This window comes from Pelodiscus sinensis, chromosome 1 (genome assembly GCF_049634645.1).
Source record: "Pelodiscus sinensis isolate JC-2024 chromosome 1, ASM4963464v1, whole genome shotgun sequence".
Taxonomy (NCBI): Eukaryota; Metazoa; Chordata; order Testudines; family Trionychidae; genus Pelodiscus; species Pelodiscus sinensis.
In genome coordinates, this window is record NC_134711.1 from 189,888,389 (window position 1) to 189,959,387 (window position 70,999).

The window sequence follows — 70,999 nt, forward strand, 5'->3', positions numbered from 1 at the left end:
CTGTCCCAGCTCCTACCCTTCCCCACCTCCTCCCCTTACCTCCCCCCCCCAATAGTATAGTAAAGCGTCGGGTCACAGCATATCGCGGCCGTCATCGAGTCTGTTCGTCGGGTGCGTCGGGCGTAGTTAGGGTTTTTCTTTTAAGTTAGGCTAGGGTTTAGGCCACCATCGCCGTCCTGAGGAACAGCCAACAGGATTTGGGACTTGTGTGGAAGGCTTACATCAGTGCCATCTTCAATGGATCTCCTGGCTGTTCCTCTCCTGAGGCCCGGAAGGCCCAAAGGACTGACATGGCCAGCAACACCACAATCATCCGTCGAGGGATCTCCTGGCTGTTCCTCTCCTGAGGCCCGGAAGGACCAAAGGATCGAGGTGGCCAGCAACACCACAATCGTCCTCCCTGTGCCTAGAGTTTGTTTAATAATCTCTGTTGTGTGCATCTTGTAATCGTTCTTGCTAGTTTGTTATCTATGTTAATAATATTTTGTGGTTTACCTGTTACTGAAAAGTGTCATCATTTATTTCTGCGCCACAAACTACTGACCACTTACGAAGGCCCCCCCCCCCCCCCCCCCAGTGAATAGAGTACAGATTTCGTTCTCCACAGTTTGCCACCATGTTACATTTAAGTGGCTACTTGGCATCTCACATCATTTTGTACACTGCCCTAGAGTTACACAATACCCAACACACGAATGAACAGCAAAGTAGAGATCTGTTTATTTACAAGGGGGGAGGAGACCTTCAACTGGGACAGGAGGGGGGGAGACCTTCAACTGGGACAGGAGAGGGGGAGACCTTCAACTGGGACAGGAGAGGGGGGAGACCTTCAACTGGGACGGGGGGAGGCAGTTACTGGGATGGGCGGCCCCTGCGAACGCTCCTCCGGGGGCCAGCCTGCCCACGCTGGGCAGACCGCGTCGGGGCAGGCTGCACGCGGAGGTGGCCAGGAGCATGGACACGGCCAGGAACAGGGGCACGGCCAGGAACAGGGGCAGGAACAGGGTCAGGAGCAGGAACAGGGTCAGGAGCTGGGATAGGAGGAGGGGCAGGAACAGGGACAGGAGCTGGGATAGGAGGAGGGGCAGGAACAGGGCCAGGAGCTGGGATGGGAGGAGGGGCAGGAACAGGGCCAGGAGCTGGGATGGGAGGGGGCATGACCTGTGCTACGGGAGGGATGGCGGGGGCCTGGGCTCCGCCCATGCCATAGTGGATGGCATGCACAATATGTGCCGTGAGAGTGTCCATGGTGGTGCGCATCCCTCTGCATTCGGCCAGGAAGGCAGCCCAGGCATCCTGCCGCCACTGCAGGTCCCCCTGCACCCGCTCCTCGATGGAGGCCTGGATTGCCTCCACAGCATGGACGTGGCGCCGAAGCAGCTGGTCCCTCTGGCGGAGCCTGTGCCTCCGGGGTTGGCCTGCTGGGGGTGGCGCTGCTGCCGCAATGGAGGGTCTGGTGCTGGGTCCCGCTGCAAGGAAGAGAAGAAAGGATGGATCAGTCAGGCAGGCCGTCCACTGTCCCCACACCGCATGCCCTCCACCCCTGAACCCAGGTGACCCCACAGTTGTGTGGCTTGGGCCCACTCGGTTCCCCTCCTGCCTGCCCCTGGAGTAGGGTCCTCCCTCCAGGGTATTGTAAGCACCGCTCTGTATCCTGGCCCCATGCAGGGCGGGAGGGTGCTAGTGCAGCGTTCACCTGTGGAACTCCCTGCCGGTGGAGACTGTGAAAAGCTTTTGGGTTAATCACTGCTGTTTGACAGGGAGCGAGATGCATTCCCACGCAGTGCCTGGGAGCACATCTGGCAGAGGCGGTCTGGGCTCTCAGATCCCCTCGTGTGGGATATCTCCTGGACGGAACCAGAAGGGTGACTGGGGGGTGGGGGGATGTCCCATCCTTGCAGCACAACTCAGGGGCCCTTCTCCCTCCCACGATCCCTCCCGCAAGCCCGGTAGCCCAGGAACATGTGTGGCCCCAGTGGGGACTTCCCTTGGGGAACCAGCCAAGGCACCGGGAGCAGGTGAGAGGCTCGGTGGGGGCCACGGTCACAGGACCGTGACGCTGCGGTCTACCCAATTAGAAGCTGGCTGTGCCTCACAGCCAGGCATAGGACAGTGTGCCGTTCTCTGGTCTGCACCCTTGCTGGAGCTGCGGGCTCTGGGCTGAGTCCCTGGGGCCCTGGCCAGTTCCGTCCGGCATCCACCCTTCCCCCTGGTCCCGCCAAATGTGTGTGAGCAGCAGGGTCCCAGGCGTGGCCTGCAGCTGCCTGCCGTGGTCACGTGCCGCTCGGTCACCAGGCTGCACGTGGTTGCACCTGCTGCTTGCTGTCCTCATGCTATGCAGCGTGCAGCTCATGTGGCCTGAGTGACATGCTCTCCCCCTCCCCCCTCCGGGCACCTGGCTCCCCACCTCCCGCCCTCCGCCCCCACCCTTGGGAGTGCAAACTGCACAGACTCACCAGTGGGTTCCTCCCCGTCCTCGGAGGAGTTGCTGGAGGGGGCCTGCTGGGTGGCAACGCTGGCCTCCTCACCAGATGCACTGCCGCTGTCGTCTGCCTCCTCCGGCTCGGTGGGACGGTTAATAGGTGGCCGCTGGCAGGTGTCCACGGGGACCGGTGGGGCTTGAGGGGCGGGCTCTCCCAGAAAGGAGTGGAGCTCCGCAAAATATGGGCAGGCGTCGGGTCCTGCCCCCCTGCCCTCAGTGGCCCTGACATACCCCAGCCGCAGCTCCTTGACTTTGGAGCGGACCTGCTCACAGTTGCGGCTGGGGTGTCCCTGCTGGGCCAGGTTCTGCGCAAGCCGGGTGTACAGATCAGCGTTCCGGCGCCAGGAATGGAGGTCGTGGAGACCCTCCTCCTCCTTCCATAATTCGATGAGGGCCTCCAGCTCCCTGGGGCTCCAGGATGGGGCCCGCCTTTTGCGGCCCCTGGGGGCCTCCTCCGCTGGAGGTCCAGGGGGCTCTCCAGCAGGAGCTGCCATGGTGCGGTGAGCCTGAAAGGAAAAAGTGTTGGGCAGCACAGCAGGCGGCAGAGCTGACCCAGACAGGCTCCTGGCACGTGCGCCCAGCAGCCTGAGAGCCCTTTAACAGCTCGGGCTTACCAGGAAGTCCGCGGCTCCTACGGGGTCTCCCAGCGTCCAAACCGCTTTTTTCCGTTTTTTCTGCTTTTCCGGAAAAGCTGTCTACACTGGCCCTTTTCCGGAAAAGCTTTTCCGGAAAATGGACTTATGCCCGAGCGGGAGCATCGTACGGTTTCCGGAATAGCGGCTGATTTTGTACAGTACAGCATCGTTGCTTTTCCGGAAATTCAAGGGCCAGTGTAGACAGCTCGCGGCTTATTCCGGAAAAGCAGCTGATTTTCCGGAATAAGTGGCCCAGTGTAGACGCACCCCTAGTGTAGACTCTGCTACCTCAACAGGAGCAGCTCTCCTGTCCACATACTAGCATATGCATTAAAGTACTGTTGTGACACAACGGCATCTTTTAAAATATAGACCTGCCCTCGGTCAATCTTTGGGCTTTCCTGAGGGCAGAGACAGTTCAGCTCCTGTCTTTCTCCTGACCATGGCACAAGCATTGGGGTGGGAGGCAGAGCAATGCTCCATCAAGCTGGGGAGAACATGCTACACCTAAAGGAGAATAGCAGAGGGCGTGTTTCATTGCTTACTTAGTCACAGGAGACAAAAGCTTAGATTACCAAAGGACATAGGTGTTGCAACACTGAGTGGGAGGACAAGGCAGCAGCTTCCCATATAACCTTTAGCCCAGTCGTTGGTGTATTAACTAGGGATGCAGGAGATCCTGTGTCAGTCCCTCCTGCTGCCTGATAAGGAGGAGGGAATTGAATAAGGATCACCCATCCTCAAGGGAGTGCCTAATGACTGGAATACAGAGTGCGTTTTGTTCTGACTCTGCCCTATTCAAAGAGAAATGGCCTCAGCAAGAGAGATTGAGACCATGTCCACACCAGCGGTTACACTGGCCAAGCTTTTATTGCTCAGAGGAGTGAAAAAAACACACCCCTGTGAGCAATATAAGTTTTGCTGTGTGTGCAGATCTGTATCCAGTGGGAGGTGCTCTCCCACCAACATAGCTACTACCACTGCTTGTTGAGCTGATTTTCTTATATTGACAGGAGAGCTCTCTGCTGGTGGTGGTGTGTGGCTACCCAAGCACTCTTACTGTGGCACAGCTATATTGGTACAGCTGTGCCCCTGTAAGTGTACATATGGCCTGAGAGACCTCTAATCCAGCAATCCCATAGTGGTTGGGGCGCTCACCTCAGAAGCAGAGCAGCATGCTCAAATCCCTTCTCACCAGAGGAACTGAAGTGGGTCCATAGGCACATCCTTTCATTTTGCAGGATGGGTGCTCTACCCTGCTCCACCCTGAGCCCTGGTCTGCTCCTTCCCTCAAGCCCCAACCTTGTTCCATCTCTTCTGGGCCCTGCACCATTCCCCCTCCCCAATGCCTCCTGCTTGTCCCTGAACAACTGATCAATAAGTGGCTGGTGGGTGCTGAGCACCCACTATTTTTTTTCTGTGGGTGTTCCAGCCCCAGAGCTCCCACAGAGTCTGTGACTACACTGCGCTCTCCCACCTCCTAGGTGAGTTCCCTAACCACTGGCTTAAAAGTTACAGGGTGGGGTTTTGCTGTTTTGGGTGGTGCTAGATATGCTCTAAAATACATCTGCTAGATAGGGGCCCTACAAGGGAGGATACTGGAGGCACACCTATTTTCCCCTGCTTTGAGATGGCAGTGGAATTTAGGAAGGAGACTGCACATATGCACTGCTTCCTTGGACAGGCTTCCAGATGCCCAAGGCCAAAATGTAAGTGCCCAGAAAACTGTTATAGCAAATATCTAGGTGCCAAGGGAGGTTAGGCACCTACAGAGTTAGATGGCAGCCAAACGGGATCGCAGTGGTGCCTAAATCTGAAAGTGCCTTTGCAGATCTGATCCAAAATGCTTCCTAGTGCTCTCACTCATAGGGTTGCCAGATGGTTTAACCAAAAATACCGAACACCCTCCCCACCCCCAAAGAAAAACACTGTTGAGAAAAAAAAAAGTTGTTGAGCAAAAAACAAACAAAGAAAAAAACCCCAGCATTGTCCCTCTAAGGCCCCCCCCCCTTTTTTTTGCCAGTGGCCATCTTGTTTTCTTACTCTGTGCGGGAAGAGAGCTCCCCTGCAGAACCAGGTAAGTGGGCAGGAGCTAAGCGAGGGCAGGGGCTGGGCCTGGTTGCTGAATGTAGTAGGGTTGCCAGGTGTCTGGTATTTTTGCCTCCTGACAGGAAAAAAAATCAGAAAATGCCAGACATTTTAGGTGTCCGGTATTTTCTGATTTTTTTTTTACCAGGCAGGAGGCAAAAATACCAGACTGTCCAGGTCAGTACTGGACACCTGGCAACCCTATAAAAACTCAGCACCTTCCCAGTGCAGGGCTGTGGCAAAAAGCTACTAATAGACCCAACGAAAGACCTCAGAAACTGGTTGCTGAGTTGCTCATTCTTCATAATGTCCTGCTTTGTTTGAAGCTAAAAAAGCAAAGACCAGTTCTCAAGTGAGAGCAGAGGCTTTACATCAGTGATACATACACTACTCTCATGGTTGGGGAATCTGCAACTGTAGCAGAGATGGGCAGAGCCAAATCCTGTAGTCTTTATTCAAGCAACACTTTGAGTGAAGTCACTGGGCATATGGGTGTTTTGCTGGAGTGAGGGTTAATACTGTGATGTTTGACCCAAAGAGATGAAGGAAAATAAATGAGTCAGTCACCTTAATCCAAGCATGGGGCGATTGGGAGATTGGGGCTAGGGAGGGAGGCAGGATGCAATTGTTGTTATTGATTCTCTTTATTATAGTGCTCTGCTCTTGAAAAAACATAAAAGGTTTGAAGGTCATGATACGGGCCACAATCAATGTGCAAATATAATCTAATAAAGCAGATCTCTGAATTTTAAAATGGTTAACAGATTACTGAGCCTATTGTTCTGGCAGCTCATGTTTGAACTATTCAGTCTGGCAAATAAAATAGCAAACAGAAAGTGTGTGTGCCAAGTCTATTACTTAGGGATAGGGCCCCAGAGGTCACCTGAATTAAGACTTTGTTCCATTTTTGTCTTTGCAAAGAACTGTGTTTGAAAGGCATCTGTTTAAGGAATACAAAAAAAAAACCCCAAACAAAAAACACCACCACCACAGCCTTAAAATGATTTTTGAACACCAAGTTTGGAATTTAAGGGCTTGTCTATGCACAGAGTAGTCTTTGAATGAATGAGTGTTCTTGATTAACTCCGTGTGGATATTCTCATTCTGAACTGACAGTGCATAGTCTGTGTGTAAGGACTCTAATATTGAATGGAGGCCCTTCAAAATGGCATCGATAGCCTCTCTGTCACAGCAGTTACACTTCACCATGGTCCTTGAACAGAAGCATTAATGCTAAGGGTTACTCCACAGCAGCACAACAGCCATGACCCAACCCCCTGATTGGCTGAGCAGAAAACATTACCAGTGGCTACCTGGATGATAGAAAGACCCAACAGTAAGATGAAGTTGTCTGAGCAACTGGCCATTGCTACCTTACTCTCTCATCTGAATATCCCTTGCCAACTTCACTGACCCTGCCACTGCTACTGTGAGAATTCCAACCAAAGCCCCAGACTGTCTTTGGAACCAACTTATCTCCCAGTTTCCCCACTACTTGCACACCACTTGAGCCTGGCTCCAGACTGACTCTAACATGTTTTGGCCCCTGGACATTACATCCTGTTACACTCACCGCATATAGACAAAAAAAATGGGATAAACACTTTTGCTGGACATTTGCAACATAGCAATACTAATTATTTAGATTTCAGAACAACACTTAAGAACTCAAAAACAGAGAGAGAAAAAACAGCGTGCTCTCCAAGGCAGAGCTAATCACCATGTACTAAGCTCTCTCTAGACTGCATGTACTGGGCAAACTTTGCTACAAAGCCTTCGACCTGCAAATAGGACCCAGAAGCCACTCCCTATTAAAGAGACTAGCATGAAGTGTAACAAGCCTCAGTACTCCACTTAAACAATTGGTCCTGCCTAGATTAATAATTACTCAGGAATAACTTCATGTGCAGACCAGCTGTTATCCAGCCTGTGTGACCACATTATCTTATTGATATTACTCATGCCCAACCTCCTATTGTTTGTTGGGCTAACTTGTTGTTTCTTGTCTTCAATCGGACCACAGTCATGGAATCAGATCAGTGCAGCCAGATATCTGTGTCCTCACAGAACCCCAGTGAAGTCGGAGCCATTTGCAGAATCAGGACCTTTAACTGTGTGGTCTTTGTGGCAGGAAGTACAGTATCTAGAACAGGGGTGGGCAATAATTTTTTGCTAGGGGCCACTTCGGAAATTATTGAAGTGGCCCTGGGCTGCACAGGAAGGTGTAGGGCATCAAGCGGAAGGGATGGAGCCAAGATACTTTGGGGTTCCCCAGACAATGGTTGGTCTGGGGGTGAGGGAGTGCCTTTGTCTCCCCCCTTCACGTTCCCCATAGGTGCCCTTGCCCCTGGTGCGGGAGGAGACTTCCCATGCTCCCCTGCCCTGAGGCCAGTTGGGGCGGGGGAGCACATGAAGCTTCCTCTGCTCTACCCCCACCCTGTGAGCAGCACACGGTGCTTAAAAGCACCACGTGCTCCTGGCAGGAACAGATGAGGCTTTGCGTGCTCCCTCCGCCCCCAGGCTATAATTGGCCTGGGGGCGGGGGAGCGGCAGGGCCTCCGCGAGCTGGATTCATCTACTTAGCAGACTGGATCTAGCCTGTGGAGGCCCTTTTGCCCACCCCTAATCTAGAACAATACTCTAGAATACCCTGCTTTAATAATAGACAGGACAATGTAGCACTTTAAAGACTAACAAGATGGTTTATTAGATGATGAGCTTTCGTGGGCCAGACCCAGCTCATCACCTAATAAACCATCTTGTTAGTCTTTAAAGTGCTACATAGTCCTGTCTTTTGTTTCAGCTACACCAGACTAACACGGCTACATTTCTATCACTATTCTGCTTTAATAATAATACTAGTAATACATAAAGTAGAACACAAAGACTTGCCTCTGGAATAATTGAGAACATTGTGAGAACTAAGCTAGTTAAACAAAACTCTGAGTTAACTGGAGGAAAAGAACCATCCAGACGTACGTAATTGAGAGATAAAGAATGGCATACTGAAGTAGTGAAGGACTGAGGCCTAAAAAAGTAACCACATGAAATCAAGTCCTGTTTGTTTAGGGGTCAGGTGCCTGCCAGCTCCAATCATGTTTAAACAGGAGTGTTGCTAACCATATTCCATCACCATTTGTCTGATCAGTGCAGATAAAGATTATTATGCTAATTAGCTGTAGTAGAGAACCATGCCATTTGAATCCAGTTAGCCTGACTCCAAACCCAATGGAATCAAAGCCCAAGACAATCACACACACAAATGATTATTATGCACCAAAGCTTCTCTTTGTTAGTAGTAGGGAGCATCTCTAAGGTCATGATTCTGCAAAGCACCTGCTTAACTTTATAGTGTAACAATTGTGGCAATGTCCTGCAATATCTTTGCAAGATATTACTTTAAGTTTATGTAAAATGTGGCCCAGGGACTGCATGTCAATCCATGGGAGAGGGTTTAGACCTTTAGGAACTAAGAATAGTGAGGGGTGATTAAACAAATTCACTCGAGTTGCAACACCTCCAGAGAAATACCACTACTTGGAGAGGTTCACTTACACTGGTTTGAACAGGGTTCTCCAGACACTAAGGCTATGTCTACACTGGTGGCTTCTTGCGCAAGAACATCTTGAGCAAGGGTTCTTGTGCAAGAAGTCTTGCACAAGAAAATGTCCACACTGCCATGTGCACACTGTGCTTTTGCGCAAGAGCGCCCATGGCAGTGTGGACGCTCTCTTGCACAAGAAAGCTCTGATTGCCATTTTAGTCAGAGGGCTCTCTTACACAAGAAATCCCTGCCGAGTGTCCACACTGCCCGCTTGCGCAAGAGCTCATGAGCAAGAGGGCTTACACCTTATAAAAAATAGCATAACTCTTGCACAAAGAACCCTCTCTTATCACACCGTACTGTAAATTTACTTGCGCAAGAGCGGGAGGGCAGTGTAGACGCTCTGCGGATTCTTGCTCAAAAATGGCCGTTCTTGCACAATAACCCGCCAGTGTAGACATAGCCCAACAGTCAAAGAGAGGACTTTTGGATAAAGAGTTTAAATTGACACAGGATCTTTCTGATTCAGCAGATGGAAAGGACCTTATGGCCTCCCTCCTTAGAGAAGGCTCAGAAAGACAGGCACTTGCCAGATCCTGAAGTTGCGATCTCTCCAGACACTTTTGCCTAAAGATTGCTTGCTTAGAAAGAGCTGTGTGCTAACTTGTAACTGCTGTTAATTACAGGTGTGCATAGCCTTCAAAGAGAAAGCAAAGAATAAACATTGGCTTGTGTGACGGGGCGGACAGGCCCCGCACTGATGAGCAGGGGATAGCCCAGGCCCAGGTGGCAGAGAAGGCCCCGCCCCTCCGACCCTGCTGGGCATGCTCCCAGCAGCGGCCGGGTATAAAGGCCGAGGGAGCCCGGCAGTCAAGAAGGCCCCAGGGCGAAGGAGGAGCCGAGGCCGGACCAGTGTTCTTGCAGCCGCTGGGCCCCGAGTCGCTGCCCGCGCTGGACCCCGACGCGGAGGACGCAGCTGCCGACCAAGGGCGGCAGGAGCGCGCCCACAACCCCGACAGGTACTGCCTGAGAGGCGAAGGGGCCCGGGGGGAACCAGGGCGTGGTAGGAAGCAGCCCAGGGCAAGGGAAACAATATTTGGCTCGGCGTGTATCGGCCGGAGCCCCCGCCGGGCCGGCAGGAGCCATAGACCCTGCCTAAAGGGCCCTGGGCTGGGACCCGGTGGAGAGGGAGGGCCCGGGTCCCCCTACCACCCATTTTCTCCCTACCCTGGACAAACAAACCCCGGGCCAGGAGAGGCTTCTCAGAGCGGCTAGGCCTCTCCTACCGTATTGTCCCTGATAGAAGGGCCCGGACTTTTGCATTGAGACTGGAGTACCGTACAGGCCCTGATGGAAGGGCCGGGGCTTTTGCATTGAGACTTTAGTACCGTATTTGCCCTGATAGAAGGGCCTGGACTTTTGCCTTGAGACTTTAGTACCGTATTTGCCCTGATAGAAGGGCCTGGACTTTTGCCTTGAGACTTTAGTACCGTATATGCCCGGATAGAAGGGCCGGGACCTTTGCATTGGGACTTTGGGGGCTGGACAGGCCCGGTAGGAGGGGGCCGAACCCCTTGACGGGGGCGTACCCCGCGACAACATGGTGGAGAATGTGGGTACTGCACCCCTGAACCTAGGGGGGGAAGGGGAGCACGAACGCCCCAACGGAGAGAGAACCATCGGGAGTCGAGAGAGCGAGATGGAGGTGGAGAGATTGTTAGAAGAGGCGGCCAAGAGGCAGAGGGAGCAGCTCCTGCAGCTGAGCCGGAGTCTGCAGCAGTGGACAGCGCTACAACTGGAGCAACAAGGGCAGCTGTTCCGGAAGCTGACGGAAGGGTTACTCGCCCAGCAAGGGCAGAGACTGCAACCCAAGGCGACCGCAGACAGTGGATATGCCCAGGTACCAAGCTCGGGGCACAGGGCTCGGGGGAGTGGGCCAGCAAAGGCCGTGGCGGAGGTACGGGTAGAAGGGACCCTGGTCAAGGCCCTAATAGACTCCGGGTGTAGCCAGACCCTGGTACAGGAGAACCTGGTAAAGAGCCCCGAACCCGCAGGGGGGCCAGTCCTGCTACAATGTGTGCACGGGGACATAAAGGCATACCCGACGGCCTGGGTGCGGATCGCAGACTCCTGCGAAGAGAGGATTTGTCGAGTAGGGCTAGCCCCCCAACTGGCGTACCCGGTAATACTGGGGCGAGATTGGCCCGGTCTCCGCAGGTTGGTCCAAGAGTGGGCCCAGCAGGAACCTCCCGAAGTAGGAAGACGGCCCCGAGGAGAGACGGTAGCCGCCCAGGGTGACAACCCCGAACCCAGTGACGAATCGAGAGTTGAAGCGGGGACATTGGGCACAGCAGGACCCCCGCCCCTGCCCATAGGGGAGGGAGAGGCGGAGTGGCCAGGTGCCGGAGGGGACTTTATGCGGGACCAGAGGGAGGACCCGACTCTAAGCCGAGCCTGGGAGCAAGTCCAGGAGGCGGAGGATAAGCGGTCCGAGGGCGAAAGAGGACCGCAAGGCCCGAGGTTTGAGGTCCGAAACGACAGGCTCTACAGAGTGGTTCAGGACCCGCAGACTGAAGAGGAATTCGCGCAGCTCCTAGTCCCTTCCAGGTACCGAAAGGGGGTACTGCGGTTGGGCCACGCCAGCCCCTGGGCCGGACACTTGGGCCGTGAGAAAACACTACAGCGGGTGGCCCAGAGGTTTTTTTGGCCAGGGATCCATCGAGAGGTACGGGAATTCTGCGAATCCTGCCCTGAATGCCAGCGCACCAGCCCAAAGGGGGTACCCAAGGCTCCCTTGGTGGCTCTACCAGTGGTGGGGGTTCCCTTTGAGCGGATCGGGTTGGACTTGGTGGGCCCTCTCGAGAAGGCTAGCTCAGGGTGCCAATATATTCTTGTCATAGTGGATTATGCCACTAGGTACCCTGAGGCTGTGCCTTTACGTAATACAACCGCAGCTACCATAGCCGCGGAACTCCTTGAGGTATTCTCCAGAGTGGGGATACCGAAAGAGATACTGACCGATCAGGGCACCAATGTATCATCCAAATTAATGGCTGAGCTGTGCCGGTTGTTAAACATTCGAGCCCTGCGAACGACTGTCTACCATCCACAAACAGACGGATTGGTGGAACGGTTTAATCGGACACTGAAATCAATGCTCCGCAAATTCGTAGAAGGGGACCCCCGAGGGTGGGACAAAATGTTGCCGGCCTTGCTTTTTGCAGTACGGGAGGTACCACAAGCCTCCACGGGCTTCTCCCCTTTTGAGCTCCTATACGGGCGGCAGCCCCGGGGGATCCTTGATCTCCTGAGAGAGGACTGGGAGGGGCAGGAGTCCCGTGTGATGGGGACGGTCCCCTATGTGTTACAATTGAGAGAGCGCTTGCAGAAGCTAGGGGAGTTCGCCCGAACCAACCTCTTGCAGGCCCAGGAGACCCAAGCCCGCTACTACGACCGAGGGGCAAAACTACGAACGTTCGAGCCAGGCGACCGGGTGCTCCTACTCTTACCCTCGCAAGAATCAAAGTTACTAGCCAAGTGGCAGGGCCCCTTTGAGGTGGTGCGCAGAGTGGGGCCTGTCGATTACGAGGTGAGGTTGACGGGGAGGAAGAGAGGAGTACAGATATATCATGTAAACTTGCTAAAAAAATGGAAGGTGCAGGAAGGACTCCTGATCGATCCCCGCCCACCGGACGAAGACTTGGGGCCGTTGGTGGTCGACCCCCCCACGAACCAACCAGCCACTCTGGGGGAAGAACTGAGCCCTGGCCAAAAAGACGAGCTGTTCCGCCTAGTCCAGAAATACGCCCACGTCTTATCTACCCAGCCAGGCCGGACTAGGGTGATGAGTCATCACCTAAACACCCTACCTGGCCACAAGGTTCGGGACCAACACCGTCCACTACCCCGGAAGATGTGGGGGCTGGTGCAAAGAGAAATCCAGGCGATGCTAGAAATGGGGGTGATTGAGGAATCACGCAGCGAGTGGCGCAGCCCCATCGTGCTTGTCCCGAAGCCTGACGGAACGATGCGATTTTGTATCGACTTCCGGAAAGTCAACGCCATCTCAAGATTTGACGCCTACCCCATGCCTCGCGTGGACGAGTTACTCGAGAGGCTGGGAAAAGCCCGGTACCTCTCCACGCTAGACTTAACTAAGGGGTACTGGCAAATTCCGCTGACCCCGACCTCCAAGGAAAAGACTGCCTTCCCCACCCCGTTCGGGCTGTACCAATTCGTCACGATGCCCTTCGGCCTCCATGGCGCAGCTGCCACCTTCCAGCGCTTAGTAGACCAGCTATTACGCCCTCATCAGCTGTACGCCACCGCATACATAGACGATATAGTCATCTATAGCCACACGTGGCCGGAACATCTCCAACACCTTGAAGCAGTACTAAAAGCCCTCGAAGAAGCGAACCTCACGGCAAACCCCGCGAAATGTCACTTGGGACGAAGGGAGGTGACTTATCTGGGGTACACGGTGGGGAGAGGGACGTTGAGACCCTTAGTTGACAAAGTACAAGCCCTGCAGGAGTGGAAGACGCCAACAACGAAGAAGCAGATTCGCCAATTCCTGGGACTGGCGGGCTACTACCGCCGATTCATACCCGAGTTTTCAACACTGGCGGCACCCCTGTCGGACCTGACCCGGAATTCCATGCCGACAAAGGTACGGTGGACGCAAGAATGTGAAGAGGCTTTCCAAGCATTAAAAAAACGTCTGGTGAAAGAACCAGTGTTGGTCCCCCCTGACTTCGAGAAGGACTTTATCCTCCAGACAGACGCTTCTGAGAGGGGACTAGGAGCCGTACTAGCCCAAGAAGGGGACGGTGGAGAGCACCCGGTGCTCTATCTAAGCCGGAAACTCTTTCCCCGGGAGCAGACGTACTCCACAATTGAAAAAGAGGCCCTAGCTGTAAAGTGGGCTATAGACGCACTCCGATATTACCTGTTAGGTAGCCACTTCCAATTGGTAACTGACCACGCCCCGCTGAGATGGCTACACAGTATGAAAGACACCAACCCTCGGATAATGCGATGGTACTTATCACTGCAACCATACGATTTCGAAGTGGCCCACCGCCCGGGTAAGACTCATATAAATGCTGATTTCTTTTCCCGAGTAGGAGAAGAAGAAACCGGCGCCAAGCAGACGGTAACTACCCATTTAAGGGGGAAGGTGTGTGACGGGGCGGACAGGCCCCGCACTGATGAGCAGGGGATAGCCCAGGCCCAGGTGGCAGAGAAGGCCCCGCCCCTCCGACCCTGCTGGGCATGCTCCCAGCAGCGGCCGGGTATAAAGGCCGAGGGAGCCCGGCAGTCAAGAAGGCCCCAGGGCGAAGGAGGAGCCGAGGCCGGACCAGTGTTCTTGCAGCCGCTGGGCCCCGAGTCGCTGCCCGCGCTGGACCCCGACGCGGAGGACGCAGCTGCCGACCAAGGGCGGCAGGAGCGCGCCCACAACCCCGACAGGTACTGCCTGAGAGGCGAAGGGGCCCGGGGGGAACCAGGGCGTGGTAGGAAGCAGCCCAGGGCAAGGGAAACAATATTTGGCTCGGCGTGTATCGGCCGGAGCCCCCGCCGGGCCGGCAGGAGCCATAGACCCTGCCTAAAGGGCCCTGGGCTGGGACCCGGTGGAGAGGGAGGGCCCGGGTCCCCCTACCACCCATTTTCTCCCTACCCTGGACAAACAAACCCCGGGCCAGGAGAGGCTTCTCAGAGCGGCTAGGCCTCTCCTACCGTATTGTCCCTGATAGAAGGGCCCGGACTTTTGCATTGAGACTGGAGTACCGTACAGGCCCTGATGGAAGGGCCGGGGCTTTTGCATTGAGACTTTAGTACCGTATTTGCCCTGATAGAAGGGCCTGGACTTTTGCCTTGAGACTTTAGTACCGTATTTGCCCTGATAGAAGGGCCTGGACTTTTGCCTTGAGACTTTAGTACCGTATATGCCCGGATAGAAGGGCCGGGACCTTTGCATTGGGACTTTGGGGGCTGGACAGGCCCGGTAGGAGGGGGCCGAACCCCTTGACGGGGGCGTACCCCGCGACAGCTTGTTTAAGCTGTCTGGTTTGCTGGGGACCTAACAGTGTAGCCAGGAAATTGTGCAGCATAGAAATATCTAAGATGCCAATCAAATGAATTCTTGAGGGTGGAGGGAAACAGTGTACTTTCACTAACTCTAATGAAGGGGTCTCCAACCTTTTTAAGCATGAGATCACTTTTTGAATTTAAGTGTAATCCAAGATCTACCTCAAACCCAACTTGTCCCCCCTCCTTTGTGCCCCTTTTCCAAGGTCCCGCCCTGCTCACTCCATCCCTCCCTCTCTCCGCCATCCTCCCTCACTTTCACCAGACTGGGCCAGAGGGTTGGGGTGCAGGCTCTGGTCTTGGATTAAAGCAGTGGTTCTCAACTTGTTTCATTCCACAGATCACCTCCAGCACATGTAGCACAGGACGACGCTCTGACGTACACAGCAACCACTCGGTATGATGGTGGCAGCTACACTGACACTCAGAGCCTCAGACGGAAGTTACTGGCAACACAACGCGGTTGTGTCCTAGGTAACGCTATGGATGATGCACCGCGTGCTTGTGAACACGGCGTAAAACAGCCTAACGGTGGCGCCTTCTCACGCCGTGTGCCTTTGGACACTGTTCCTGTGGACCACCGAAAAAGTCACCATGGACCACCAGTTAAGAGCCATAGGATTAAGGGATCTGAAGTGTGAGAGGGGCTGTGAGCTGAGCTTGGGGGAGGCAGTTGGGGTGCTGGAGGAGGGTCTAGGTGCAGGCTCTGGGAGAGTGTTGGGGTGCTGAAGGAGGGTCTAGGTGCAGGCTCTGGGAGAGTGTTTGGATGCAGGGGTATTTGGGGCTGGGGCAGAGACTTGAGGAGCAGGAGGGGGTTCATGACTGGGATAGGGTTTTGGGATGTGGGCTCCAGCAGGGCACTGTTTACCTCAGGTGGCTCTGGGGTGGTGGTGCAGAGGGGCAAAGTCAGGCTCACCCCTGTCCTGGTCTTGCACCATTCCCAAAAGCAGCCAGCAAACTCCACCCCCGGTCCTGTGGTGTCCCCTCTCTGCTCTGTGGAGATGGGATACAGAGTGGAAGAGGGGTCACCTTGATATCAGCACCCCTCTTCTCCTTCCCCTGCCCTGCACAGAAAGTAAGGAAGCTCCTGAGGAGACAGCTCCTAGGCAAAGGGTAGGAGTTGCACATCAGTGGGAGGAGGGGCAGATGAAGGAGGCTGCACTTGATAGCTTCCTGGCCAAACCAGTCAGGATCACCTGTCAGAGGCACCAAGATCTACCAGTAAATCCTGAGCTACTGGTTGATGACCACTGCTCTAGTGTCAATAGAACTACCTGACTGCAGTCTGGCCATGAGGGGGCTCAGGCTTTGTCTACATTTGTAAGTTTAAATCACTGCTGTGGCTGTGCTTTTATGTGGTCACAGTACCAGAAAGTTCTCCAAGCAATCCAGGTAACCCACCTCCACAAAGGGAGTAGCTAACAGCATTGAGAGCCTGTTTCCATAGGTGATTTACAGTGTGGTTACTTGCTGGGTGGTGGGATCACATCATCATGCACATCTCGGATGATGGCTGCAGATCTTTTGGACATGGAAAGCCACTTTCATAGCTCTGAGTGTCTTGCTTTTTCTCATTTTTTGAGGAATAAGGGCTCTTGCGCAAAAGGGTTTTTTGTGCAAAATGGCCCCATCTACATGGTATTTTTTTGTGCAAAAACCTCTTCCGCAAAAAGGATTGGAAGCGAATATACAAATGAGAGTGCAACATATGCTAATGACCGCTCCATTTGCATTTCCTCTTCCGCAAAAGGGAAGCAGTATGGACGTAGCGTGAGTGTATTAATCAGAAGGGATATTTCTCCATGGTTCTCCAAGTGATTGTGGATCACCAGGGGTGTTTCACAAACATTAACGCAGGCTGGTCCAGAAAGATGCATGATGCACACATCTTTTGGAGCTCTTGTCTGTTCAGGAAGATGCAAGCGGGGACTTTCTTTCCAGACCAGAAGGTCTGAAGGGGAAATGTCTATTGTGATCCTGAGAGATTCCATCTACTCCTCAATGTCATGGCTCATGAAGCTATACACTGGGCTACGTCTACACTGGCATGAATTTCCGAAAATGCTTTTAACGGAAAACTTTTCCGTTAAAAGCATTTTCGAAAAAGCGCATCTAGATTGGCAGGATGCTTTTCCTCAAAAGCACTTTTTGCGGAAAAGCGTCCGTGGCCAATCTAGATGTGGTTTTCCGCAAAAAAGCCCCGATTGCCTTTTTCACGATCGGGGCTTTTTTGCGGAAAACAGTACTCTGCTGTCTACACTGGCCCTTTTGCGCAAAAGTCTTTCGGAAAAAGACTTTTGCCCGAACGGGAGCAGCATAGTTTTTCCGGAAAAGCACTGATTTTAGAGGAGATCGTCAGTGCTTTTCCGGAAATTCAAGCGGCCAGTGTAGACAGCTGGCAAGTTTTTCCGCAAAAGCAGATGATTTTGCGGAAAAACTTGCCAGTCTAGACACAGCCTGGGAGCCTTGACATAGCAAGGAGTGGTTCAACAACAGGCTGAGCAGGTACAGAATGACTGTTGAGTGTGATTTTGGCAGTTTAAAAGCCCGCTGACACGTGTATGGGAAGTAGTACCGTACCAATGATAACATTCCTATGCTTATAGCCGCATGCTGTAGCCTCCATAATATTTGTGAAGGGAAAGGTGAAAGCTTCACACAGAGCTAGATCGTGAAGGCTCAGAACCCGGAGGCTGAGTTTGAGTAGCTAGAGATCTGGGCTATTAGAGGTGCACAGTACAAGGCCACAAGGAACAGGGATGCCTTGAGGCAGCAATTTGATGTTGAAAGCCAGTAATATTTGTGGCCATAGACATAAGTGGAAAGCCTGTAATGCTAGTAGGTGACTGTGATTGATTGGTCTGTACAATGCACTCACTAGAAAGGTTCCTGTTGCGTTGCTGGGCTATGCTTGCTTGCTTTCATGTAATGGAGTAAAGATTGCTTTCAAACCCAAGAATTTCATTTATTAAAACAACTAGGGGGCCGTGCCCCCTGCTCACTACGCTCACCAACCCCCCCTTTTCTGGGGGTAGGAATCCCCAGCCCTCCTCCCAGCTGCCGAGGAGGGCTAGGCCAAAGTGTAGCAGCCCTGGCCTGTGCCGGTTCTTCCCACTACGGTTGCTTGGGGGACAGGGAGAGGTTAGGCCAGACTGAGGCCACTGCTGGCCCAGCTCTCCTCCTCAAGCCACTGGGGGGTAGGGTTGGGCTAGACCAGTGGTCCCCAACGTTTTGAGGCTGCCGGGCACCTGGGGGAGGGGCTGCTCATGCGCTGGGCGTACGGGGGCGGAGGCACTCACAGGCCACGTGACTGGGGGCGGGGCCAAGCATGCGTCACACACCCAGGGCCGGCACCGGCATGTGCTGTGACCCCGGGCAGGGGCCGCCCAAGGTGCTGCGTGCCCGGGGCCAGCACTGGCATGCGCAGCGCATCTGGGGCCAGGGCCGGCACCGGCACGCGCCGCGACCCCATAGCATGGGCCCTCCCATGCGCCCGGGGCTGGCACCTGCCGCACGCCCGGGGGCGGGGCCAGCCCAGATTGCTCCGCGGGCGCATATAAATGGCCCAGCGGGCACCATGGCGCCCGCAGGCACCACGTTGGGGACCACTGGGCTAGACCAAGGCTGTGGCTGGCCTGGCTCTGCCCCTCTGGCAGGAAGGGAGTGTGGAGCACAGCACCAAACACTCTCCCTCCAGCTGCAGAGTGATGTGATGACATTACTATCGTCCCGCAGGAAAACTGTTTAAAAATAATATAGATAAACAAGCGTAGGATACACACACAGCGCTGACACACTGTACTTTGTGGGAGGGGGAGGGAAGGGAGGAACTGAGGCCCCAGCATGTTTACAAATTTATGTATGTCCGTGAATCATGTGCAGCCCTGGCAGCTGATGTGCTGTGCAACAAGTGCTGCAGTTCAGCAGGACTAGACTTCATGAGGACTGGGGTTGAGAGCACTGAGTGCCTGTGGGAGTCTCAGGGCCAGACAGGGAAGGGGCAGCTGTGGAATGTAGCGGGTGCCAACTGTGGACAAGCTGGTGGCCAAAGTGTGTTGGCAGTGATGGTGGGTGGTGGTGGTGGTGGTTGTATGGAAAACAGCTTGGCATGGGGGCTGGGATGGGGGAGAGGTCATGAAACTGCTCCATCTTCAGTGCTAACTGGCCCGGAGCACAGCAGCTTGGCACTCCATGTTTAAGAGCTGCTCCATAGCTTCATTCCAGTGCTCAACGTTCTTCTTCTGTTCACTCCTTCAGTTCTTTCTTTTAGCGGCAGCGTGCAGCAGAACCTCATTCAACAGGTCCTCTTTACTTTTCCACAGCCACTTCCTTGCCCTGCACAGCCACTCATCTGGCAATAACAAGGAAGGCTGGGATCCCAAGGTTAAACCTAGGAAGCCAAAATGCCACATTTTACAGAGGCACCATTGTTAACACTAAGACATTGCACTGACATGACCCATTTTAAACACAAGCACTGTTCATTCCTATTGCTGACTGGCTTTCCTACAGTGAGCACATAACACACAAACCCCACAAAATGGTAAGCTAACCACTGGGGCAGGGGATTTCAGGGGCTGGGCCTTACTGTCGTCATGCCATATGTGTCTTGGAAAGAGCCAGCACTGTAGGGGGATCCTATAATCAATAATGTTCTCACATTTTCCACAGGCTGAGTTTATCCTGGAAGATATATTGCTGCTGTGAGTAAGCAGGGAAGCACGGGAGGATCTTCTTCAAGACTGTGGCTTCTGTCATGGCTTCACGTGGCTTGCCTTTGTGCAGCAATGATCCCCACCTCTCCGTATGGCCCAGTGGCGTGGGAATGTTACCTTTAATGGGACAATGAACACAGCAGCTCTGCCAAGGAACCTGTGGAGGCAGATTGCCCAGCATCTTCGTGAGACTTTTGGTGAGATCTGTAAGGCCAATTAACATGGAGCGAGTCCATCAACACCCTGTTCTACAACTGACTAGCCCTTTTTTGGTGGTAACACCACACAGACCCAAGCCTGATTTCTGCAACCCTCCTGCCCCCAACAACTCTCTTCAGCACTTCCAGAAAGCTGTGCTACTTACCAAGGGCGTCCTCTGTTGTTTGCATTTCCCCAATTGCTATGACTGGCTAGCCTCCTCCAGGGTCCCATTAAATTAAAGTCAGGTCAAGGTTTCAATTGGACTGCTCCACCTGTATAAAGATAAGCAAGTGCACATATCCTTGCAGATTTAGGGAATAAATTAATGGAAGTTAATGGATGTTCAGCATCCTGAAAACCACATTCTCTAAGTTTCAACTTGACCATCCAAAAACTGAGGCATAAGATATTAGTGACTGGTTTTGAAAATGTGAGGACCTTTACAGGCATTTTGATTGTGCTTTTCACTGTAATATTTGAACACATAAAAACTCTGAAAGTAGAGAAATATGTTAGAGGTGGGAAAAGTAAGGCACAGTAGGTGCAATCTGCAAAAGTACTTAGGTGCCAAAGTCCTGTTTTTAGACACCAGTGAAATCCACAAAACCCTGTAGACATTTAAACACTTGGCACTTGTGTTTCTTCCTTTGTAACTGGTATCTGCAGCTTCACTCTAGAGGCCTGGGGGCTTATCTCCTGCCTGAGCATATGCACTACTGCCTCATGATTGGCATCCGGGTATCTATCTCCTGCCTAAGGCCCAGTGCCAGTCATACACTGGGACAAATAGATATTGGGCTATCGAAGTTGCATGGATGTGGCCCAATCTGGTAGGCAATCTCTGAGCATACCTGCCAGATCGATTCTCTCCGGTGAGTTCTCATAAAAGCAAGTTCACCTGAGAGCTGGCAACAGAGCTGTCCTGTCCATACGATAGTTTGGAGTGGTTGCCTCAGATCCTGTACTTTGGGGGGCTCTACACTTCAGGAGGACATTAAGCTTGGCCGGGCACACTCTTCTGTACCCGTTACAGGGTACATGGGTGGTGCGGGAGTCCAGCAACTGTGCTACTAGCCCCCATCTACTCCACTCTGCTTCACTGGCTCCCAGCATCGCTCGGGAGAGAGGACAGGACTCGAAGGAAGGGGTAGAATGAGCATGGGATGGGGAGGAGCAGGGGTTTACAGGAAAGTGGGGGTGAGGTCTGGGGCAGAGGGCAAGAGTTGTCCTGTATTCTGCATGCCTCTAAGAATGGTCCTGGATGAGAGTCCCTTGTTCAAATCCCTTGTCCTCCAGAGGAGGGGAGGAATTTGATTGGGGGGGCTCCCATACGTTGGATGAATATTCACGCTCCTAGGCTAAGTGTTATAAAGGAGGTCCTTCGTGTTCTCAGTCATTTTGTTTCAAGCCCATATGCAACATAGGCTGCTCAAGGCCTATATTTCCCTGGTTTTTGGGTTGCTAAGAAAACCCAGGCACTTCCTTGCAGCCTGGACTAATACACCTATCTCTGAGAGAGGGGCAAGTCTTCACACACAACCCTTTTATCAGCATCTCCCATTCTCTACCTTAAGCCGCTCCCAACATAGCAAGCAGGCTTTGCAGATCATAGTGTGAGGTTCCTGTCTCTCCCCAATCATTGTATAAGAAACCTAATTCAGACCTGGTGGATAGCAGAGGTGTTCTTGAGATTTGCTAGGCAACTAAAAGTTAGGCTTTATAATGCTTAGCATTACTACACCTGCATCCCCTTATGGATCCCACACAGAATTTGTACCAGATCACCAAAGCAGCCTATGTCAGAAACAGAACAGAACACTTCAGCTTCCCATTCCTATGCCTTATTTAGTAGATCATTCTTCCGCTTCGTTTGCTTGACTTAATCCAGCACTAAAAAGACGGACTTGCCCAATACTTTTGTAGTTTATTAAAACAGCTGTTGCAATACTAATATAGCATGAACAAAAAAGGGGGGGAAAGCTAGTTAAAACATAGTGATTACTGCAGGAAGCATAGTTACACCACTATAAGAACTGTGAAGGAGTGTGACCTAGAGGGCTGCGCAAGATCAGAATAAAAAAAATGAGGAATGAATAACCATACCTGGATCCACCCCAATCTACTGTCATCATGCAATTGATGACCTGCCAACAACTGACATTTTGTAGTAAGAGAGTAAATGTTTCTATGCTTTAGCATACAAAGAATGCTTTGAACTTTATTTAGTACACCTCAATTTTGTGTAACTGTATTCAAATATCCCATGTTTAAAGAACAGTAAGGTCAAGTCAAGCACTCAGAAATTAAGGCGTGCCAAAATTAGTGCACTAAATGTGGCAGAGGTTCTATAGCAAAATTTATAGTTGATCATATAATAAATGACTATCATAATGCATACACACAAGGGGGCTAAACTAAGGTTGCACAAGCAATCCTAATTCTGGCATTTCCTAACTTTTAAGTGCTTGACTTTGCAACTTTACATTTTTTCAAATGTTATTTTCTAATTATTACTAAAGAAAAAAACAACAAACAATTAAAAAAATTGTCATGTGGAAACATATTGACTGCTGCAGAACTGGAACCTTTAGGTCCACAGCACAAATTCTGCCACTTGAGCTAAAGGAGCAATTAACAGCAGTAGTACACTATCATTTTCTACTTAGACCACCCACTAGAGAGGGTTGAGATGCACATACCGTCAGTGGGTTTCATTCTCATTTGCTGACAACGGAATTGTGAGAGTGAAGAATTCCGAGTTCTGTTCCTGGTTTTGCTCCAGTGGCACAGACTAGACTCTTGTTATCCCCATTTCTCTATCTCCCCACCTCCCCATCAAGACTGACTCACTCTTCCTTTCTCCCTTCCACTCTGTCTCTATCCTAGCACTCTCCAATCAGCCTCTTTCTTCCCTTTCCCACAACCATCACTCAAGGCTCCTGTTTTGGTTTTCCCTTTCCTGACTCTTGTCTTATTCCACTATCTTCCCCGACACCCACAGAAACCCTCTCTTCACTCCACAGCACTCCACTGCTGCCTTCTCCTCCATTCTACATGGACATTAAAATGGCAGGTATTAAGAGCATAGGAGAGAGAGTTTCTATGCTCTCAGTTCTTGTGCCAGTCACTACAATAGTATCTGCGGCCAGAAATCACAATTTCCAGGGAAGTTCTATTCAGCGCTGCAGCCTTTGGAAGGACCATGTTCCATTTGTGGAAATGGAACATGCTAAGTACAGACAGAATCTTCTGAGAATTTAGCTGCAAAATTCTAACAAGCCTCTACTGAGCATGTATGAACTGTGATTGTTTTTAGGTGTATCATTTAGCCAAACGGGCAGATTTTAGTGGGGATAGCAAAAGGCACATCTCTCTGCCAATTTGCAAATCCATGCTTTTCAATTAAACAGTTACAATAATATGTATAATATGAAGAAAATGTATTTCTCTCAAACTGCATTCTTAGATATTCCCCCCCCCCCAAATCATGCAAAGGCAGATGTGCAGCATGACAGATTTCAGTCAGAACTATAACATTTGGCAATGGAACATGTTAGGAAACCTTAACTATGTGTGTAACTACCAGCTCTGCCTACAATAACATGATCCTCATGAAGGGGGGAAGCTTATAAAAGTGCAAAATACAAATAAAGTTAATTCTGCTGCTCCCTCTGAACTAGATGAAGTGAATAAATTTTATTAATGTATATTAATAAAGAGATCCAATGATATTAAGAAAAATGTGAGGGTCCCACTTCTCCACTGAGCTCCTCAAGCCCTTGAGCCCAGATTGCTGTTCTTCTACCATCTCCATTGACTCAGTTCTATTGCTTTCTGGCAGGTATAACCATTCTCATGGTATCACATTCTGAACATACAGCAAAACCATTTTGATATACTATAATATGTTCAGATAAAATAATTTAGTGTATTTAGCATATTTAATACATATGTACACATTACATACAAACTTTGACAAGTGATGATAAGGCAGACTCTTTGTAAATGTCATATTTAATTAAAATAATGAACTCTTCCATGAACACTAAATAGGTCCCAAGGTAAAATGCAAGAAAGTGCCTTTTTCTTAAACAGCAATCTGAATTCCCAAGTCCAGTGCAATTTCTGTTAATTCTTCCTTTGCGTTCAATGTCATTGCTTCATCTAGTTCAGAGGGAGCAGCAGAGTTTTCAGATGACTGTGGAGTAGTCTGAAGTTCAAAATACACTGGCTTCGTTATGGAGGTCTCAGATTCTACTATAACCTTTTCAACAGTAGTTAATGACCATCTCTGGCATCCTGTGGAATGTAGTTCCACAGATGAATGTCTTCTTTCACAAGAGACATAGCTTTCTTTTTTAGTAACATTTTGAACTACTGAAAACTTATTTGGTGCCATCTCGTTCTCAAGATCCTGATCTAAACCCACGACAGTATTAAAAACTGCAACATTCAGTCTCATGTACCCATCATCATCTTCTTTGTATCTAAGAAAATAAAATTAAAATAATGAAATACATATTAATGTAGTGTTATATAGATATGTGCATAAAACCACAAAATTTGAGTAAACCCAAAGGGCTAGCCATTTAAAAGGTGAAACACAAATTGCTATTTACAAAATAGTCATTAAATGAAACAGTTTATACAAAGAAACAAGCATGATGGCACTTCTTTGTGTGACTTGAAACATGAATACGAATGGAAGAGAGATCTATTCATAATATATTTTATTAGACAAGCTCCTCATTAGATGGTAACCAATAAAAAAAATCTGTAGCTCTTATACAATACTGCCTCCCCCCCACAGGAAAAAAAATATTTAATTTTTTGGTTTGGGTAAGATAATATACCTGAAGCGAGAATGGCTGCTGAGTTTGTGCACCTTGCGAAGATGCAGAGTCAATGTGTAACACCAGGAAAAACATTTCTGACAGATGTGACATTTATACTTTAGCTTGCCATTATTCTGAGGAAAAGATGGTGTGGAAATCAGTAATTAAGGTTGATGATAAATAGTAAAATTAATTAATAAAAATACTATCTGTATATTATTTTGTAAATACACATTTTTGGTAGATAATCTCCACTAAGTATTGCAGCTCTCTAATCTAAAATTATACTGCAGATACCTCAATCTTTATTTATAGCAGGCACTATGGCTTCCACTCGGGGTGATAGTAACTTCAATTTCTTAAAGGTCTTGTTCTATCACAACCCCCTCTCCGACTCCTGGAGAGGAATTTAAGGTGGGTTGGAGGAGGAGGGGGTTCAATACAATATAAAAATTGTATTTTTATACACTCTAGAGAGTGGACTGCAGGAGTGGTCCTCCTTCATCTCAGTGGGCTGCAAGATTGTTGTAAAGAAGACAGTCTCCTGGAATAGGGTAGTTTGCTAACTGCACTTCTTGCATACCTAGAATTTGCAGGCTGTGCTGAATGAACCATAGCAGCGCTCTGACTGGATGGAGAGAGAGAATACAGCTCTGATAGTCAATGTTGTGTGCAATCAGCAAACACCTCGCTTCCCATGCCTTTGCTTTATGTGAGTATCACTTTAGTAATACGGTAGGAAAAAACCTACACAGATAAGCAACCGGTGAAATATGGTAACTGTATACATGGACACAACTTTGTGCAACACAGCATGGTAAACAAAATGTCTTGCGACCTACAAATAGAACCCCGATAAGCTGCATGTGGCCATTGGGCCTCTGGGTACCCACAACTGCACTAAAGCAACTTCACCTACACAAACATCACCTGGACAGTACTGGATTGTAATGCATCAGACATTACAGGCAGTCCCCGGGTTACATGGATCCGACTTACATCAGATCCCTACTTACAAACGGGGTGAGGCAACCCTGCACTAGTTGCTTCCCCCCAGCAGACCAGGGAGACGGGAAGCTAGCGCCCCCCCTCCAGCAGACCAGGGAGACAAGGAGCGGCTTTTCTCAGCAGATACCTCAGCTTGAGAATAAAGGACTGAGGGAAGTGAGGTGTGGGAGAATAAAACTGAGCTCTGGAGAAATGTTTGGCTAGAGTTTCCCCTATAATATGTACCAGTTCCGACTTACATACAAATTCAACTTAAGAACAAACCTACAGTCCCTATCTTGTACGTAACCTGGGGACTGCCTGTATAACTCAGAAAAGTTCAAAACCATGTAATACATATGAGCCACTTCTAGTTTGGTTTTAGTGTGCTGTTTTAGTTCTAGGGACTAATACAGTCAATTAATGAGTTAATAAAGTAGTATATTTCTTGAAATATATTGCTTCTCAGGCTAGGAATTACTTGTTGATTTTTACAGGAAAGAAAAACATGATATTGACCCAGTTTTCACAATTAGAAACATGCAACAATATAGCTAATTAATGCACTCAAATAGCCTAAGTGCAAGTACAAATCAGGTATTTGGACATACACATGCATTTTGAAAATCAGACCTTATTGTTTATTAAAAGATACTTAGTCTACTTTTTTTAATACCCACTGTATGTGCTTTCTTGTAGTGCTGTCTCAAGATCTGTGAAGTCCGGGAAGTAAAAACACATCCTTCAACATCACAGCTGTAGGCATCTGAATCATTGTGTGTTTCAACATGTTTATGGAGATCATAAGCATTCTTAAAACTGAAGAGCATACAGATGAAACAAATTACTAGTACTATTCAAGTAACAGCAATAATAGCAGAGAGGTGTAGTCTAGTACAGTGGTTCTCAACTTTTTTGAGCTTGGCATACCTTTGTAAATATTTATAGCCTGCTGCAATCAGTAAATAGTCGGCAATGGTGGTCCTGGAATAGATTTAGTTTGATTCTGTCTTTCCCACCTCACAGGCAGCTCCTGTGCTGATGGCTGGATAAGCTTGGCTCTAAGATCCAGGCTTTGCAACCTATGGGATTACAGTGCTACTCAGGTTTGGCCCAGCTCCCTTGACTGGACCAAATTGTCTGAGTGGAGTTGTGATCTGGCTCATGATGTTGTAGTGCCACTCAAATCTGGCCTTCCCTGACTCCTGTCATGACAGCTGGGCCAAACCTACAATCACTTATCCTCTCTATTTCCATTATAAAAATCTGAAAGAGGAATAATACTTCCAAAACTCTTATTGTTATGGTCTGGGGGTAATCTCTGATTCTACTTTCTCCCTAGGCAAGGGATGTTAGCCAATAGTTGACTGGAGTATCAATTACTCGCCCCTACCTTTGCTGCCTCTGTGAGAGTCAGCAAGGTGTGGGGGACAGGAGCCGGTGCTGGAGGGAGCCGCTTAAAAGCCAGTTCCCCTCAACACTGTCTCCGCAGTGCCCCCTGCCCACCCTCCTGCTGCCTCTTTCAGAAGCAGCGGGGGCAGGGGAGGGACAGGGGAGGCTGTTATGAAGCAGCTTCTGCCTGCGGCAGGCCAAGACCCACTGTAGACAGAGGCTGCTCCAGCAGCAACCCATCCATAGGGGTCCCAGCGGGGAACTGGGCTCCCCCATGGACCAGGGCTGGAGTTGCTGGAATTCAGCACGAGCTGGGACCAAGCAGTCCTGGCTCGCACTGGTGTTAAGACCCTATATAATTCTGCCCTGCCTATGTATGTGTGTCCTATATCATTATGCTCCCTCCCTTTGCTCCATCAATGATGCCACTATCAGTATTCTCTTTGACTGAACTGGAAAAAGTAAAGAGAGCTGAGAGAGACACACTAGGAAGCTAGAGAACCAGATGGGGAGTAGAAAAATAGAAGCTGCAGAGAGGAAATGGGTAAGATGATCCAGCAGCTGTAGGCCAATTTAAAAAAGGAGCATGTGACTCTCACAGAAAATATCCAGTAATCCTTCCAGTTGACAAAACTGAACAATTTAAGAAATGCCCAATTAAAAGGAAAAATTGTTATTAACCACGGCTTAAATTGCTTATTGATGATCTTTTCTTACAGTATGCATACTGGAAGACATCTTTTGACGCTACGAAACCAAGATTCAATCCTACTTCCACTGTAAGTTCAAGAAGTGCCTTTTTGTGATCTGACAGACTAATGAATGAGTCCACCTATTTTCCTTTTGAGCAAAAGATGGCTATTTTAAGGGTTAAAAGTTTTTTTATCTTTGTTATCCCAGATTTCCAAAGCTTACCTACTCTCACAGAAATCACAGTGAAAAGGACGCTCCTCACAGTGTCGGAATCTGATGTGCACTTTAAGAGAGGAAACACTTGTACACACCACGTCACAAAATGGACATGTAGCATGGGTAACTGGAGAAATAATAAAAGTTTTACTTTTATGTCACTCCTTTGCCAAGATACTCAGTCATTTGTATAATATGATACAAACGTTTAAAAAAAACCATTCTCACTAAAAATATCAACTAACACCAATTTGTGTATACAATGCAAAAGATAAAAGAAAGAGAACAGAGGGCTAATGAATATGGGCCAAAGAGGGGGCATTTCAATAAACATGCAGGTGAAAAGATATATGAGGTATTTTCAAAAGGTATGTCTATATCTACACCAGGAAGGTCATTATATATTCTGTCTACACTGGGAAGGTTTGGTGACAAAAGTGCTGTCAGCATGCAAAAGTCACCAAAAGTGAAAACCAGTCAAACCAGTTTTTCTGCCTCCCATTGCTGACATTTCATGGCCACATTGCTAGCATTATGTTGACAGATAGAGAAAAACATGGTAAGCATCCCACAGTGCAGTATTGTGGGAAGACAGAGCTGATCTCTGCACTTCTTGGGATTCCCCCTGTGAGCTCTCCATGCTATGGAATGTCAAAGCAGCATAGCAGTCTCTCCAGCCCCTGCTCTGCAGCAAGAGTCTGCCTGCCACTGTGTTCCTAGTACAGGGCACATCAGGAGCAGTCCAATGATTTGCTCTTTGTTTGTTCCCCCAAGGGAGCAGCTCACTTAGCGCCAGATACTTCCCAGAGCTTTGAAAGGGGAGGGGTGCATGTGTACAGGGCAGCAGAAATCACATGACAATGAGCACAGCCATGAGGGCAGGCATTGTGGGATACTGGCGGAAGTCAGTTTTCTAGACAAAACAAACAGCAGAGTCCACACTGGTTCTTTGTCGACAATAGAGGGAGGGGAAAAGACAAAAATCTCTCGCAGGGTGGATGTTTTGTTGCCAAAACTGGGTGGTTTTCCTGACAAAAGTCGCATTACAGTGTAAACGCTCTCATTGTTTTGTTGCCAATAGGCAGTTTTTGGTGACAAAGCATGCCAGTACATACAAGGCCTTAATCAAGAAAGAAACAGATTTCAGAAGGAAAGAGGGAGTTTGACTCTCTAGAGCAGGGTGGGCAAACTTTTTAGCCTGAGGGCCACATCAGGATATAGAAAATGTTTGAGGGCCATGAATGCTCACAAAATGGGGGTTTGAGTGCAGGAGGAGGTGAAGGCTCCACCTGGGGGTATAGGAAAGAGCTCTGGGCTGGGATCAAAGGGTTTGGAAGATAGGAGACTTCTGGCAGCAATTACCTCAAGCAGCTCCTAGAAGCAGCAAGCAGCAGCCAGAAGCAAAGGTGCTGACATGCGGCTGTTTGCTACATCATCTGCAGGCACTGCTGCAGAAGCTGCTTGGGTCAGGGACCACATGCTGAACGCCTGGATGCCCCTACACATCGGAGCCAGAAGCGGGACATTCTGCAGTTTCTGGAAGCCAAGCCGAGCTATAGCACACGCAGAGCAGGGTAAACCTCTTATCCCCACTCCTCAGCAGGAGCTTGAGGGATGGATTAAAATGGCTGACAGGCTGGATGTAACCTATGGGTCATAGTTTGCCCAACCTTGATCTAGTCTAGGGCCTATTATAGTAAAACCATAATTACCTATTTCCTTATGGCACAATGGTAGGGATTTTGTAGGAGTGCATGTAACAGGAAACTCTGAATTTAGCCAGGATCTACATTTTGGGGAGGGTTTAAACAAAATGTGTCATTTTCTAATTAATCTGATGCTTTTCGGGCAGTCAATATAAAATATATATATAGTAAGGCATGCTAACAGCTTGTCTTATTAGACCTGCTAAATTGAACCCCAGAAGACTGACCTCCAGAGTGTCAATCTTCCGATAAATATAGACAAGGCCTCAGTAGCTACTACTAGGTAGCTCTACATGTGGACACTCTTATTCCGGAATAAGAGTGCCCTTTTCTTATTGAGCTTAATCCACTTGGAAAATTCATTAAACTAGATTATAAAAAGTCACTCTTATTCCAAAAGCTTTAGTGCTTTAAAATTACAACTTATTTAACTCTAGAATTACTTCTCCATGAAGACAAACCTTAAGAAGGAACTGTAATACTCAACCTTTATAATCATGTGGGGACATGAGGAGGAGAAAGTCCTAAACAAGTGAAAAGTCTCAGAGGAGTAGCCGTGTTAGTCTGTATCTGCAAAAACAACAAGGAGTCCTGTGACACCTTAGAGACTAATAGATTTATTAGGGCATAAGCTTTCATGGGTAAAACCCACTTCATCAGATGAATTGGAGTGGAGTTAAAAGGCAATTTCCCCTCTCTTGATATCCACATTTCAATATCAACTACTGTGAATGAACCACTTCCACCCTGACTTGATTAGCCTCATTTACACAAGTACTCTCTTTCTTTTGTTGTCCTTATATATACCCAGGCCTCTGTAAACTCACTCCAATTCATCTGATGAAGTGGGGTTTTATCCACAAAAGCTTATTGGAAGATTATGCCCTAATAAATCTGTTAGTCTCTAAGGTGCCATAGAACTTCTCATTGTCTAAATTAGTAGGAATGATAAGAGAAGAAAACCATCTCATATGGACTCTAATAGTAAGACTTCTGTTTACCCACAATTGCCTTCATAATTGCCTTCAGTCTGTATACTGTATCTCTTAGTTAACACATGAACAAATATCCTAATGCTATCTATAGCTGCCCTACATAGTTTAATGGAAAATACATTTTAAAAAACTCAAACTCACCATGTCCTCTTGCATGATCTCGTAGTAACCTCTCATTGGCAAAGTGTTTGCCACAATTCTGACAAATAAATACTTGTTCTGAAATATAATGGCAACTGATCAGTGATACAATAGATATTTATTAATCTGTTTTAAAAACACAGATTACAGTTGCCAATTTGATCACAAAACTGTCACAGCAGTGAAACAATTTCAGTATAGATTGAACCTCTAAAATCCAGGACATTCTGGGTCTGGCAACATTTGCAGTCTGGCAGGACCACAGATATTGCTAGATCAGAGAGCCTCTGGCTGGATAGATTCAGGAGCTGGGCTGGCGGTGGGGAGCACAGCCCCAGCGGCAGCTAGAGGGGTGCGGTGGGGAGCATAGCCCTGTCTGTGGCTGGCAGCTGGGAGTGCAGCCCAGGTTGGGGCTGCCACAACAAGGAGTGAATCCCAGGCTCAGCTGGAAGCAGCGGGGCTGGCGACCGGGGGCCCAGCTCATGCTGGTACGGTGGGGAGTGCAGCCCCATGCCTGGGCAGGGAGCAGAGCCCTGGCAGGGCTGGAGACAACAGGGCAGGCAGTTAGGAGCACCAGGAAGCCAGGACTGGCACCCAGGAATAGGGTCAACAGCCAGGAGGGGAGCCTTGATCTCCCTAGGTCTGGCAAACTCCATGGTTCAGGACCGCTGAGGTCCCACCTGTATTATTTTGTATTTCTGATGTTTTTTAGAAGAAAATCTTGTTTCAGATAATGCAGAATTTTCATTAGCAATAAAATTAATTTTATTCTGAACAGACAACAATCTGTTTAAAAATATTAACAGTTTCAGACAGGAAACAAAGAGTAGGAATAAATGGTAAGTTTACAGGGTGGAGAGAGTAACTAGTGGGGTCCCCAAGGGTCTGTCCTGAGATCAATTCTATTCAACTTATTTATGAATGATCTAGAAAAAGGGGCAAACAGTGAGGTGGCCAAATTTGCAGATGATGCCAAACTGCTCAAGATAATTAAGACCAAAACAGACTGTGAAAAGCTTCAAAAAGATCTCACCAAACTAAGTGATTGGGCAACAAAATGGCAAATGAAATGTAATGTTGATAAATGTAAAGTAATGGACATTGGAAAAAATAATCCCAATTGTACACACAATATGATGGGGACTAATTTATCTACAACTACTCAAGAGAGAGATCTTGGAGTCACTGTGGATAGTTCTCTGAAAACATCCACTCAGTGTGCAGCAGCTGTCAAAAAAGCAAATAGAATGTTAGGAATAATTTAAAAAGGGATAGAAAATAAGACAGAAAATATCTTATTGCTTCTATATAAAACCATGGTATGTCCACATCTGGAATACTGTGTACAGATGTGGTCACCTCATCTCAAAAAATATATATTGGCAAGAGTCAGAAAAGGACAACAAAAATGATTAGGGGTTTGGAACGGGTCCCATGTGAAGAGAGATTAAAAAGACTTGGACTTTTCAGTTTAGAAAAGAGAAGACTAAGGGGAGATATGCTAGAGGTCTCTAAAATGATGACTGATGTGCAAAAAGTGAGTAAGGAAAAGTAATTTATTTATTCACACAATATAAGAACTAGGGGTCCCCAAATGAAATTAAGAGGCAGCAGGTTTCAGTGCACAGCCAACCTGTGGAACTTCTTGCCAGAGGATGTGATGAATACTAGGACTTTATCCGGGTTCAAAAAAGAGCTAGATAGATTCATGGAGGTTAGGTCCATCAATGGTTATTAGCCAGGATGGGTAGGAATGGTGTCCCTAGCCTCTGTTTGTCTGGAAATGGGTGACAGGAGAGGGATCATGTGACGATTACCTGTTGTGTTCACTCCCTCTGGGACATCTGGTATTGGCCACTGTTGGCAGACAGTATACTGGGTTAGATGGCCCTTGGTCTGACCCAGTATGGCCCTTCTTAGTTTTTTGAGCTTTATGGTTTGAGTTCTTACATAGACCCATAGTACCTGAGCACTTTCCAAGTATTAAAGAAACCCAATTATCTCTCTCTCCCTTCCTGGCCTATAGGAAAAATATCCTGGTTAGTTTATAGTTTGTTGAAGGGGGGATCTGAGGGTGTTTTGCAGGGAAGAGTGTATTGAGTAAAAATCTAAGCTCATGAGAGTGTTGCATTTAGTTCTGAAAGTAGTTAGTTCCATGATCATTTAGATTGCTTGCAGAAGTGAACTTCATAATCTGAAACTCCACTTTCTGTTAAGAGTTCTGCCTGCAGCACTCAGCCTCTCCTATTGGTATTTAGTTTCATTGTTCTAGTAGTGGAATGCAGTTGCCCTGAGAAGCCCTGGGCATTGGAGTGAGAGGCAATCACTAGTTTTACAATGTAATGCCACATCTGTCAGTTGAATAGCCACTGGGTAGGTCTACACCGCAGCGTTATTTTGGAATAACTAATGTTATTCTGAAATAACAAAGAACACGTCTACATTACAAGCCATTATTTTGAAATAATGTTGAGCTGGAGAACTTACTCCGACTCCTGTAACCCTCATTTTACGAGGAGTAAAGGAAGTAGAAGGAAGAGTGTTCTTTCTTCGACTTCCTGCTGTGTAGACAGCTCCTAAGGCTGAGTTAAACTATTTTGACTTCAGCTACACAACTGATACAGCTGAAATTGCATAACTGTGTAGACTTACCCACTGTAATTAAACATGCATGTGTAAGTGCTCTCTCTTTTGCCCATTAATGCAATTAATTGTTTACGTAGGGCAATCTTTACAAAGCTAAAAGTACATCCATGCTTCAGGAAGAAATCTGCCTTCCTAAAGTCAATTCTGCATGTAATTGACATTTATGAAAAATAATAATAAGTGTTATATATGTACTGTTGTAAAGTAGCCCAAAAGTAAATCCCTTTAGTAAACGTAAACATAGAAACAGAGCAAGCCCACTTACGATCTTCTGAAACCTGTCGCCTGGCGTGATCAAAAAACTTGGTATTATTGGAAAACATCACTCCGCAAGAGGGACAGGCCACCACTCGTTCTTGAGTGTGGGTCCTTAAGTGATCCCACAGCTTGTACTTTCCTTTAAATGTTCTTGAACAATCTAAAAAACATACTATATAAGATTACACAAAAGCTGCACATGAGCATTTTATTTTCTTTGGAGTACAAACATGAAAGATTGTATTATATACTTATAGTCTACTATTACATGATTTTTACAGGAGCATAACTAAAATGTTTTTAGGAAATTTCATCACATTACTACCATAAACACTACAATGAGTTCAATTTGCAAATTCTATATAGGCCTGTTCAAAAGCATATGAAAAATCAATAGAATGATTTCCACTGACTTCAATGGGCTTTGGCTTAGGTCAGTGGTGACCAAACTTTTCCTGCCTTCCCTCTCACCAATAGTGGAATCTCTCTGTATCCTCATTTCCACCACTCCTCAGCTTAGGCTGACAAAGGAGCTGGAGCTTGAGACAGAGCTGTTCTGGGGACAGAATGTAACTATGGCTGGGGCTGGAGCTGGCCTGAGGGATGAGCTGGAATGTATGGAGGACTCGCCCTACCCCCTCTGGGCACTAGCCTTGACCCCACCATGCATGCCTCTGAATGTTCCTCCGTGCCCCCCTAGAGGGGCATGCCCCACAGTTTGGGGATTACTGACATAGGCAAAATTCCCAGTGAAGTTATGTTCAGAATGTTATGCATATTAGATTACTGTTTTGTCAGTCTTACAAAGTGGTTAAAAGTTTTCGGACAACACGACTGTTATTCTAAACTCAAAAACATGCCTTCAGTGTAGGATCCCAAGCTTGTGGGTGTTGAAAGTTTTCAATTCCCACTGAGGTAAAATAGGAATTAAAGTACTTGAAACTTTGAAGATTGAACTCTGGTATCCTAGGCTTTTAATATTATGAGTTGGCATTGCTAGTGCAATCCATTTAAACTAATGAGGGAGCATACAATGTACATAAAGAACTTTATTTAAGATGACTAGGAAAAGGCTGTGTGAAGGTATCTAATATTCTTGTGTTTTGTAGAATACTCAGTAAATTTTATAGTGGCAGTGAAATTACTTGGGCAATATTCCACATTTTGTTATCTGAGCTACCTTTCCAGTGACAACAAACAGCTTTCTTGTTATTGGGAATGTTTTCTTTCTCAGTAGAGTATGCATGAATGGCAACATGCCGATAAAACCATTCTGGGTTGTTGTAGGTAACCTGAAGACAAAATGGAACCATAGAGATGATGGATAATATTGGCAGGAAATCAAACGACAAAAAACAAAACATCAATAGAAATGATTTCTTGAGAATTTACACAGAGTAATGGGGCCTCATCTATTGAAGAAATTTTGAACATACCAGACTAGCTACCACATATCCCAAATCCTGGATATAGCGTTAATTATAGTAGCTTAAAGATAAAGTCAGTCTATTTTAGTTCAATGGCTCCAGACCTTATTTTGTGGAAGCCCCTTCTTCTGATGGGTTAACCAATAGGAGCCCTCACCATCTCACTGCACCATGCTCTGTCATTATTATCACTGACTCTTCATTTTTACCTGTTCTAATTTTTTTAAAATTGTTTTTCTTGTATCTGCTTTTTCTGTGGTTTCTTTTTTTTCCTTCCCCTCTATACTCTCTCACCCACCAGAAACCTACTAGTGCATTTTGCCTACAGGGGGCACGTTGCATATCATCTCAGTAACTTTAGATTAAATGTAGCTGCAGTAGAGGAGATGGAGAAAAGATTAAAGTCTGCTACCTGAGCCACATAGTTTGTACCACTGAGTCAATCTGCAGCTTGATACATTAGGAGCCACCACAGAAGATGGGAGGCAAAGCGGGTGATTTTCAAGGAGGATTTTATCTGTAGCTGCAGGAGATCATTTGCAATGGGAATGGAAGAGGTTAGAAGCTTTCCCTGCCTGCATTACTATTCGCTTTTGTTTTACATTTTACCCCACCTTTCTGGACTAGCTTAGTCTGATTACCAGGTTGGGAAACACTGTTTTAATAAATACAATTATATAGAAAGATTATATAGAAAGATTTAGCGAAGTACTACATATAGAAATAAATAAAAGTAAAGGGCCTATTTTGTCTTAAGTGAAAAAAGCATACAAAATCCAATTACTCATAAGAATTAATTATATGTTAACTGAAAATAAAGTTACTTCCCCTCAGAACAACTCTCATAAATGTTAAGGTTTTTTTTTTTCCTACATATTCTACAAAAGAGAACAGGTTTCCTGACATGCAGCGAGGCTCGTGATTTCTGGTCTGAAATAAATATGATATCTCTGAGTTTTATTAGTATTTCTTAAAATTAAAAGCCTAGCAAAATGCAAGATGAGTTCTAGCAACTATAGACACAAAAACTTTTTGTTAATCTGTATATTTTAAAAACAACAATTACTGTGGGAAAAGTAACCTCCATTAAGGTATGAGGCTCAAGGAAAACGGAACTTGCCAGCAAAGCTACACCACCAATTATAACTTATGATACAGTAATGATTTATATCTGTTTTGGTTTTTAACTTTAAAGAGAAATGAATATTTGTGAAAGGTTCTATATTTCACATACTGGGCCCAGACCCACAAAAAGACTTAATTTCCTAGAAAACCACAAGAACAACACTGTGATCTATAAATCCTGAAATAACCACAGGGGGCTCCCTATACAATGAATGGAAAGAGAGATAGGTGCCTAAGGTCATCCACAAAACTCAGCATACTGGGCAGGGAACTGCTTGCTCTAGTCAGTGGGAGATGCCAATGAGAGGATATCTAAGCTTCCTCTTTGTCATGGAGGTAAACACCTAATTCTGGGCTGCAGGGAGGAGTCTATTTCTGCTTGTGACCCACAAACTGAGATCACCAACTCTGCATAGAAATAGTGGGGACGGTGGGAGAGAACCCCAGTTCAAGTCTTCCCTTTGCTCAGTGAAAAGGGATTTGAACAGGGATCTGCCACCTCTTAGATACATGTTCTAATCACTAGACTATTCTCATGTGAATCTCCCTCATTCTTTTCTTTTGAAGTTGTTCCACTTTAAATAACTGAATATTAATTGAGTCAGAAAAACAGTGAGAATCAATATAGTTCAAGGGGGGCCTTGAACTGCTGGTCTCCAGTATTCTAAGTGTAAGAGGACTGTTAGCCCCTTACTAAAACTCTGTGGGAGTTTTTGGTTTGCCAGCTCCCAGTATCAAAAGGGTCCATGAGAATCAGGGCCCTGAGACTGACAGACCCCAGAGATAATGGAAAGCAGCCAACACTCCAGCTCAGCCTGATTGACAGGTTGGACAGGCCAGTGAGGAAAGCAAGAGGCCAGACCCCGTCCTCCCTGTGAGCTGGGATTGTTCTGGGTCTCTCTGAGCAAGGAGAGAGCTGAGAGACAGCTAAGAGGAGCAAGCTGTGTGGAGAAGAAGTCCTGCAGCAACAGAGCCAGACACAGACAGCCCAAGGAGTGCAAGCTGTGCTGAGGGGCAGTTTTGCAGCAACAGAGCCAGGCACACACAGCCCAAGGAGCGCAGACCCTGTTTTGAGCAGAAGACTGGCAGTGCTCAGAGAGCCAAAAGGAACAGAGAAGCAATGCAAGGAGCTGGAGACTGGCAAAGCAGCACAGCCTGCAGCTGGGTATGGTGAGCAGCTGGGACCAGCAAAGTGCGGGGAGAGGCTCTGGGCAGGGACATATCACCAGCCAAGAGGCCCAGCAGGCCAGACTGGGAGAGGGGTCTGGCCACTTAGAGCTTGAGGCTGTGTGGTCACTGCCAGAGCAAGCGTGTCCAGCCTGCAGCCCCCCTGCAGCACATCCAGGGCCTTTAAGGGGCCTATAAGGAAGAGACTGTGGACTGTCCTTACACTCTGCAGGCTGCTGTTTTGATGTCCCTGTGCTACAGAGCAGGGCTGTGTGTTCTCATTTAACCATTCTCATTTTTTCTTATTCTTTTCTCTTTAATCAGTTGATGTTTAATAAACTGTATTTGCTTAGAACCTTATGAAATGATCACTGGGCCAAGAAAGCGTGCAGAGAGCACTTCGGAGTGGGGACACCCTAACTCCTGCCCCTACTGACTACAAGGTCGGGGATTAAGCCCCAGGAAACCTGGGCCCTGCCTTGTCGGGGTTTCGAGGACTCTGCTACTCAGGAGAGTGGAGGGGGAGCCCTCAGGATCAGGGAAACCGTGTGGTAAAGGAAGTGGGAGTGGGGACTCAGATCCTTTCGCTGGTCCACTTCACCGGGGTGGTATAGAAGCCAGGAAAGTTCCCCACAATAGCAGGACCATTCCCCCGCTTACATAAGGGAGTGTCCTAACCACAGTTTTTTTTCTTACCTACCCCCTTCCACACGTTAGGTAGCCTATGAACACACTTTCTGGATTGAAAAAAACAATGAATTTGGCGGCATTTTAAAGACTAACACATGTATTAGGGTATTAGGGCATAAGCTTTCATGAGCCACACATGCAGTTTAGTTGGCAAGATGTCTATCTTCTCAAGTCATAGCTACGTGGATGAACTTTTTTTAGGTTAACTTCTCAGGTTAGAGACGACACACAGACAAGGATCTAGTCACCCTTTAGGCAGGCTAAGATCAAAGGGCTTGAGAAACACTACATCCTGGGAGGAAATTGGGAAATAACATTCCCCCTATCTAGTGCTGGAGGTAATAGAAATATGGGACAATAGCCATTGTACAGAGAATGGAAACTATTGCACTCCCTCAAGATAGTGCACTTTGGTGCTCTGCAGAGGCACAAAGGCCTGCCCACATGGAGCTCATTGCTGAACTTAAGTCAGTTTAATGTTTGAACAGTGAGGTCGTTGGAAGTATAGCCCATAGACTTCACTGAAAAATGAAGTACTAGCTTAGTAGCCATGTTAGTCTTTAGCTGCAAAAAGGAGGAGTCCTTAAGACTAAGGCTATGTCTATTTTGTAGCCTTCTTGCAGAGAAGCATATGCAAATGAAGCGTGGCATGGAATATCACCGTGCTTTATTTGCATAAGTAATGAGCAGCTGCTTTTGTGAAAGAGGCTTTTGCGCAAAAACGAGCTGTGTAGATGGCTCCTTTTTGCACAACCTTCCCTCCCCCGCATGTGCAAGAGCCATTCTTCCTCATTTTTTAAAGAAGAATGGCTCTTGCACAAGAGGAGTTTTTTGCACAAAAAGGAGCCATTTACACTGCTCGATTTTGCTCAAAAGCCTCTTGCGCAAAAACGGCTGCTCATTACTTATGCAAATGAAGCGCAGCGATATTCCACGCCACACTTCATTTGCATATGCTTTTCCGCAAGAAGTCTACAGCATAGACGTAGACTATCAGATTTATTGGGGCATAAATTTTCATGTGCAAAGACCCACTTCGTCAGATGCATCTGATAGTCTTTAAGGGTACCACAGGACTCCTCAATGTTTTTGAAGAATAAGGATCTTTGTTTGTAATCTCAACAAGAAATGGCACATCTTTAAAATGAAAAATGGTCAGATGAGAAACGACTGAAATCTGAGGGGAAGAGGTACTTGAGAATCCTGAAACCATGTAACTTTGAAAGGCTGAGAGCCAAAAAAAAGTGGTGGGGAGGGGAGAAAAAGCTCATTTGGAAATGTAAGTGTATTGGGTTTAATTTTACAGATGAGATTTGCAGAGTTTGACTTTTATAGCATTTCTGTGTTCTGCATTCAGTCTTTTGTTTTAATCCAATTATCTATTTTTAATTTACCCGTTATTAAACAATTTAAGTAAAAGATTGTTCTTTGTAAATTTCATGAAAACCAATCTGAAAAGGGGCAATAATCCTTGAAAAGCGGTAGTAGTGAAGGAAGGTTGTCTGAAGTTTACCTTGCTTAGTAGTCTCAATTTAAAGGGCATGGTCTAAGGCAGGGGTGGGAAAACTTTTTAACCAATGACCACATCAGGGTATGGAAATTGTATGGAGGGCCATGAATGCTCACAAAATTGGGGTTGGGGTGTGAAAGAGGGTGCATATGCCAGCTTGGGATGCAGGAGGGGACTCTGGGCTGGGGCTGAGGGTTTAAGAGAGTGGGAGGGGGCTCCAGGCTGGGTGGGGTAGGGGGTTGGTGTGGGGGGGGGGGAGGGTATATGAGGATTCCAGCTGGAGGTGCAGGAACTGGGGTCTGACTGAGGATGAGTGGTTTAGGAACAGGAGGGTGCTCTGGGCTAGGTCAGAGGGGTTCAGAGGGTGGGTGGGGATCAGGGTTGGGGCGGGAGGGACAGCTCTGGTTGAGGATGTGAACTCTGGGATGGGGCTGAGGTGCAGATGGGGGTTTTGGTCTGGGATACAGGGGTTCTGTGAGCAGGAAGGGCCTCAGGGGTGCAATCTCTCTCAGAAGTAGCAGCATGTCCGTCTCCCTCTCCCGACTCTTATGTAGAGTTGCTAACAGGAGACTGTGTACTGCCCAGTCTCCCACTGGTCACAATTCTCAGCCAATGGACGCTATGGACATGGTGCTCAGGGTGGGAGCAGCATGCTGAGCCCCCTGGCTGCCTCAAAGCATAGGAGCCACATGGGTCATATTTAGAGCCATCCCATCCACTGGATGGTTTGAGACAATCATTCCACACTTCAGGGAGACCTGTGCTTATAGGGGGCGTGGGCCTGGGCAGAACAGGGGCTGATGTAAACATGACCAGCGTGCCTCTGCTCCGCTCCCTGCTTCAGGGGATGCAGGACATGGGTGGCGCAGTGGGCCTACAGCACAGCAACTGGCCCTTCTCCACTCTGCAAGCACCCAGTATCACTTGGGAGAGGAGTGGTTAGGATGGAGTGAGATAGGGTTGGGGCAGAACAGAGGTAGGATTGGGGGGTTTCTGGTGTGGAGGAGTGTCCCAGGCTCCACACTCCTCTAGGGATGGCTGTGATCAGATTATGATTGCTGGTGGGTTGGATGCAGCCCATGGGTCATAGTTTGCCCACCCCGGTCCTAAAGAATCCTCTCCCTGATGTAGATCATTCGGCTGAAGTCCTGCAAGTTGATATAAAGATCATGCCCACTACCCATGGACAAAACTGAATTGGGGGGGGGCAAAGGTGATAGAGAGAGTGTTTTCCACTCTGCTAAGAAGAATACTTCAAGGACAAAAGATAGCTTAGTTTTAGAGCACATTCAATCATTACCAACTATGAGGAATCATAGTTCCAACCATACCAACACTGACAAAGAGGGTATTAATCAGTATTAAAATGTAATGGGGGTTCTCTTGTTACAAAGAGACAAGGGGGTGAGGAGGTGGGGTTAGTTTTATTAAACCAACTTCTGATGGTGAGAGAGACAAGTTATCAAGTTTACACAGGGCTTTTCTTTAACAACCAACATGGTTACAATAACACTGCAAACAACTCTTGGTACAAACATTGTCCAGTAGTAGCTGGAAGGAGACCATTAGTTAATTTTATATATTTTGGAGTCCTCAGCTGATTCTGGGTTCTGGGGAAATTCTGCACAGAGCCTGGGGTCTTGTGGGGAATCTCCAGCTGACCCCAAGCTCCGTGTGGCATTTCAAAGTGGCAGTGCAGCATGGAGCCCAGGGTCAGCGGAGGACTCTGAGTTCACTGGAGACTCTTGTACATTTCAAAACCAGCACACCGTGTGCAGCCCAGAGTCAGCGGGACTTCCCACTAGCCCCAGGCTGCATGCAGAGTTCCGCATTCTTCCTTTGGAAAGTACAAGAGCCCCAGTGGAGGCTCTTGTACATTTCAAAGGAGGAATGCAGAAGTGCCTATTGACTAGTCGATGGAAATTCCATCAACTAATACATTTCTCGATATTTAACATTCTTAATCAGAAGCTGACTTTTTTTCAGTTGCTACAAGCTATGTCAGATTTGAACTAGTGATCTAATGATGAAAGGTTCACTAACAAATATCCTGAGCCTTCCAGTTCTAGAATCACTAAAAGGCTGGAAATATCTGAGAAAACATCAGATTTTCTTGTTGACGGCATATTCATTAGTTTATAATATTTTTGGTTTCTTTACAATTTTGTATGTATATTTCTAAAACAGAAAAAGTAGTGCAGTGGGGAAAAATAATATAGTTCTAACAAAAGGAAGAATATTTGCATGTAAAGTAAATTGGTTGAGATGCTAAAATAAATGGTGTTTATATACAGAATATACTTTGGTAAACAATATCACAATGTTAGCTGAAATGGTAATTAAAGATAGAAAGAAACACCACGCAATAATAAATGATTTAAAAAAACCAGTAGTGAATCCTCTCTTTTCTAGGTTCTAGCTCTGAGAAAATTAAGGTAGAGATAGGAGACAGGAAAGGAAATAACATTTACGTCACTTACATTGCAATTCTCCCAATGGCAAACAAACATCTCTGAAATCCTTGGTATCTGATTCTGGGTATGACTGTTCTGGGAACATGCTGGCCAATCTTGGTGTGATGCCTTTAACTGAGAGCCTAAAAATTTCAACTTGGTGTGATAACTATGAAAATTTACGTGTGTTACAAGCTCTCTGGAATCTGTAGCCAAAAATTCACAATTTCTCCACCAACACTGGTACTGCTCTAAACACACAAAAAAAGAAATAATAATTCATGGAATACTGTATTAAGTTAGAGATTGTGTGTGACAATCTCCAAGAAGGTACCAAAAGATGACTATTGTTTAAATTTTAGATGATCTACTGAACCATAAGCAAAACTAGTAGTGATGAATACTGGCTATATTCAAATAATTAGGTATCTAAAGATTTTAAGTATCAGAGGGGTAGCCGTGTTAGTCTGAATCTGCAAAAGCGGCGAGGAGTCCTGTGGCACCTTATAGACTAACTGAAGTATTGGAGCATGAGCTTTCGTGGGCAAAGACCCACTTCATCAGATGCAAGAGTCTTGCATCTGACAAAGTGGGTCTTTGCCCACGAAAGCTCATGCTCCAATACTTCAGTTAGTCTATAAGGTGCCACAGGACTCCTCGCCGCTTTTAAAGATTTTAAGCCTCAGCAATGAGCAAGATTTTTCACCCTCTCAAAACTCTGATAATTCTAGTATTTCCAATAAGTTAAAAACTGGAATTATCCCCAGAAAGAAAGCACTTGACCTAGAATTGGGAATATTAAAATTCAGGTATTTTAACTAACCAAGTAGTTGATAGAATTTGTATCGACTACTTGATTAGTTGATAGGCAGCCCGGCTCAGTTCCAGCTCATGCCGGGTGCAGGAACAAACCCTGCTGTGCTTCTCACCCCTGGATCCTACTGCGTTTTAAATTGCAGATCTGTTTGGTCCCGCTCCTGGCGTGAGCCAAAACTGAGCCAGGCTACCTGCCCAGCCAGCAGCAGCCCTGTACACGGAGGTCCCAGTAGGGATTTTGGACCTCCCACAAATAGGGATTACTGTTGTGAAGCAGCCCCTGCCCGCAGCTGTGTCGCTGAGAACAGGGTCTGCTTCGCGGCCCATGCCACCTCTGATAGAGGCAGAAGCAGGGGAGGAGGGACGGGCGGCACCATGGAGAGAGGGTGCTGGGGGGGGGAGAAACAGGCTTTTAAGACAGTTCCCCCTAGCATTGGCTCCTGCTTCCCCTCCCACCCACGGTGCCTCTGAATCAGAGGCAGCAGGAGGGAAGAGGAGTAGTACACTAGTCAACTACTCCTTTACATCCCTCCTAGAATATCTGAATAACATCTAGGCTACATCTAAATTACACCCATCTGTCAGCAGAGGGATGTAAATTAGACGTATTGAAAGTGAAAATGAAGCTGGATTTAAATATCCCACACTTCATTTGCATAATGGCAGCCGCCACTTTTTTTCGAAATGGAGCTTTTCGAAAAAAATCAGCAGTTTCAACAGGGCATTTTTGACTGAAATGCCCCGTTTAAAAAGATCCTGTACTCCTCAGTGAGTACAGGAAGAACATGGAAGAATCCCCAGATTCCTGGCAGGATTGGCATCAGCATGAATGCAAGGACACATTTTGGACAATAAATGGTGAAACTTATAAAGCTCTTTATCCCTGGGGTGAGACTACTAGTTTTTGTGATTTGGATCTAATAGCCGAATACCAAGAATCAAATAGCTAATTGATTTTTTGCTCAGTTGTGTCTAATATTGGGAGGCTTTGGACAAGTATGGAAACACAAACAAAATTCCAAGGCAGAAAGAAGGATACATCTATTTCAGATCATATTGGTTTGGATATTTGAGTATTGCACAATACTTGAGTTTTTTACATTGTAAGTCTTAAATTCAAAAGGCCACTTAAGAATACTGAGCAACCAGTTTCTGTATCAGTATTTTTAGTGAAGCAAAATGCAGGACAATGTAGCACTTTAAAGACTAACAAGATGGTTTATTAGATGATGAGCTTTCGTGGGCCAGACCCACTTCCTCAGATCAAATAGTGGAAGAAAATAGTCACAACCATATATACCAAAGGATACAATTAAAAAAAATGAACACATATGAAAAGGACAAATCACATTGCAGAACAGGAGGAGGATGCGGGGGGGGGGGGGGGGGGGGGGGGAGGAAGGAAGGTAAGTGTCTGTGAATTGATGATATTAGAGGACCTTTTACATCTGCACTTGAAAGGGAATCCTCTGAACTGTCATTCATGTTAAAATTCGACACTCTCCAAAAAGGAATGAACAAACACTTGAACTATCTCACCCATTACCAAGATAGCTTCCCCAATTATCACCTCTAATACCATTAACTCACAAACATCCCACTCTCCCCACCTCTAATATCATCAATTCACAGACACTTACCTTCCTTCCTTCCCCCCCTCTCCCCCGCATCCCCCTCCTGTTCTGCAATGTGATTTGTCCTTTTCATATGTGTTCATTTTTTTAATTGTATCCTTTGGTATATATGGTTGTGACTATTTTCTTCCACTATTTGATCTGAGGAAGTGGGTCTGGCCCACGAAAGCTCATCATCTAATAAACCATCTTGTTAGTCTTTAAAGTGCTACATTGTCCTGCATTTTGCTTCAGCTACCCCAGACTAACACTGCTACATTTCTATCAGTATTTTTAGTGTGCAGGTTTGTAATCACACTGTTCTGCCTACTTGTTCTAATCCAGTAATTTGGCAGGGGTGCTAGATTTGAAATGAACTTCATGTAGGTGCAAACAGATCCCATTGCAAGATAGGGCCCATGTATTAAGACAACAAAACAAAACTTAACACAGGAATTATTTGAGTGTCTATTACAAACATAGCTTCCCCAATTATCACCCCTAATGTCATTACCTCACAGACACTAACCTTTCCCCCTCACCCCCACTCTGTTCTAAAATTTGATGTGTCAATTTCACATGCGTTCATTTTTTTGATTGTATCACTTTGGTATATATGGTCATGCCAATTTTCTTCCACGAATTGATCTGAGGAAGTGGGTCTGGCCCACAGAAGGTCCTCACCTAATAAACCATCTTGTTAGTCTTTAAAGTGCTACATAGTTCTGTCTTTTGTTTTAGCTAGACCAGACTAACACGGCTGCATCTCTATCACTATTCCAATGTCCAGTAGGTTACACATAGCTATAACATCACAGAATTATTCATTTTGCAGTACCAAAGCCACACAGAACAAGCCCAGTGGTTTCAGAGGAGAGATACAGAATTTTGTAAAAATTAGCTTTTTATTTATGTATGAGCTAAAATACCATCAAACTGGATAGGAGGAGGCATATTGTTGATGTTGGTTCAGTTTTACTCTCCATATACTGTACCTTTAAACAAATTTAATTTAGTATCTACACCAGAAATTAAACACGTGAAAATAACAAGAGCTACAAAAGTGATATTAAGAGTATCTACTGTATCATTGCTATTACAATCTATGTAGACCGCTTACAATTTTGGGGGGGATACAATTTCTGAGTTTTTCTTGTAACTAAACTGTAATACCATTAGATGAAAGCCGTAAAATACAGAAAAGCAGCAAGCAAATACTGATTATTTAGCCACAGAAAAGTTTCAACAAAAGCAACGAAAGGACAAGTTTCTGTAAGTTGATTTGTCCAAACTCCACCTTACAGTTAGAAATCTTAAGTTCCAGAAATCTAAGAATTATTTTTGAATTTAAATTTTAAAAAACACACACTTTCAATTAAAGAAACCCACTTTAGCCCTAATTCAAGAAGAAATTTAATTTAAATCTTCGGATTCATGACTTCACGTATATTAGCATTATTTCTATTTTAGTACTAGAGCTTTAGAAAAAACAAAAAGGAAACCAGAAATCTCAGATGTGAAGAAAAAACAAAAATAGTCTCCAGTCCTTCAAGTTAAGGATGTTAAGTATTGTGTAACTGACTAATCGAATAGTCTATGCATTTTTGCATCGATTAGTCGATAGGACAGCGCTGTCCCTTTGAAACGCCGCTGTGGTGTTTCAAAGGGGCAGCACCACGTAGAGCCCAGGATCAGCTGGGGAGTCCCCAGATGACCCCAGGCTCCGTGCGGCACTGCCGCTTTGAAGTACCTCCTGTTTTTATCTCCCCCTTGCTGACTCTATTTGAGGGGAGAGGGGAAGCGACTAGTTGACTATCCTGTCAACTATCTGATAAGCATTTGCTTATCAAATAGTCGACTAGTCCTTAACATCCCTACTTCAAGTAACTTTGTGCAGGTAGTGACCAGCACCTACATACAAGTCCCATTGACTTCAGTTTACCAGCACAGTGACTCTGCAAGATCAGGGCTATAGAGTACAAAAATCCTCAAAACTGCAACATTATCTGTTTAGTGAATATTACCTGTTCTTGCCAGAGGATGTTGTTCATACACTTTCAGGTGTTCTGCAATGTGATCACAAAATTCCTCCATGCATTTTCCTACAAAAAGGCATTCTTCCCATTCGCACAGTAATATCAGTTCAGAGTTCTTGAATTTGTTTCCAGTGGTCATTACTTCAAATCCTTTAAAGTACAGAGTAGTTTATTTATTATATTTACAAAAAATATATTTTGAAAACAACCATCATGTAGTTTAGCTCCCAAATTATTAGCTGTACCTTTTTATAACTGTGTATTTACTATGTTTCACACTTTTTGGCCTAATCTTGCACACACTTAGGAGACCTTGTCTACACACAAAACGTTGTTCTAACAATACAGGTATAATTCAAGTGGTACACACACAGTGGGGATTCAAGTATATTGAAATATATCTGTTTATACTTATATAACTTATTCCTATACAGGACGGGAACTAAGCTACACTGAGGACAGAGGCTGCTCTGTGGGAGGGAGGGAGGTGGAGCAGTTTCTGTCTGCAGGGAGTTTGGACTGCTCATGGACAGGGGCTGCTGCCGGACCAGCCTGGGCTACCACGGACAGAGACTGCTTTGCAGCAGCCTCCCCAGACCTCTCAGGAGCCTCTGTCTGTGGGGATCTTGGACCCTTACAGATGGGGCTACTACAGTGACAGGGGGCTCCCTAGGAGTGGGGCCAGAGCCCACTGGCTGCCAGTCCTGCCCCTGGGGACTATCAAATAGTCATGTAGCTGATAAGAATTCATGTGTTTACATGACTATTAAGTTACCCGATAATCTAACATCCCTAATACACAGCAGAGCTCTCAAATGAACCTCTGGACTTGCACGGAGACAGGCTTGGTAAGGAGCTGCCAGGTCATGATCCTGCAGGTGGGTTAGTCATGCTGGGTGGGCATGGTAGTGTCCAGCACACGCAGATTCCTGGGAAAGTGCTATTTTCCCATCCAGCAGGAGCCTGCAGGTGGAAGGGGTGGATGGAGTCCAGTCATGCTGACAGGACAGCATGTTGTTCAGCACGTGTGGCTTCCTGGGAAAGTGCTATTTTCTGAGCCTGCAGGCGGGAAGGGAAGGAAACGGGGCAGGGTGACTTCCCCGTGTCACATGGCTTCCCAGGGAGAGTGCTAACAGCCTTCTCCGAATCACAAAGAGTGATAGGGAACTGATGCTGACTGAATGTGACCAGAAATCTGGGCCTTATGCTGCAATGCTTTGTGGTTCAATGACACCAGACCTCTTCCTGGCAGGTTGGCATGGGAAGGTAGCATATGTGGAGGATGGAATAAGACTGATCTTCCCAGAAACCTTATGAGAAAGATCAAAGAATGCCTATCTATCTGAGAGTTTCATGGAGATGTGCAGGGAGAATTCTCACTCCATCTCCAGACACATTAAAAGCTGTTCTGGCCACCCTAAGCTGTGTAGGCACACAACACACTGAATTGCCTTCACAATCTTTTTCTTACAAGTGGGTTAACTCACCAGAAGTGTCGACCCAGAGATCCGTGCTCTACTGGGAGATGACTTCGAAGGAGGGGACTGACTCCAATATGATAAAAAGTTTTTGGCTCTCGCTGATCACTGGCTGGCCGTTTTTCTCCTCCTCCTCCTTCTTCCCGTGCCCCAACACTGTCCTCCAGGCTGATGCCAGGAGTGTCTTATCTGGACTCCATGGTCAGGGTCAGGAATTTGGTTGTGTCCCCCCCAAAATCAAATGCAGCTGACCGTAGTACTAGTATGTTTGCATTGATGCACCAGACCATCCATTTGCCTCTTTTGTCTTCTAGTACAAGTGCCTCACCTCCTTTATGTTGACTTTGCATTGCTGGGCATCCATGAAGTATCCTTTGGCCATCAGGCAGTTTGTGATCTTTGTAAATATCTGTGTTTCTTTGGCTGGTTTGGAGCTTGGAGAGAATGGATTCCTCTCCTCCTGTCTTTATGAGGTCCCAGATAACCCAGACACTCCACGCTGGCACTCTTCTGCACCCATGGGAACTGGAGATCATGGTACTTGAAATACTGGAAGTCATGGAAGTGTTGGAAGTCATGGCCATGCGTGCTCCTCAGGTGTGACACCCACTAGGAAGTGTGCTCGCAACACTGGCCACATAAGAAATGAAATTCAAACTTTTTCAGAACTTTTCCTGTTCACCTGGGCTACGTCTACATTGGCCCCTTTTCCGGAAGGGGCATGTTAATTTCAGAGATCGTAATAGGGAAATCCACGGGGGATTTAAATATCCCCCGCGGCATTTAAATAAAAATGTCCGCCGCTTTTTTCCGGCTTTTAGAAAAGCCGGAAAAGAGCGTCTACACTGGCCCCGATCCTCCGGAAAAAGCGCCCTTTTCTGGAGGATCTTATTCCTACTTTGAAGGAGGAATAAGATCCTCCGGAAAAGGGCGCTTTTTCCGGAGGATCGGGGCCAGTGTAGACGCTCTTTTCCGGCTTTTCTAAAAGCCGGAAAAAAGCGGCGGACATTTTTATTTAAATGCCGCGGGGGATATTTAAATCCCCCGCGGATTTCCCTATTACGATCTCTGAAATTAACATGCCCCTTCCGGAAAAGGGGCCAATGTAGACGAGCCCCTGGAGTGCAGTAGAGGTGCAAGTTCTGGCTAAAGTGGTCAACGAGAAGCACTGTGGGATGCCTCCAGAAGGCCAAGAACCTTGATTTTCTACACTACTATGAATTCAACTATAGATTGAATAGATTTGTACCTTGCATATGCCAGGATTTGTGAGCTACCAGTTATGCCAGGGCATGCGACTTGTGTGAAATGTAATCAGTCCTCTGTGATCCTGCCTGGGATGCTTGCGCTCATCTAGAAAGGGAGCAGGGCAGCAGGGTGCCTATGGCAGCAGGGGGGAGGTGGCAGGGTGCCTGTGGCAGATGGGAGTGAGGAGAACCAAGTTCATCTGGGTAAAAATTTTTCCTTAAGGAACAGCTGAGTCTTGGGCTGCTTGGTTTCTTAAACCTAGGTCAGCCATGTTGCCCAGTCTAGAAAACCAGTGAGGGTGAGTGATGCTCTAGGTCTTTAAATGTTAACACGTGTAAATTTATTTGTTGAAGTTAGTGGGACTACTCAAGACCTTAAACATTATTGACATAGTTAAGCATATACAGGAGTGGGGCTTTATAAGCTGAGTCATGCTTAAACACATGTAAATTTTTGTGGGACTGGGATTTTAGATTATAAATAAATTGGAGCAAGCACTATCTCTTAAGTAGGTGACTGTATAATTCCAGTACAATAGGGCTCTTCCTCGTCTTCTAACGATGCAATGACACTCCTTGGTCTTCTAATGATGCAATAGCCCTTTTGACACTGGGAATTGCTTCTTCAGGGAATCTGTATTGTTTCAGCAGCCAAGGATCCGGTCCAGGTATTGTGACCGCTCCATGCACCAGGCCACAATGCAGTTTGTTTGGCAAAAGTACTTCGGTATTTACAAAAGATTGCCTCGACCTCAGGCTCCTGAGGAGGTTTATGGTATTCCTCCAAGGCTTTGATAGCAGCAACTCGGTGGGAAGCTGGCACCACAGTTTCCACTTGGTCCATTGTAAAAGGGAGTCATAGATTTGGCAAATCCACCATCACCCCAAGTCTTTGTATGATGTCAATACCCATACTGGGTATACCAGTTCCTTCCAACTGGTGAACCCCAAAGGAAGCTTTTATTTCCCAAGTTCCAGTTTTATAATTCACAAGTTTAGTGAAAGGTATGGCCATGCCATCCCCTCTTGCATAGCCTTCCACATGTAGGTGGGAAGCCACAGGAAGAGCAGTTGCCTCACCATCCCCTTCACAGCAAAGTATAGATAATGCCGCCCAGGGGCAGCCCTAGACTAGCTGCCAGCAACTGGCACCCTAGGCGAACCATGCAATCGGCGCCCCCACCTCCAAACCCCTCAATGATATTGCACCACCATTTGGCGCCCCATTTAACTTGGCGCCCTAGGCGACCGCCTAGTTCACCCATATGGACAGGCCGCCCCTGATGCCGCCCCAGTATCCACTAACCTGTCCTGCACAAATTTCCCAAACCTCCCCGTTATAGTCACCACTGCAACCAGCTGACCCCAGTTATCATTATGTAAATTGGCGGAGCCCAGAGTGGCTGGGAAGTTAGGGGAAAGTCAGAACAAATTCAGGGTATCGTCCCCTGAAGATTTTCCAACCCACTGTTGATGGGACACCAACCATTGGTTAAGTTCAGGGGTAGGAAGCTCATCAATGTCAGATTTCTTTTCATAACCTAGCAGTTGGTTCCATATTAGCCTACGAAAGACCTTGAAATCACTGTCTGGCTTCTGGACAGATTGTCGATTTTGATTGGATGGGTGCACCTCTGAAAATGACCTGTCCCCTTGAAGCTGTTCTAGGACTTCCTTTGCGCTTCCCAGCTATAGAGTTGTTACCTCTCCCATTGGCAGGGATTAAAGTTGCAACCTTCCTTTCCCTAGGACCAACTGGGAAAGCTCCCCTCTGAAGCTCATACCCCTCCCTGAGCTTTGCCTCCAGCTCACCCAGGGAAAGAGCATGAGGATCAAGGGTCCCCACAGCAATCCGAAGAGCAGGGCTCAGCCCTTGAACTACTGATTCCTTAAAATCAGTGGAGTCCCAGTGTAGTCCACCAGCTAGCACATACAAGATTTTCTTCCTTCCTACATATTGCTCTGGGCGTTCTTCCATTCGCTGTCTCTCGGAGTAGAATCTGCCGACTACTCTGGGGAAAGAACATCTGATAGACACCCTGATACACTGCCACAGGATTAGGGGCACTAGCTGTTTGTATCTCTTCTGGGAGCCCAAGATATTCCTCTGACCTAATGCATTCCCTGACAAGAGCAGCTATATCCCCCACCACTAAATTTGGGATGGCTGAAATCCTTGCCATCCAATCTACAGCAGTCTCACGAGTTGGGGGCCCAGTCACTTCCTTAGAGCCCGTGCCTATTCAGGAGATAACTCCTTGCTCTCATGCCTCGCTTCCACCCTCTGCTGGTTGCCCCTATCTCGAGTTACTATAGTGGTTGTAGCTGAAACAAAAGACAGGACTATGTAGCACTTTAAAGACTAACAAGATGGTTTATTAGATGATGAGCTTTCGTGGGCCAGACCCACTTCCTCAGATCTGATTTGATCTGAGGAAGTGGGTCTGGCCCACGAAAGCTCATCATCTAATAAACCATCTTGTTAGTCTTTAAAGTGCTACATAGTCCTGTATTTTGTTTCAGCTACACCAGACTAACACGGCTACATTTCTATCACTATAGTGGTTGTAATAGGTGCTAAGGGCACCGTTTCTTCCACCCAAGAAGGGACTGCTACTGCAGATCCCTCTGCTCTGCACTCAACAGGGGGAGCAGATGGCATGGATGCCCTGTTTTTCCCCACCTTTACACAGGAGTTGGATTGATTGCACTCCTGGTCCATGGGCACTCCACCCTCATCGCTGTCACTCTCTGAGGAGCTAAGCTCCTGTAGGAATGAGGGCCCTACAGGCTGACCCTTTGTCCCTTTTGTACTGGCTAGTTTGGCTCATAGCCGTGCCTCCCATTTCTGGCAGCCAGCATGATCTGCTGCCTCACTCAAACCAGCCTAATATCAAACTCAAACCCTAATATCATCCCTAATGTCATTACCTCACAGAAACTTCCCCTTTTATCACCCCTATGTCATTACTTCACAGACACTAACCTTCCTCCCTCACCCCCACTCTGTTTTAAAATTTGATTTGTCAGTTTCACATGCGTTCATTTTTTTGATTGTATCACTTTGGTATATAAGGTTGTGCCGATATTCTTACACATATTGATCTGAGGAAGTGGGTCTGGCCCACGAAAGCTCATCACCTAATAAACCATCTTGTTAGTCTTTAAAGTGCTACACAGTTCTGTCTTTTGTTTCAGCTAGACCAGACTAACACGGCAGCACTGCATATCACTGTTCAGCCTGCATAATTTTGATTAGCTTACACAAAGCTGCTTGAGATTCCTCAAGTTGGATATTTAATGAGGCTATTATTCTATCCTTTTTGGACACAGTCAGTAAGGTCCTGAACCTGCACTGTGAGCCGACTAGATTGAGTAACACATGCCATGGCTTGCTCTTGAAGCGCATTGATTTTAGAATGGAGCTCATCCAACTCAGCCTCTTTGGTGCTAACATTTGTGTTGGCCTTTAATATTTGACGGTCCTGCTCAGCCACAGCTTCTACTAATTCCTCCATGGCTGAAAGGAGGCCATATAATAAGGCTCTTTTCTGATCTTTTGTTGAGAGCCGTGGCTGTCCTGCCACGAATTTTGCCAATTGCTTTTGCAAAGTGTTCCAGGCCTCTCGTCCCTGGAATGTTCCATCTCTCCATGGGTCTTTGCCTTTTGCCAACTTATAAATTTCCTGATGAATGGGCGATTTCCCCTCGGGCTTCTACCCTCGCCTGAAACAATTTGCCCACGTGCACATGGTCACTACTAATTGAGCAAACCTTCAGCCAATAGGGGTATTAATTCCCCTTAGGGAGCTGAGCACTGCTACAGTTGGGATCACTGAAGAGTTTTCTGCCTCTCTGACCCCTAATGTGCTTCTTGCACTGTGCTGCTGGATTGCACTTGGGCGCCCTCTGTCTCTCTCTGCACTGGAACTACAGCATTTCTTTCACCCTCTAGAGTTGACAGCTGCTGCTCCCAGAATCTGAGCTGCCCAACCACTCTAACCCACTAGATTTCCTAGGAGCTAGTCGCCCTCAGAAAAGGCTCTGTACTGGTTAGCTAGGCCGGCTACCTGCCTTTCTGCTGACCCCCATCCAACAAGAGGCTTGGAACTACAAAAGTTCCAGTGGGCGTTCGCTGTGCCCGGATCCCTTGGAAATCGTCCCAACAGAAACCCTGAGATGAAATTCCTCTATGGGGTCTCAACAGTCCCAAAACAGTCTCCTGAGCAGCTAGCACAGAGACTCCTCTCTGCTTCTGGTGCTCACCGTTTTGGTTTTCTGGCTACTAGCCTCTGTGTCTTGCCCCAGGGGGGTTTCAACGGCCTCCACACTGCCAGCTGCTTGACCACCTTCCCCGCTACTCCCAAGTCCCGAGTGCACTTAGGGACAGGCAGACATTCTTCCTCTCGCTCAGGTATTACACTCACAGCCTTCGTCCAGTGGGACCCAGTTTCCAAGACCAAATGAACCAAAAAAGAAACCCGTAATAGAAAAGATAGGAAAGAGCGATAAGCACAGGGAAGGGGAACAGGAAAAGCCCCCCACAAATGTGTTTTGGGGTCCTGCCGCGGTTGCCAGATTAGTAAGAGAAAGGAGGACTCCAGAGACAAGCTCCTCGCTGGTTCTCACCCCTTTCACATGTCTACCAGGGCACCGAATGAGGAGTCCACACACAAACTTATGAAGGAAACTACTTCGTCTAGGGAAGGACAGAATAACTGGGTCTGGAAACTGCAGGAGTCACACACAACACACAGAGGAGGGGAGCTGAAATTAGGCCTCCTGTCTTACCCAGCTCCAGGGAAAGCTGACTCCAAGTCTCCTCTCCGGATGACAGGGATGGGGAACGACTCAGCCACAGTAGGGGCGTAGGCTGGGCCCTCACTCAGCACCACCCTGGCCCCTTGGTGCCGTCTCCGGCGCGTTAGCCCTGCCTCGTCCGACGAGCCGCGTGTGCTCCCCGGTAATCGAACACCCCGTCGGTGTCACCCCACCTTGCTCACGACTGACACTCCACGCCAGAGCCCAGCTGCCTGAGCCCGCTCAGTGCAGGGGCTGGAGGAGGAGAGAGCCCCAAGCACTCTGAGCGCCCCCTAGCCATGCACTCCTGTCGCCTAGCAACACTTTCCCGCTCTTTCCCGGTTTCCCCGCCTTCTCCAGGAGCCAGGAAGAGGACTGATCAAAATGGAGGCTCGCCTGTGGTTCGCAACAAAACAAAATGGCGAACCCACAAATAAACCACTCAAAGCATTTCAACGTAACTGATTGCCAGCAAGGTCTAACACGGACACCCTCCACCTGTTTTGTTCGCCTGGAAAGTGCTACCAGACCATTGGTTGTTTTTCCGGTTTATCCTGCTCAGACTCACTCGGCTACCCCCCCTGAAGCTTCCATTAATACAGAAGCCCACATTACCAGCCCACCCCCTCCTGCCTCCATTTTACCCCTCGCCCCAAGTCCCCTCCCGTAAGTGACACGAGCCAGGGGATTACTGGGGGGCCTGGCAGGTGCAGCTGCAAGGATCAAACCTACTCCACACTCACCCCGCTACCATGGTGAGTGCAGGGGGGCCCGACCCCTACTGCTACCTTGCACCAAGCCCCCCAGGTAATCCCCTGGGCTGCCTAAGTACCCTGCAAGTCCCAACCATAAGATGGTTGAGGCGCTTGCTGGGGAGTCCCCCAAACTGTAGGCCATGAAGTGAGATGGCTCTGCCAGGTTGCCTGACAACCTGTGCACTGGGGCTGGGGGGAGGGAGCTAGAGCGGTGTTGCCTGCCCCCTTCCCCATTGCTCTGGCCTAGGAAGGCTGGGGGCATGCTACCCAGTTCCCTGATACTCTGTGGGGGGCACTAGTCTAGGGCAGGGGCCAGCAGCCACACAATGGGAGAGCTGGGGAGATAGGGCAGGGGCCAGTGGTCACAGTGGTTTGTTCAGTAAGATGCCTGAAAGCATGTGGCTAGAAACTTTCTTGCATGTGATATAGCTTATTGAATTAGGTATTAGTAAACCTCTTCATTTTTCCTGTAATCTTTTCTGACTCTTCTGCCTTGATACTTTGCACTCTTAAAAAATATTTTTGCACATAAGCTGACACATTAACTACAGGTAGAGAGTGGGTAGCCTGCCACTGAAGTAAGTCACGTGGCATTTGTCAAGGATATGCAAGTTTGAACTGACTACAGCTGCATGGCAGAGGATTAGAAAAACCGAATCTAAAGAGATTGGTTGCATAGCTGCCCTGTCCTGTTTGAAATCAGTTCAGAGATGGCCACAGATGTCTTGGTAGATCAAGTCCTGGTGGACAGATGGTTGAGTCCTTGGCAAAAGAGTGACTAATGATGGTTGTTGCTGACCACTCATTGCGCCAATCAGATTTCAGTCATATCCTGTAGTAGCATAAATGACTATAAAGGGATTCTAGAAGACAGGCTTGCTGGTGGTTCAAGAAGTCTGTGTACAAAGGCAGATCACTGTTCTCCCAGATCTTGGCCAGCAGCATGATAGAGGTTTTCTCATGGCGAACATAGGGCAGTGCTATCTTACTAAGTATTGGTAGCCATGGCAGTGGAGTTGCCTGTAAAGTCCCAGTAACAATATGCAGAACTTTACATTTTGTATTTATCAGTCTCCTGTGGGTTGAGCGACACCAGCAGGGGAAATATGTGGGAAGGCGTAAGGGGGCACATGCCCCCCAAATGCTATGAGTGGGAGGGGCAAGGAACTGGCTAGTAGCTTGCAGGGCCAGAGCCTCTGGGTGTCCAAGGGGAACTAGTAGAGGGGCATGGTGCCCACAGGAGTGGTCTGGCCTCCCACCGTACTCACCGACAGTGGCAGTCTCTCTTTGGGGACCTTTTTGGATCTAGGTCCCCCCAAAAAGTTTAGATTAAAGCCTTAGTTCTGTCCTCTCCTCCCCACAGAAAAAGAAAAGAGAATCTCCATAAACAAAATGGGACTTTTCTACACCTTCTTACATTTTTGTGTGTACTTTGTTTGTAATTTAGCTGATATTGGTTCCCCTGGGCATTTTCTGCAACACAGTGGCCATCCATTTATATTGCTATTACACTGGATGGCAGCATTGAATATGTTGCAGCCCTAAGTCCTTAATAATTAAAATAAAATAAAACAAAACATAAAATTGTGAATTTGGCCCCACTCCTGCAAATACTTATGCACCAGTTTAACTTGAAAGGAGTGCATGCATTTACAAGACTGCCTTTATTTGTAGTTAAATCAAAGCCATGGGTTTGATTAATTTTGCTGTACACTGTGATGATTTCCTGAACAGTAAGCCAAGGTTAAAATAGGGATGTTAAAAAAAATTAAAAACAGTAATCATGTAACTGTTAAAAATCCTAACAGTTCCATGGTTAACCAGTTTACCTGGGGCTGTATGACCAATGAGACTAGGGAGAGAGGGATGGTGGAGGGGTGCCCCGTGTGGCTCCTAGGGAGCCAGGTGCCCAATGCTGTGGCCTCTACAGTAGAGCCAGCAGGCTCCCACCACACGCTGGCTCCTTGCTGCCTCTGTAGGGAATTGGCTGCCCTTAGCTGTGGGTTCTGCCAGCCCCACTCCTGGGGCACTGGCTCCACTCCCTGAGAGCAGGGCCATTAGCCAGCAGTGTTTGCCGGGAGCTGGCATGTACCTGTGGAGTCCAAAGGACAGCCGGCTTCCCCAGAGCAGAGCTGGCACTTCAGGAGTAGGCCTGGCAGAATGCACAGCATGGGACAGTCAGCTTCCCAGCAGCCAGGAGCTGGCACACACCTACAGCATCTGAAGCCTGGGACAGCCAGCTCCTCACAAGGGCAGAGCTTAACCAGTAACAGAAACTGATAAGCATCAGTTTATTGCTTGATCAGTTAAACTCTAACATCCCTAAATGATAATCAGTCAGAATTTCGGTTGTTACAAACTTCAGCTGAATACAGCTATATCAGTGTTTAGTTGAAATTAATTTTCAGACCATGTTCATTCAGGTGAAGTCTTTGCACTTATGATTGATACGAATTTCTGATTTGGTTTACTGACTGATGACAGAACAGAATATTAAATAGGAAGGTAATTTAATCTATTACATATTTGAGAGAGTTTCTCTTTGTCCATTCATCCATCCGTCTGTTTGTTCAAGAACTCCTCGTAAACGGTAAGAGCTAGGACCACCAAATTTGGTAGGCAGCTTCCTCTTATCATAACTTAAAGCAAGGTCAGGGTTTGGTTGTGCAAGGACAATGGGATGGGACTGGAATGGGATTGATTCTCATAGGCTATGTCTACACTACAAAGAAAAGTTGGAAAAAGATATGCAAATTGCAAACAGCAATTTGCGTTATCTTTTTCTGCTTTTCTTTTGAAAGAGGCTTTTCCAAAATTTGGCACATCTACACGGCGCCAAATTTCAGAAAAACCTCCTCTTTCAACACATCCCTTCTTCCTCGTAAAACGAGTTTTAGAGGGATGGCAAAAGAGCGCATCTGCTTGTCTGAATTTTTTTTTGAAAAGTGGATGCATTCCTTGGATGCGGCATAGCTTTTCCGATCCCAGAAAAGAGCTGCAGTCTAGACGTAGCCATAAAATAGAAAGGGAAGGTTGCGCTATATAATGACCACATGGGGGTAGTAAGGGGATGGAAAGCAGAGACAGTTATACTGTACAGAATGACCATAGGAGGGTAGCAAGGGGCCAGAGATAGGAACTGGGACAGATATAACCCCATTGGGGCAGCAGAGGGTGAAGACAGAAAAAGGGGCAGCTAGCTATGATATATTTAAGAGTTTTTGTGTCAGGGACATGCACCCCTTCCCCAGCTGTGCTTGCTGGAGCTGCAGCAGTGATGGACAGGCACTTCTCATCTGGCCCCAAGCTGCTGAAGTGAGAGAGGGCTGGGGTAGTTCTCACTCCCCGGGGCAGCCTGCATACCGAACCTCTCATCTCCAGCCTCACCCCAGAGCAATTATTTAAATGAAGAAAAACAAAAATGATTTGAGTGAAGGACCTGAGTAACACCAGATAAATCTTTTAATGTGTTGTGAAATGAAAATAATAGCTTTGGGTTTGCCAAGCAGGCATATCTTCAGGAATGCAAGAGCAATAGTGTGCCTTGTAAAATTTCCCTGCTAGCAGCACATTATTGTCACCTGTGTAACCTATTTTCTCAGTTAGCCAACCGCACACATAAATTATGCCTACAGGAAAACTTACTTCATGTTGAGATCTGTATGTACTGCATGGGAAAATGTTGGGAGAAGAGCAAATGAAAATGATACATTTTCCCTCAGGAGCAAGTTTCTCATTTTTTCTTTTGATTACTCAAGTTAAATAGTTCTAACTTGCATATGTACAAAGATGTTTGTTTTGCTTGAGTAAAGCCTGAAGGATTAGGGCAAAAATTGACTAATCAGGACTTCTTCACACATATCAGAGAAATAACTAAATACAAGATTGAACAGATAGTTTAGCACATCAGACTATCTTTTTGATCCTGTATCTAGCTCTGACACTCTTAGGGTACGTCTACACTACAGCGCTAATTCGAACTAACTTAGCTAATTCGAACTAACGCGTCTAGAACTAAAAACTAGTTCGAATTAGCGTTTTGCTAATTCGAACTAGCATGTCCACATTAAGTAGACCCTGAACCGGGCTTAAGGATGGCCGGAAGCAGTGCTGGCAGGGCATCAGAGGAGGACTTAGAGCATGGAGATGCTGTCTCAGGCTAGCCAAGGGCTGTGCTTAAAGGGACCCGACCTCCACCCCGGACAGACAGTTCTCAGGGGTTCCCCGCTTGCAAAGCAGTTCTGGCTTGGAGTGCCCGGAGTACCCACACTGGGCACATCACACCCCTCGCCGCAGGCTGCCATCTGGGGAGAGGGGGCAATTGGGGGGCTGCAGGAGAGCTTCCACACCCAGAAGCCTGCAGAGCCAGCCCAGTCCTCCCCATCGGGGGCTCGTACCCCATTCCTCCCTCACCTCCTTCCACTTACCCTTCCCTAGCCCCTTTTCTTGATGTACAAAATAAAGGACAATTGTGTTCAAAAATGGAATCTGTCTTTATTGAACAAAACTGGGGGAGGCTGGGAAAAGGAGGTGGGAGGGGGAAGAGAGAGGGTGGGAGAGGGGAGGCCAACTACAATGATCAGGGGTTGGGAACAGGTCCCATATGAAGAGAGGCTGGGACTTTTCAGCATAGAAAAGAGGAGACGGAGGGGGGACAGGATAGAGGTCTCTAAAAGCAGGAGTTGGGTGGAGAGGGTGCATACAGAAAAGTTCATTAGTTCCCATAAAGAAGGACTAGAGGACACCAAAGGAAAGGAATGGGTAGCAGGCTTCAAACTAGTAACAGAAAGTTGTTCTTCACAAAGCAAAGAGTCAACCTGTGGAACTCCTTGCTGCAGGAGGCCGTGAAGGCTAGAACTGGAACTGAGTTTAAAGGGAAGTGAGATCAAGTCATGGAGGTTGGGTCCATGGAGTGGTATTAGCCAGGGGGTAGGAGTGGTGTCCCTGCCCAAGGTTTGTGGAAGGCTGGAGAGGGATGGCACGAGACAAATGGCTTGGTCACTGTCTTCGGTCCATCCCCTCCAGGGTCCCTAGGGTTGGCCGCCGTCGGCAGACAGGCTACTGGGCTAGATGGACCTTTGGTCTGACCCAGTACGGCCATTGTAAGCTCAGGGTCGGGGGTCTCAGTGGACTCCCTTGATGTTCATGCACACCTGCTCCTGGGTGGCCAGGCTGGCAGCTCTCCTGCCCTAGCTGGCCACTTTCCTGTGCCTAGTGCGGAGATCGTGGACAAGGTCCACGATGTCCGCACTAGCCCAGGCGGGTGCCCACCTCTTGCGGTCCCGGGCAAGCTCCCAGGAGCTGCCAGCCTGGTCCCGGGAAGAGGGGGAGGGCTGGGGGGCATTGGGTGGGTGGCTCGATCCGTGCCAGGTGCAGGGTCTGCTGGCTGGGTGCTGGCAGGCTTGCACCTGGCACGGGCACCATAGCCAGCCCGTGCCCCTTTAAGGGGTCCGGGGCCGGGAGAGGGGCAGTAGAGTTTCCCTGGTGTTGGCCAGAGTGGCCACCAGGGAAACCTGGGGAGGGCTAGCCTCCCACTAGTTCGAACGAAGGGGCTACACACCCCTTAATTCGAACTAGTAAATTCGAACTAGGCTTAATCCTCGTGGAATGAGGATTACCTAGTTCGAACTAAGCGCTCCGTTAGTTCGAATTAAGTTCGAACTAACGGAGCGCTAGTGTAGCGCCTATCAAAGTTAGTTCGAACTAACTTTGTAGTGTAGACATACCCTTAGTAACTCTCAGCCCTGAAGAAAACTATATACGCTCAAAAGCTTGTCTCTTTTACCAACAGAATTTGGTCCAATAAAAGATACTACCTTATCCACCTTGTCTCTCTACAATCAGAAACAGGCATTTCTTTGAAAAATCAGATTAGGATCTTAAATATGTGGGGTGTGGAGAGAATGAGGAAGGAAGAACAAACATCTCTCAATTTTTCGCTTCTTTTTGCAAAAGAGTATGTATAACAGCTCTGAGACATGTCACTTTCTGGGAAGGACAACAAAATGAGGGTCTGCGCCATTTCCTTATCATTCTAGTATCTCGAACTTACTTGCCTGGAGTATGTTTCACCTTTAATTTGCTGCTTCCCTCAACATGATAAAATGTTCTCATCTCTTTCACAGTGCAAAGCAAGCGCCCTTGCAGGAATGACTGTTTATAGTTTTCCAACTCTCTATGCATTCAGCATACACTTCTATACTACTAGGTAAACGCTTTCTCTCCATTTATTCTTCACAGCACAATTTTTGTATGCCAGTTTATATGAGCCGAGTGGTTTAAAAACCTATTTGATCAAGTCCCCACTTTGTGTCTGCAGTCATTTATGCCCCTCATATACTGCCACCCAGCTCTGAAAGCAGCCCAGCACCGGTAATAATACAGAAATAAGGTTGGCATTGTGAACAGGGATATCTGTCAATGTCACTTTTCAGTTAGCAGCAGACTAAAAACGCTCCATTTTCACCCTTTCCTCTGTGCTGTTGCTGCTACCCCAGGAAGCTGGCAGCCTGAGCCGGACTATCAGCCCCCTGACGTACAAGCAAGGTGGGGATTGGCAGAAGAATGGGGAGGAAGGACAGCCTGAATCCAAATGGCAGGACTCTGATTTTCCCCTTGATTTCCACCTCCCAGGCTTCTGCAGGGGTGCCAGTTACCAAGAGCTGACAGCGGGCGCTCTTTAAAAGGAAAAAATAAATCCTTTGACAGGACTGCCCCTGACTTTGAGAACTCCTGAACTAAATAATTTGGTGGTTCCTTCTAGCATGAAATTCTATGAGTAAGGTGAAATGCTTTCATCTCCTCAAGCAGAAGGAGAAATTGAACGTGAGTCTCCCCCCTCCCAAATGAGGGGTGGTCTCATATTTTCAGGTTCCATGCTGCCAAGGCTTAAGCATGGGGTTAGGTGTTTGCAGAAGTGAGCCCTAAATCAGAGTCGAAGGCAATGAAAGTGTGTGTGGGTGGGTGGGTGGGGAGGGAGGGGAAGCATTTGCAGCCCAAGCTCTCAGCATTTACCCAAACTCTCACAAATAAGTCCCATCCTCTCTCCCTTTACTCAGCATGCAAAGGAGGTGTGCAGTGCCCCTGGGCAGTGGGGGCTACATCGTCAGCATCCTCCAGCTCATGGGTGGGCAATAATTTTTAATGGCGGGGGGGAGGGAATGCCAAGATTTTGGTAAGTGGTCAAGGGCTGCACTACTGTAGCAGGGGTGTGCTGTCTGGGATGCAGGTTGGGTGCAGAAGGGAACTTGAGATAGGGGACTGGGATGTAGGGGAAGTGAGGGGTCTGAGAGGGAGTTTGGGTAAAGGAAGGGGCTATGATCTGGGGCAGGGGCTTGATGGTGCACAGCCCACTAGGGGGGATGGGTGCAGAAGAGGATTTTGGCCTGGGGAAGGTGCTCTGGGAGGGTGCAAGGTCTGGGAGGGAGTTGTGACCTGGGTGAAGGGGGTACAGAGAGTTGGGTGGTGACATGGGACAGGGAATGAGGTGCAGAGTCAGGGAGAGGGTGTGGGTGTAAAAGGATTCTGGCCTGTAGGAGGGGGTATCTAGTTTGGGAGGGAATTGTGACCTGGAAAAAAGGATACAGAGGGTTTGAGTGGTGGCCTGAGGCAGGTTAATCAGAGGGGAGAGAGGGGCTGGGGTGCCAGAGGCAGACTGTGGATGGGAAATGTTTACCTGCAGAAACCTTAGGCAGACACGCTGCTCACTGCTCCACATGGCTCTGCTCTGGGTATGAGGGAGTGGGGAAAACGGGGAGGGAGGGAGGTGGTGTCCTACACTGCCCCTTCTCTCAGCTCCTCTTGGCTGGAAACGGAGAGGTTGGCCAAGGGGAGCTAAGAGATTTTGCTGCAGTAAGGAATAGCATAAGAAATCTCCCTGAGGGCACATCTAGACCACATTTTTTTTTGAAAGGAGATATGCAAATTCAGCGCTAATTTGCATGTCTTTTTCCGATTGCTTTTTCGAAAGTGAAAGTCTGGATGCAGTTTTTTGGGGGGGAAAAACCCTTTTTTGAAAAAAACCGCTCTTCCTAAAAAAAGGTTTATGCGGTTTTTCGAAAAAGGGTTTTTCCCCCAAAATAATGCATCCAGACTACTTTCACTTTCCAAAAACCCGCTTTCGAAAAAAGATATGCAAATTAGCACCAAATTTGCATAGCTCTTGTCAAAAAAAATCTGAATATCTCTTTTCAAAAAAAAAAAACCCAACCAAACATAGTCTAGACATGCTCTCAGTGTCCAGAGCAGAGAACAGCTGGCTTTTTAAAACTATGAGCTGTGTTTGTTCTCTGCCTAAGGGTTCTTGTAAGGCAGCCACAGGCTGGATCCAGGGGTTTGTCAGGCGGAATCCAACCTACTGGCAACCTCTTAAACTCATAGAACACTAGAAACGGAAGGGACCTCGAGAGATCATCAAGTCCAGTCCTTTACGTTCACGGCAGGACCAAGCACCATCTAGATTTGGGCTACTGAACACGCGACCCCTGGGCCACTTGTGGCACACAGCCTGTTTGTGGCCCACAGTACAGTTTGGGTTTACGGGGGGGGGGGGGGGGCTCAACACAGCCCACGGGTGGGATCCTTTGAACATGGCCTCTACTGGGAACCCGCTCCACAAAGGCGAGGCATCTCCCAGGCAGAGTGAGCACTGAAAGACACAAGTGGATGGGTTGCCTGAAACAGATAGGTACAGGCTGTGGGCGTTTCTAGCCCCCCAGGAAGGAGGTGCCAGGAGCGCCAGGGGCACTGTGTGAAAGAAGCTATTTCTATGTACATGCAACCACACGTAAGCTGTGGCACTCAGCATGTGCTGAGAGTATTATTATGACCCCTGGGGCTTCCAAAGTTGAGTAGCCCTGATCTAGATCATCCCTGATTGATGTCTATCCAACCTGCCCATCCTCTCTTTGGGGGCCTGTCTCCTTGCAAGGGGCATGGCACTGTGCCCTGTGCTCCAACCAGGAGAGAGATGCTTTAACTTCCCGCACTGAGCTAGCAGGCAGTGGCTGCTCTCCCGAGCTAGAGCCACTGCACCCAGTTTCCCAGCAGCTGCTGAAGGTTATATGCAGGGACTGGGCTTCTATCTTTCCTACAGGCATGGAACCTGACAGTTCCCCCCTGCTGCCCTAGGGATTGGCTCTGCCACTCCCAGCTTCGATGTTGCCCGTATCCCTCCCCCCCACACTTTCCTCTGTCTGCCCAGCCTTTTTTTGTGAGCAGTAGCTGCCACTGCTACCAGGAGCAAGGCTGGACCTCTCTCTTGGAGGGGGGGAGAGAATCAGCCCCAGCCTTTGGCTGGCTGGAGCACATGGGAGGCGTTCGCACTCTTTGCACCCCTCACCTTGCGTATGGGCCTGGATACAGTGGCATGTTCTGACACTCTCTCAGCTAAAAATGAATTCAAGCTTCACTGTCTATGCAAAAAAGGACAAAGTTGATTGGATATTAAGTGCAGCACATGAGAGAAGTTTATATTGTGCTGGGAGGCCAAAAGCTGTTTCAGTCCTATGTATTTCCTTGGTGTGGTTTTTAGAAAAGTTTAGTCAAAATCATGTTTACATAGGCCTGGTCTACACTGCATATTTAAGTCAAAATTAGCCGCGTTAGGTCGATTGTCTAACCAATGAGTCTATAACACCAAGTCTCTTCCATGGACTTTAAAGCGGATTTCTGTACACTTTGAGAAGAGGAATAGTGCTCAATTTGACCTTCCATGATCAACTTTGTGATAGTGCAAGATGCAGTCCTGTTAAAGTTGACATTCTTGGACTTCAGGAGGTATCCCACAGTGCCCCAATGTGACCACTCTGGACAGCACTTTCAACTCTGCTGCACTCCCAGGTACACAGGGAGAGCCCCAGAAAATTTTGAATTTCATTTCCTGTGGGGCCAGAGTGGTGAACACAGCAGCACACCTGACCACGAATGCCCAAGGTCACAAATGAGCTCTGGTCTGGTGCAAGCAGGAGATCTTGGATCTGATTTCTGTGTGGGAAGAGAAATCTGTGCAGTCAGAATTCAGAAGCAGCAGAAGAAACACTGCTCTAATATGCCAAAATTGCAAAGGGCAGGGTGAAAAAAGGAGACAGCAAGGACATCCAGCTGTGCTACATGAAAATAAGTTGCTCAGGCAAGCGTACCAGAAAACAAAGGAGACAATGGTTAGTCCAGGTCAAAGCCTCAAACATGCTGCTTCTATGAGTGGCTGCATGGGATTCTAGGGTGGGACCAAACCACCATCCCAAAACTGTCAGTGGATACCTCCCAAGTGACTTTTCCAGCAGTCACAAGCAACAATGAAGAGGACATTGATGAGGAGGAGACTGCTCAGCAGGCAAGTGGAGCATCTAATCTCGGCAGCCAGAACCTTTTTCTCACTCTGGAGCCAATCTCCTCACAGGACTTATTTCTGCAGATCCTGATGGGGGGCAGGCATGTCTGGTGAGTTCATATTTGCAATCATTCTACAGTGGTTAAACGTAATTGGGTTTAAGCTTTTTGATGTGCCCGGAGGAATAGCAGCCAGTCTGCCTATACAGCAGAGGCTCCCTGGAAAAGTCTAGAGAAGGAATCTTCCTGCAGCTCTCGACAAAGATCTCATAGAGGTACTCTCTAATCCTGTTTGCAAGGTTTCTAGAGAGGGTTGCCTTATTCTGTCCTCCATGGTAGGACACCTTCCCACATCAAGCCAGCAGTAAGCCATTTGGCATCATTACAGCACAAAGCTTTCTGCAGAGAAGCAAAGGGCACCCAGCACAGCAGAACCATTGTCGTTCCAGTGCAACAGAGAGAGAACAGGCTGCAGGAAGTCTGCACAAGGGATAGATGTGCACTGCAGGACCGATCCTGCAAAGTACAGAGCACTCTGCTCTTCAGCCACACAGTAACTTAAGACATTCTTAACTTTGAGGACATAAGGCATTTCCAAGGACTTCAATGCTTCTGCAGGTTAAGCATGTGCTTAAGTGAGCTGCTGGATTGGAGGCAGCATTCTGAGCACCTTGCAGAATCAAATCTTGCAGTTTGCGTAGAGATCTCTGGGAGAGCTACCAAATTTCTAGATAATCCTCAAGTAGCTGGAAATTGAAACATATATAGATTCCCAAAGTAACAGTAGAATCTAGAAGAATCTTTAACTGTTTCTTCTTCTTTCTACCATTGCTAGTCTGGCTTCTCTGTGAGGACAACAATGCTATGAATGAAGTCAATGACAACTTAAGGGAAGGCAAAATTCTGCAGGCCCTGGAATGGCAGTGGGAGGCCCCATCCACAGCAGACACACTGTATTTCCCTTCTCGGAGGAAGCTAGAAATTGGAGATGTTACAACATCTGTAGTCTTTGTATATGGGCTGGTATGTAGACATCTCTACTCACAATTTTCAGGCTGGGAGATTGTTACTTTTAACACACACACTCCATTTTCTGAAAAGTGAACTCTTGAATATCTGTTCACATGTCAACGTCAAACAAAATTTCCAAGATATTAAAAGACACACACTTTGCTATTTAGACAGACGGAAAAGCTATATACAGGCTTATATCCGGGTTACGTACAAGATAGGGACTATAGGTTTGTTCTTAAGTTGAATCTGTATGTAAGTCGGAACTGGCGTCCAGATTCAGCCGCTGCTGAAACTGACCAGCGCTGACTACAGGAAGCCCGACGCAGAGTTGCTCTGCCCCGGGCTTCCTGGAATCAGCCGCTGATCAGTTTCAGCAGCGGCTGAATCTGGACGCCAGTTCCGACTTACATACAGATTCAACTTAAGAACCCCAGGCGTCCCCAAGTCAGCTGCTGCTGAAACTGATCAGCAGCTGATTCCAGGAAGCCCGGGGCAGAGCAACTCTGCCTGGGGCTTCCTGTAGTCAGCGCTGGTCAGTTTCAGCAGCGGCTGACTTGGGGACGCCTGGGACAGAGCAGCTGGAGTGCTGCTGGGTTGCTCCAGTAGCGCCGCTCCTCGGCGCTACTGGACCAACCCAGCAGAACCTAAGCTGCTCTGCCCCAGGCGTCCTGATTCAGCCGCTGCTGAAACTGACCAGCAGCGGCTGAATCAGGACGCCTGGGGCAGAGCAGCTGGGGTGCTGCTGGGTTGGTCCAGTAGCGCCCAGACTGATACACCTAATAATAATAAAACTTACCTAATTAGAAAATACCGGACATTTTATATGTCCGATATTTTCTCAATTTGTTTCCCAGTCAGAACCCTCAAATATGGGACTGTCCAGTACAAAACTGGACACCTGGCAACCCTACCCCTCCTTGCACCCTCCCTCCTAGCCAGATACCCTACCGCCAATCTGCTCCTGCTCCCGCCTCCTAGAGTGCCAACTAAAGTAAAAAGTTTGGGAAACCCCGGTCTAGCCAGCTTTCTATCCATCTTACAGTCCATTTATTCAATCCATATTCCCTTAACTTACTGGCAAGAATATTGTGGGTGACCGTATCAAAAGCTTTGCTAAAGCTGGAACTGGGGGCTTTGGGAGGACCAGAAACAACTTATTTGAATATTCAAACATGAAAATGAATGTTACCGGTCCTCCAAAAGCTCAGGAATGAATTTACTGGTCCACGTGTCAAAAAATTTGGGAACCCTTGCCCTATGGTACCTTAATCCCTTTTTGATTTTGAATTATAGCTCTAATAGAGATTTTGCAGCTTGAGGCTTCTTTGTTTCAGTGTCCATGTGTCATAAGCTCCATTCAACTAAATAAATGTTTATCAATGGACTGCAGCACTCACTGACACGCCAAGATCAGCCACCTCCAACTTCTCCAAAAACACATCAGTTGTGTTGCCGTTCCATATATTGCATCTCACCCCAGGTACATGGCTATTGGGGGGAAGCTTAGTGAAAAAATCAGCAAAGAAATTCTCTGATAAATGTGATAGTTATACACTGATCCAAGGAGATAAGTTGTGTACTCTGAATAATTTAGCTGAAACTTATTTTTGGAAAAACTTTCTAATACTTTTTGAGCTCAATCTCTTCTAAGGGGCCCTGTCAAGGAACTTCAATGTTTTTGCTTTTTGTTCTCCTATGATGAAGTGCTTCTTAGTATTTTGGGATTGGAGGAAGAATATTGAAAGATTGAGAGACCTTTCTTTTGATATGATTGCAGTAGATCAAATAAATGGTTGGTATGTAATCATTCATTACATGATCACACAGATACAAGCCTTTCCTTTTCCTCTATTGTGACCAGCTTGATTCTGCCCACATGCAATTCTGCCCACACTGTTTCTATGGCAGTGGTGGGCAACCTGCAGCTAGTGGGCTGCATGTGGCCTGCAAGACATTTTGTTTTCCGTTGTCCACACGCAAGGTTGCCAGATTCTGCTGGTTTCCACCTGCGTAGTTTTTTCCTACTTGTATTACTAATGTGACACACGTAAAACAAAAGTGCATGAAATGAGGTGTTTGCGGATTGCACACAACACTGAGAGCCGTGCACTCCTTCTTTATCCATTTAAACCACCGCTATAGTTCAATCGGCACATCCTGAAAATTCTAAGCACGCAAGCACAGTAAGCAAAACTACCCTATCCCAAGAGATCATCTGGGTTATGACCATCTTGAGGCCTACTGAGATGGAGGACCTTTCATGCAGCCCTCTCACTAGCTTAGGTTGCCCACTGATGTTCTATGGTCATGCTAACATCTGGAGGAAAGAAGCTGTCTCATTGGTTTTCATAAAATCTGTCTCATAGGGCATGCTCTCTATTGCAAATCATATAAAAATCAACATTTCAACATTAGCAAGGAAATGCACAAACTTAATTAGGAATGAGTTGATCTTGAAAGCATATAGCGATAGCGCCTATCCTGTCCCACTGCAAATGTATTCTAGTGCTTCTGCCTTAAAAATCCTCAAATCTTAAAATCAGTTAAGGGATGAAGCCACTTTCCTCATTATTTATATTGCAGAAGCATTCAGAGGCACTAATCTACTAGGCTTGGGAAAAATGAAAGAAACAATACACACTCATGCCACATACTCTTTTCACTTACTGCCACCTGATGAACTTACACCTTCCAGCCAAAACTTCAGTTTGCATAAATACGTACAAAGTTGAAAACATATTACTAGGAAAACAGGGGGAAAAAAAACAAGCCCCAAACATTTCTGTACCAAGAGGTCTATTTTCAGTGTGATATGGCTCTAATATATGTAGTACACTTTTTTAAAAGCAATACAAATGTTTGTTAGTTAATTTAGGTAACATGTACCAGTTAACTTTTACACCACCATCAACACATTTCATAATTCCATAATGTTTTTTTCTCAGCCACAGGTTTTTTTTTTGCCAGTGCTCTATAGATATAAAACACTTTCAAACAGCACAACACACTAGTTCCAACATAAACAAATTACCCTTGGGAATAGAACCCAATCAAGTTAGAATGGACAGCCAGGGTCATCTAGTCCAGGGGTTCTCAAATTTTTCTCATGGCATCAGGATGTGACCACCAACTCTTGCTGGTGAACACGGTCAATTTCCTAAAATACTTAAACTTTAGGAAAAGAAAATATGTACATATATGTCCAAATCACTGTAATTTATTTCGTAAGGTTTTTTATGAAGACTCAATAATAAAAACATACAGTTGTGTCTATTCTTTACAGAATCTAAACAGAAGAGAAACACAAATAAGGTGCTTTGCATGTTCTTGTCTTTTTTGTTAGCTCTTTACGTTTTTTGGTTGCTTTTTAATTTTAGATTTAAGTGTAGTAAGTCTGGTGGTGTGAAATCCCAGGTAGCTACTAAGTTTGCTGTGAAAAGTGATATTAACAAACATATATTTCACAGCAGACTTGTTCAGCCCTGGCAAGCCTGGGGACAAGCTAAGTACTGGAGAGGGACGGAGTGTGGGGCAAGGGTCAATAAATCTCACAAAGCTGAAGTCAGGGGTCAGACAAGGCAGTGAAGACCAGCGGTACCTGGGGTAAGACCAGGGCCAGAGCCCACCACTGTGTGGCTGAAAGCCCTGGGCCAGAGAAAGCAGCAAAACACAGAGGTGATGAGGGGAGGGGTGCTGAGCCTGGAGCCTTGTGACCAGGGGAGGGGACAGGTGGAGCCTAGAGACAGAATTCAAAGGCCTGCGGAGTAGTTTGGGGTTGGGGACAGAGCTCATTTCTGCATGGCTGAAGCCTGCTGCCTGAGGATCCAGGGCTGAAACCTGATAGCACTGATCCTGGAAGGTAAGGAACTCTTTGGCTGCCTGCTCCTCCAGCCTCTGTGTCCGCAAAGGGGGGGAACAAGGCCCAACCTCTAATGGTGAATGGCGGACAGAGGAGAGGCTGCTCCGTTGCCACCTCTCCCAGTCATCACCCAGGAGGGCATGGCTGCAAGAGAAGCCCCTAATAGTTAACCATGGGCACCACGGTGGCCACATTTGAGAAATGCTAATCTAGTCTAAATCTTTAGTTCTAATTAAATAGAATGTTATTTTTTCTTTATCTAACATTGTTATTTTTTTCAGAGTGAATAATGTAGGTTGCGTGGGACAGTGTAATACGCATGGGGCAATTGTAACTGAAAAAAGAATACATGGTTATTAATTTTATATTCTGTTGTGAGCCCCTTGTGTCAGGGACTTCCTTTGTTGAATATTTGGGCAAAGCTTGCCACAGTGGGATCCCACTCTTATTTCAGGCCATTAGACAATGCTACAATACAAATAACTAATTACCAAAGTGGTTGTACATCCTTCAATTCTTCATTTCCAGGCATTCATACTCCTGAGGGATTTTTTCTTATTTCTCAATAGAATAAATCATTCTCCAGGATGAGGTAGATGTTGCTGACACATACTTTCAAGTGTAACTCATTTCTCATCACATCTTTGTGTACAAATTGAATTGTCAATAATGTTAGGCACAGATAGGCTTTTCATTAACACCAGTCTGTCTCCACTGTGAAGTGCAGCAATATCAAAGAAGATCCCTCTGAGCAAGTTTGAGTGCCTCTGTAATGCAGCAAAGGAACTTTTTTCTTCACCCATTTCTTATTGGGAAGATTTGCCTTTCAGATGGCCAACAGCAGAGAGCAATTTTTACTGTTCACTGCTTTTTGACAACAGCAGTGCTTTGTCTTTTGTGTGGGAGGATACCATCGTCATTTTCAGATGCAATCAGTCAGACTGCACCCTGGCACAAACAGAAGATATGGAGGATACAGCTTATCAGGCATTGGAAATGGCAGTCTTAGCATAGATGGGTATATCTGCCCTTCATTTCCCCTATATCCAGGTAGGC

General features: G+C 47.2%; 1 protein-coding gene across 1 annotated transcript; it reads right to left on the minus strand.

The window, feature by feature from the left end:
* Positions 1 to 23,431: 23,431 nt before the first annotated feature.
* Positions 23,432 to 54,477, minus strand: LOC112547000 (histone H4 transcription factor-like). Its single transcript, XM_025188403.2, has 10 exons — positions 53,978 to 54,477; positions 46,450 to 46,611; positions 42,024 to 42,247; positions 34,805 to 34,916; positions 33,632 to 33,784; positions 30,721 to 30,798; positions 27,885 to 28,005; positions 26,258 to 26,396; positions 24,609 to 24,724; positions 23,432 to 24,242 (listed from the first exon to the last, which is right to left on the minus strand). Exons 2-10 carry the CDS (start codon positions 46,598 to 46,600, stop codon positions 23,843 to 23,845), a joined length of 1,494 nt encoding a protein of 497 aa, XP_025044188.2. The 5' UTR covers positions 46,601 to 46,611; positions 53,978 to 54,477; the 3' UTR covers positions 23,432 to 23,842.
* Between the last annotated feature and the right edge of the window lie 16,522 nt (positions 54,478 to 70,999).

Coding starts and splice junctions, on each gene's coding strand:
- LOC112547000 (XM_025188403.2), bottom strand. CDS start 46,600: ATGACCACTGGAAACAAATTCAAGAACTCTGAACTGATATTACTGTGC. Junction 28,006..30,720: donor AGATCATGCAAGAGGACATG/GTGAGTTTGAGT, acceptor TTATTTCTCCAG/TTACCCATGCTACATGTCCA. Junction 24,725..26,257: donor ACTACAAGAAAGCACATACA/GTGGGTATTAAA, acceptor TCTTTTCCTCAG/AATAATGGCAAGCTAAAGTA.